The sequence below is a fragment of the Dipteris shenzhenensis genome, chromosome 3 (genome assembly GCF_047967505.1).
Source record: "Dipteris shenzhenensis isolate YYH24624 ecotype China chromosome 3, Dip_SZ_1.0, whole genome shotgun sequence".
In the NCBI taxonomy this organism is placed as follows: domain Eukaryota; kingdom Viridiplantae; phylum Streptophyta; class Polypodiopsida; order Gleicheniales; family Dipteridaceae; genus Dipteris; species Dipteris shenzhenensis.
The window spans coordinates 57,563,501-57,624,448 of record NC_141598.1 but is presented as its reverse complement, the minus strand read 5'-3'; the positions used below and the strand labels follow the sequence as shown (position 1 = coordinate 57,624,448).

The following is a 60,948-nucleotide window of genomic DNA, read 5'->3' as shown; positions in this document are numbered from 1 at the left end:
TTGGTTATGATTGATGTTTAGATGGCTGCTAGTCCTCATGCTTTTGCTACATTACATGCTAGTTTCAAGCGAAGCATCCAAGCACCAATTTGTTGTTACCTCGTATCTATTTGGGTCTCATATAGATTCTTGTCTCTTAAGGATATTATGAGACATAGCACTAGCATGGCATCTCCATTGTATCCTTTCAAAGAGACTCTCTCCCCCCCTCCCACCTCACCCAGTATGTCCATGTACACACACACACACACACACACACACATGCTCACAATCTCTCTCTTACATGCAGGCACATGCGAGCCCACAACATAAACCAATGCTTGGCATGGCAGTACCCATTTCAGTGGCAAAAAATTAAGTATAATCATATATGTATATATATATATATGCATGCTCACAATCTCTCTCTTACATGCAGGCACATGCGAGCCCACAAACATAAACCAATGCTTGGCATTGCCGTAGCCTATTCAGTGGCAAAAAGGTAAGCATAATTGTGCACATGCGAAAATCCCTCATAGATTGCTGCCTATGTGCCATGGCACACCAGCTCTCCACCCAAAGCTCTCTCTCTCTCTCTCTCTCTCTCTCTCTCTCTCTCTCTCACACACACACACACACACACACACATTTTTAAGAGTAAATACTGTATATTATTAGTGGGAAACCCCAAAAGGAAGGTTAAAACCCACAGAAAATACAAGCAGTAAAAGGTAAAGCCTCAGTGAAGAGACTACCTACCTACCATCAAAGGTTGGAACTTGATGGAAAGAACATAACTAGCAAACAATGCAGACTTGGTGTCCACCTCAGTGTAGGTCACGCTTAACAGGTGCACTCCACTGTTCTAGAAGTCAACTTCTTTACTACCAAAAACCACATTCAAAATGACTAAGAAACTTTGTGCGTCCTGAAATGAGGAATCCATAAACCAAGCCTAAACTACAAAAACTCAACTATGAGGTAAGATGCTGACACCTAAGTCAGAACTGCACCCATTCACTGGCATCAATGTGTACTGTACCCTTTCACTCAAGTTGTGCTCTACTTATTTTTAAAGATGTGCATGAATTGAATGCATCACATCTGAATTTCAGAAAGATCGCCAAATCCAAAGGGCACTACAGCTACCAATTGTATCAATATTACACTTGGACAGCCCGAAGCACTCACAAAAAGAGGCCTCATAACAGTGTCGTTCATTAAGCTACTACAGCATCGTATCTTTACGCATATTCTGTAGTCATGTTGACAACGTATGTTGCTGCTAGCCTAAAGGCTAAGCGTGTATTCATATAGCCAACTAATAATGCAGTTGAAATCAGTCCACAGTCACAACAGCTGTTCTCACCTATACAAAAAATTTGCGGGGTTTCACCGGCCAAAACATTTCAAGACAGAAGAAGTCACCATTGATGAAAGGAAGCGCATTCCTGCTGAGCCCCCAGGAAAGTAAGATATCACGTAGTACAACAGTGCGAAAACCTGTATAATAGCCTCTTTAGTTCAACACAAACTAAGGAAGGAAAGCTTTCACACGAGTAGAATAGCTATAACTTGACAGCATCATGCTCTTTATTATGACTTACTTGAACTCCTGAGAAGATTACAGACAGGATATAGCTTTTTAGAACCATAGAAACATATACTGTAGCCACCATGCTTGTAACAAAGCCAGCAGTGAATGGGAGTCTCTGCGACAGTGAAAAGATCAATTTAAAAATTTATGCCAGAATGGAATCAAGAAGTTCGACACCCTAGTCATTTTAAAAAAGTTGTACAACAGGTCGAACATCCAGCACAGATCAACGAAAACAGGGGATGCATCTACTTTGGCTGTGAAAAATGTTATAACAAAGCAATAACATGAGCACAATGCCTTACCTCTTTGGATGTCATATGAGACAGTTGAGTACGTGGACCCTTGAGGACAAAAAAAGCACCCACGATGAAGAGGCAACCCAATGTAAAGCAGATGGCAAATTTCTGTGGGAAAACAACCATCACTGGAAGAAACATGGTAAATGCAATGAAGATAAAAAAGACTCCTGTGGCCAGCATAAGCCCAAAGTACAAAATAGCCTTCCTTGAGGGCATGCTACTAGCTGCTGTCTGTACATTTCCAGGAAGCTCTCGCACACCTTTAGAGACCCTGCCATTGACTACCTATTAGTGCTAACGTTTTAGCAAATTACCTACTAGCCCTGATTGCAGAGTAGTATGAATTGTCGACCAACGGGTAGAATAGATTATGAAAACATCTAGCGCCCTTTTGAATTAAACATTAAAGTGTTGGAAATATACAGATGCTTTATGCCTAGCCAGATTTTCTGGCGATTTGTTTGAGTGGGTCAATCCAATTGAAACCAACTGGGTAGATCTACTGCATTAACGTATGGGTTGATAGACATGGTCCTCGAACCTTGACACCAGGCGAACCCACTTACGTGCTGAATGCGCCAAGCAGCGTATCGTTGGCTGACTTGAGCAGAGGTGCAATAGATTCAGGCACAGCGGCTTCCAGATCCAGACCCAACGAGGTTTCTTGCGTCCTGGCTGCGGCATAAGAGTTCCAATCTGCGAGCAAAGAGGAGGGCTCTTGATTCCCCCCACTCCCAACGTTACCGCTGGGACCACCGGAGAACCAACCCTGCATCATGCTTTGCATCTCTCTCCAGGACGTGGTAAGGTTCGCCAGGTTTGACAGGCTCTCTGGTGACCACGGAACCGATATCGCGCCAGTCTCTCGGAGCTAGGAAGGCGTCGCAATTCCGATACACAATCGATCCCGCCCTTCAAAGGGTTCAAAAGATCGCTTTCTGTCTGCTAGCGCGCAACGCTTTCTTCTCATCATCAAGGAGAGCAATGATCGTTCGTCTGCGGAAAGATCGGTGAGCTGCAAATTTCTTATACAAATTTTCAACGACGAGAAACTTGTCACCAAACCACACCCGGTTTAACCATCTAACCTAACCTTACACCCCCTCATGGGGTAAGTAGTGAAAGGCCGGCTCGTCTAACCACCAGTGGCCTCTACCCGGCCCCGAAGACTCGTGGCCTCTCGGATAAAGGTCGACTCGTGGCCTCTACTCATTGTCAAAATTATCGAGGCAAGAAGGGTTTTTTTTTTGGAAATATACTCTCATGTGATGGGAGTGGGAAGAAAATTTGGACACATTATTAGTCCTGGACATCTTCGCCGTGATGTGATTGGCAAATTGGAAGTTTAAGACATGTCATCAAACTCGAATCGCCCACCATCTCTGAATATTATAGGCAATTGATCTAAGAGTCAGGATCTCTCCTCCAAATCCCGGCAACTTTGACGGAACAAACTAGCTACATGCAACCACTATCCATGAGGCTAATGGCTCCATCGTCGGTATAATGCTGGCCTAGTAACTCTCACGCTATCCCATGATAGATCACCATTTTGAAAACATTGCTCTTACTTTAACATGAGCCAATACACGTCATGGCAAGGCAACAAAACGATGAGTAATATCATTGTTTTTTTTTCCCATGAAGGTGCCGGCTTTTATTAATGGGGGTGTCAGTCCCCAAAAAAAGTAATATCATTGTTTGACATGGCAAACTAAAGTGTTGATTTTTGGGTGATGTTTTTTAAAAACCTTAAATTGAGCTGTAATGCTTCTTAATTAATTTCTCAAGGGGGTCATTAGAAAATATGTAGCCCTAGCAACATGTGTTCAAGAAGAGGAGTTCTTTAAATACCACTTTTCACAAAAAGCTTACATACATAACGAGTTTATTTATTCATCTTCAAACTTTCTCCTTGAACGCAAGTGGTATCAAAGATTTTAACATGACCTCCTTGAGATTGCTTATTTCTCTATGAAAAGTTACCATTAAAATTGAATTGATGTCAATCATTAGCATTTGTGTAGACATCCAACCAATTGATTGTAGCTGTAAATAATGGGTCCTTCTTTTTCGAAGGTCCTGATCATACAGTACCAAGGCGAGAACCCTCTTCTATGGAGTAGGATCCATATGCCTAGCTCCTCATCTACCCAAATTGCACTTTATCTAGATGGTGGTTTCTACCCTGTGGTACCCCCTTGTACTTATGGGCTTGGATTGTTGCCCACGTATTGAGGTTCTAGCACCCTCCCTCAATCCAAGCACAAGTGGTATATGTTCCCCCTTTTTTTGAAATCGTGTGGGTGTGCAACAGGAGCCACCATCACTACTACCAATGTGCTTTCTCTACACGAGTAGCATGACCTGTCTCCAACGGGTTAGGAAACTTGGATCGCTAAAGGTTTCTTGTCATTGGTTCTATTTTTCACCATTGCTCCTGTTCTCACTCATTATTTTGCCTTCCCTCCACACTCTCCTATTACCAACCCCTCCTTGTTGCAACTGCTCTCTTAGATCCCGTCATCTTTGCCCACCACCCATCCTCGTGGCTACTCTCTCAACACCCCTCACCTTCGCTCCACCTCCCCCTATCCTCTATGGCTACTTGTTCTCCCTCAGCTCCTCTCTTCTTATGGCTACTCCCTCACTCCTTCAACCCCACCTCCACTCACCCCCACCCCTTAGCTACTCTCTCGGCCCCCTCACCCTTTGAACCGCGTTTCCCTCCCCACTCCTTGTGGGCTATCCCCCTTACATTTGCTCCAACTCCACCTCTCCTCTCCTCACCTTTGCTCCACCTCCTCATCCCCTCTCCTCCTAGCATGGCTAATCCTTCAGTCCCTCACCTCTGATCCCCCCCCCCCCCCCTCATGGGTGCTCTCTACGGCCTCCTTACCTTCGCTCCACCTCCCCCTCCCCCCTTTTGGTGGCTACTCCCTTAGCTGCTTGACCTACACTCACCATCCTTTCTGTGCATCTACTCTCTTATCCCCCGGCTTTGCTCCACCTCACATCTCCTTATGGTTGCTCCCTTAGCCCCTCGCATCTCCTTTCCCTTAGCCCCTCATCTTTGCTCATCACCCCCTCCTCCCGCCCTTCGCCCCTCTCCTTGCAGTTGCTCCCCCTTGATGCCATCCTCACTCACCCATCTACAACTCTCCACAGTTTTTCTATCACCAACCCCTCCTTGTAACTTCTCTCTTAGACCCCCTCAACTTTTCTCACCACCCCTTCTCATGGCTACTCTTTCAACATCCCTCACCTTCCTTCCCCTCTCATCATGATTGCTTGCTCCCCCTTACTTCCCTTTCCTTGTGGCTACTTGTTCCCACTCCTCACTCACCCATTCCACGACGCCTCTTGTAGCCACTACCCAACTCTCCCCTCACCTAAAGATAATCTTCTTGTCTTCTTGTAACTTGTAGGTGAGCAAGGAGAACTATTAAAAAGGTGGGGTAGTCATTGTTGTATTGTCATTGCCAATCCCATAGCTACTCTCTCTAAGCTTTGCAGTAGCTGATGGTGAGCTCGGCATGCTCCTTGTAGCTTCCTCCCATCTCCTCCCATCATTAAAATCCTTCTTTTATGCTTTGTAGCCCTCAAATCTTCTATCTTTTGGCTCATCTGCTGCAATCCCTTTACCCCTTTGGTAGCTAGAATCAAAGCATTTTTATATAATTCAAAGTACACATACCAAGAAATCCATGTTGGGACATACAATGCAGTGGGTGCATGCATCCAACAGTTTTTGTAATAGTGTCAGGATCAATTTAGATCCATATGGTCGAAATTCATAGTAGTAGAGAGTTTTTGCATAAGGGGACAGGGCTCAATTAGAATTTTTGGCAATGTTTGAGATAAATCAAATGCAGATGGTCGAAAATCATAGTAGTGGACGGTTTCTGCATAATGCTTGACAAGGGGACGATTGAGGGAGCAAGAGAAGAGAGACAACATGGAATGTTGCACAACAATGGAATTGCACAACCTTCAAATTTCACTCTCACTTTTTGACTCCTTCCTAGCATTGCAACAGTGGTAGCCGCAACATGCTCCTCTCCCCCTTACATTCATCAACCATCTTTGCATCACCAATTCTCCATACCTGCACTCTTGGTTATCTTTTTGTCTTCTTGTGTCAAGGCAAGGCACAAAGAAAACACAAGGATGGAGCAACATGTTGCATGCCCTTTAAGTGACATGTGGCACCTCACAAATAAACATCTATAGATATAGATGCGCATGCAAATAGACACAGGACAGACACACACAATAGCTAAAACGTAGATTATGGTGATTTTGAATTACCTAGGCATAGATTCATTGAATCCTTTCTAAAATTGTAACAGCCCTTTGCCTTTGCTTAGATCCCTTCTTTGCATGCAATGAGACTATCTTATTGCTCACCCTCCTACTATAATTTGTGCAATTGCATCAATATTCTCTAGAGATTTAGCATAATATTACTCTAGGTGATCTTTTGTGCAATGCACATAGCCTTGTGTTCAATGTCACATAGCAATCCCCTTGAGAATGAAAAAATTGATAATGTCTATTGCATCCACTCAAACTAATCATTAAAACTTTGCCTAGGTATTGTTTGTACGTGCTTTAAATCACACCAATGGCAAAAGGACCTACCGTAACCCATATCAATAGGCAATGTCCCTTCATTTCTCACACAAAAAATCACATTGTGAAGCTAAGAGCTTCAACTTGGAAGCCAAAAACAATATGGGGATGCCATTAGTTAGTGGTCTGCACAAAACATTTTCTTTTGGGCTTGTATCTAATTTGGGGAGTGTCAGAGGCAAAGATCAAGCTATCAATTCAGGAGCTAAACTTGATTTCACTAGGGGTCTCTAAATTGCTCGAGGCCTTTCTAAATTGCTCGAGCACTTTCTCTCACAAAATCACATTGTGAACCTAGGAACTTCAACTTACAAGCTAAAAACAATATGAGGGTGCAATTAGTATGCTTGTATAGCGATCTGCACTTAACATTTTCTTTGGTGCTTTCATTCGTTTTGCAATTTGGACTTAGAGTCTCTTCAAATATGAATGACAAAGAATTATTACTACCCCAATGAGCCTTTTCAAATATGAATGACAAAGAATTATTACTACCCCAATGAGTGGCAACCCATTTCTTTGTGACCTTTCCAATTATTGCGAACCTTGAAGAGGCTATGCAAAATTTGTGTAGTGTGAGGTAAAGATATTGTTATAAACCAAACCATGAGGAAAGTAATATGCATTAATATTAGGGTTCACATCTAATTCTTCATCTTGAATTCCAAATCAAGTGGCAGACCCTACCCATGAAAAGATCTCTCTCTCTCTCTCTCTCTTCCCTCCAATCCTCCTTGCAAAGCTAGACATGCAAAAACACTACCACTTCCTTGGCTGCCCATATTCCTAGGTGTCCCATATGCATGCTTGTGATCACATTCTCTGTGTGTGTGTGTGTGTGTCACGAACCGGTTGGAGGATGCACATGTATGAAAGAATGATACATAATGTGAGAAGCATTGGCCCTCCAAATGGGGTGGAAGGAGTGCCCACATGAGCGTATATTTGCTATGACCCACTAGATGCTCATGCCATTCCACATACCACATATGAATGCATAATGCCTCATGCACACACTCCATGCATACGAGAGGTCACAACCTCTCATGCCTCTTGGGATCCATCCCTTGGGCATACCCCATTATTCTACCCTTAGCCTATGACACTTTATGCCTACCATTTATTAATTCTTACCCATGCATTCCTACCCATTCCTATCCTAGGACCTACATGTGTGAGTGCTCCATTTATATTAATAAATTAACATATCCAATGCATTATCAATATGGCATTTAGCCATTTAAACCTACCTAGCCTACCTTCTAATTATTACATTTGATCATTCTAGCGTAATACATTCTAGTTCTAAAAATCATTTCATGACTCTCTCTCTCTCTCTCTCCCTCATATTTGTCTTGTATTCAAAAAATGTGTTTTGGTCTACTTCTTCAACGCTAGTCTGAATGCCATCCCAAACATTTTTTGTCCTCATTGTTGCATGCCAATTCTTCACTGCCATAATATTTTTGCCTCCAATGAACAACATTTCTACCTTTCAACAACACAAAGTTGCTGAAATGTATCAAATGAACGTAATAAATCATAGGCTACAATATTTATTTGACGATTGGTTATTCACGAATCTATTGAGTGGCATAGGCATTGGGATCTGAAGCACATAAATTCATAACCAATTTAATTTGCCAATGTGCCTTGTAAATCGGTGATGCGTCATCTTTAGGTTAGATCAGTGCAGTGGTGCGAATCAGTACTACTATTATGATCTCTAAATGTTTTGTGCATATGCATCAAAGCAAAGCCACCATAGTGAATGTCGGTCTTTATATCCCGCATGGTAGAGCAAAGCAAAAATTGGCACTTGAATATGGAGCTCAGGAAGCCCTGCTAACACATTTGATGTTCCCGATCGTGAAATCACGTCGGTCCACAACCAATATGTCCAATAGTACCTTCATCGTTGGAAGCTTAGTTCCTCTCTTTTTTAACAACCATCACTCTTCTAAGATTGGTCCTATGATTCACAAAAGATACATAGAATGGCTCTACTTTCCAGTACCAAAATCAGATGCTACTACAATTCCACCAACTCGGTGTGGCGAAGATGGATAGCGCCCTCTTGAGCCTTGTTTTGAGGGAATGTGAACAGGGCATGAAGGACAGAGAGAAGGTGAGAACAATGGAGGGGGAGGACAAAGAGGGGGAAGGAGAGGCGCCACCACCAAGAAGAAGGGAGAAGCTGAGAGATGAAGGATGGGAGGAGCAGTTAGAGAGAAGGAAGGGCAAGGAGAGGCGTGGATGGAGAGAGATGTGAGCATGCAACATCACGCTTGATACCAATTCAACAATTCAAAGGTGGCCCAACAAATTGGGTAATGTGTACCATGGGTTGTGTGGTGTGGGTACTTAACACATTACCTGCCTAGCCACCGAGGAGAGCTTACTGCCTAGAGGTGAGAGCTCTCTTCTATGGAGTAGGACTTGTATGCCTACCTCCTCATCAAACTACATTGCATGTCGGATCATCTATATGGGGGTAGCCCCTTATGTTTATGGGCTTGGATTACCCATTGGACCTCATATTTGGCTCTATTAGTGCTTACATAAACATTAATGCTTGCATGTGAAAAGCTTTCATTGAAATCAATAAAATTGAATACAAGCATTGCAACAACACCACCCAATCATGTAGTAGAGTAATTCACGCTTGAAAATCATGCTTGCTTTTGAAATGGAGTTTGATAATTTCATTATAGAGCACGTAAATGTAGTATAGTAAACATCTTCACCAACACTATATTAAAGTTAAGCCATTTCATGATTTTAGCAATTCAAAAGAGACAATTGCTTGCGATATGTTGCTAAATGATTATAGATGTATACAATTCACATTCTTCACGTGGTGCCAAGTAATCTTGACAAATTGAAGCTTGCAGACCCATTGAGATGTCAAAGAAGTGCATTGAAATGGCTAGTTGAAGATAAACGAGCAATCTTGCCAATGAGTCTTGCCAAAATGAAGACAACCATTTCAAAATCAAATGCAACCATTTTGAAATATATCTTCAAGAACCATAAATTCTGTTGTTTTGTATTATTAAAATCTAAGTTGAAGTTACTAAATTGGAACTCTCGAAGGGATTGCTGAAGACTAATACATGGTATCATAATCATCTTGCTAAAAGAATACCAAAGGTGAAGATAGAAAAAAGTGAAAGAAGCATGATGCAATAAAATGTCATGTAGCAAATAAGGAGTTCTCACATAAGGAAAGATAATAAAATAAATATTTGCAATTCTAAATACATCTTTAAGCTCTTTCTATTCAAGTTTGTGGGAAAAATTAAATTCTAGTTGAGAGACAATGTCAAATGAAAGAACTCAAGATAGACATCAATAAAAACAAGGAGGAAAGATGCATTTAAAAATATACGAGAGTAGTTTGCATGGCTTATCTATGCCTATTAGTGCAAACATTGATGACTAATGGCAAGCTGATCTAGACTATTATAAGTTGAGTTCTTGTTAAAAATATAACTATATCAATTGGCATTAGATTCATATTTTATGTGTTTTCCATAGTATTAATGAATTTTAAGAATAACTTGGCGTAAATGACAAGGAAATTGAACTATTAACATTAGCAATAACACACTCAAGTTGTACACTAAGGGTCACTGTTGAAATCAACCAATAATGAGCTCTAGTCCAAACATAAAGTTTGTGCTTATTTGAGAAATAGTTCATTGAAATGTCGAAAGAAAAAAATCCGAGAAAAAAGCTACCTAGAAAAGAGGATACAAACCTTGAATTGAGAGATGTTCATAACACAGAAAAATTTCCTACCTTCCAAAGGCAAACTCCTCCATGATTCAAATGAATCTCAAGAGAAAATTGTTGGACCTTTGCATGTGGCCATAACCAGTCATTCAAGAGAGAACTTGCTTTCTTAGGACCATTGAGAAGGCATGAGAGATGTGCTCCGACTCCATAGTTTCAAAGTAAATAATGAAAGAAAACAACTTGATGTTGTCACTATGTATAGAAAAGCACACGAAAATATTCTTTTACCTATCGTGCAGACAAAATATCCCTTTCAAAGGTCTTCAAATCATTCGTAGCCCATTCAATTGACAAATCTAATTGCCACAATATACTTGGATATATAGATTTTATGCTAGCGGGCCAGTAATAAGCCCATATGTGTGCTTTTATTGTACATGTCAAAAACCTTCAGTACAATGTAAAAGTTTTTGTAACATTGCTTGAGAACTATAATAAACTGCTTTATTTCTTGAAAATTGGATACAAATGTAAATAGGACTTCATGTATTCTAAACTTACCATATTGGACCCCGCGTTCATTGTGATACTTGTTGCATAAGTTGAATGGGAAATACTCACTTACCACCAACAACAAATGTAACATTTCGTAAGAACAATATATGCTATGATGGCTGAGTGATGGCTAGGAAGGCTTAGGATGCACTCCCTCATTTGTTCTCCTTGTCACAAATTTCTAAAATAGTTGTTAAAATTATAGATGTCATGTCTTGCGAAGCATCTCTTTCTCTTGCAATTTTCCTTATGTTTAGCTACCATTAATATGGTAGATTTATGGTATGCCTATTTTTATGCATCATCAATTATACCTTATAGACTAGATCTATCCTCTCCTTCTTTTTAATGTATGTCTAGTGATAATCTACTCACCACTATGGGAAAAAATTTAGTCACAATGATTTTGTTAGTCATTGTAGTTTAATGGAACGGTTCTTGATATCATAAAATTTAGTAAAAGATATTATCTAAGAGAGACTAACCAAATGACCTCATAACAAAGAACGCATTAAGTCAACACTAAGCATTCAAAAGTATGGATAAACTTATACCCCAAGATAACATTTCCAAACATTATCATGCCAAGAAGGATAGAAAGCAGCGTCGACTATTGCAAGCTAAAAGAGCAGACCATCAAAGACCCATTGTTGTTTGGTTCACACGGACACCATCCTAGACAAAGTAGTAGGGCATGCAATGCTCATTCAATAACATATACAAGGGTATAATTAGATAACACTTTCTAGGAAGATTAGGAAAAGATGACTGATATTGAAAAGTTTAATGGGATGGTTCTTGATATTGGAAAGTTTAGTACAAGATAGTAGCTAAGAGAGACTAACCAAATAGCCTCATAACAAAGAACACAGCTACCCCAAGAGAACATTTCCATTGTTATCATGCCAAGAAGAATAGAAAGCAGCATCGACTATTGCGAGCTAAAAGAGTAGACCATCAAAGACCCATTGTCATTCGGTTCACACGGACACCATCTTGGACAAAGTAGTAGGGCACGTGATGCCCATTCAAGAATGGATATAGGGGTATAATTAGATAACAATTTCTAGGAAGATTAGGAAAAGATGACTGAATGGGAGGCATATTATGTAAAGTGATGACATTCGGGTTGAAGAATGCACAGGCGATGTTTCAATACTTCATGGTAGAAACCTCCTGAGAGTACATCATCAAATTTTTTGCAATAACCTTACATGATTTCTCGATCTAAAACATGAAGCAGACACACTTGGAATGTGCAAAAGGTGTTTCAAAATGCAGGGAGACACGAATGTGCCTCAACGCATACAACAGTGTGTTCTATGTGTTCTCAAGAGTATTGTTGGGACTCAAAATTTCATTGAAGGTATCATAACCAAAAAATCCAAGATTGATGCCATTCAAAATATGGAGTCAAAAAATGCCAAGCAAGTATGCTTATTTGCGAGTTTCCTTTGATTCCATAGATTCTTCATACAAATGTTTGTAAGAGAAGTTGAACCACTCTATTGGCTAACAAGAGCAAATACGAAGTTTGAATAGAGTGAAGTGTTCGAGAGCTTGCAACAGGCAATCGCAATAAAGGCCCCTATCCTAAAAAAGCCAGACTAGAATTTGCTTCCACGTTCATGTAGATGCATTTGGGAGGGCCATTGGGTTGATTTTGGCTTAGTCAGATGGGAACCTGGATGTCTTGATCTTCTATGTGAGTCACATGTTGTCATTGGAGGACATTAACAATTCATTAATTAAATGGGAAGTCCTAAGGATGGTATACAGTGACAAAAAATGTTGATACTATCTTAGGCAACCATCCATCTTCTACATGGATCATTAGGCATTGCTTTACCCCTCATAAAGAAATCAATTATGAAGCTTTGTTTGATCCAATGGATGCTCTTGCTTCAAGAGTTCAACTTTAAGATGATCTACAAACCTAGTTTGTCACACTATGGAGATGATCACTTGTCTTGCATCGAAGATAAGAAATCCAACAAAGGAATCGACGAGGGGAGTAACTCCTTCACCTGTCAATATTGCGTACCACATGCCCAAGATAGCCCTGCTGCGCTACACGACAAGAGTAGAGCAACGAGAGGTCCCAACTATTAAAAGACTTCGATACATGTAAGAAACACAAGACCCGCAAATGTTAGGAGTGTAAGGTTGGGCGAATACGACATAATGGCACTTACCTTTTTTATGGATAGGTGCGAATGATTGTAAATGCAATGGATAGTACCCACTACGAATGTTAGAACGTCATATATATAAGGATTCTAGCCTAGGAGTTAGGGTCATTTTATTGCTAAAAAGACACGTGTGTGTGTGTGTTTTTTTTTATATTAAAAAAGTCATATCAATAATTGAGCCATACAATTAATTCCATCAATTGGATAAAAAGTAAAAAAAGAAAAACATATAAGGAAAAAATATTTGAGATATCTATATATACCTTGGTAAGACAAGAATTTGAGACATCTAAGTTGAAAAATGCAACAGCTAGAGTTTGCAAAATTTTTTATCAAAATTAAGAATTTTTAATAATATTGAGTTTGACAAACACAATATTGAAAAAAGATGTCGAATTCTTAGGCAGTCCAGGTATTGAGGTGAGGGTCCACTTACCCGATACCATTTCCAATTGATTGTGCAGCTCTTTCTTCCTCGCTTGCAATTCACTTTCTCACTGTACATTTTTTCACACTTGTTCGCTACTATGGAGTGAACGCCCCCTGGTTATCTAGAAAATTCACATTGCCACACACACCCAGAGCAAAATGAAGGGCTACGGGATGAACTGAGGCACTAGCACCCAATACCACAATTCTAACAAAGGCTTCAAATTTGGGGTTGAGCCAAATGGCGTAGTTTTTGGGTTCCAAGATGTCAAATATTCTGATCCCAAAGTTTCAAGGTTTCACATTTTGCATTCTAGGTTCCAAGTTTCGAGTTCTTGGTGTCGGCGGGTCTTAGGCCAAAACCACCACAAATGTATACACATCAATGAGGGGCTCTCAATTTCTAACTCAAGTATGGAATGCATTGGTTCCATGCATCATATTTTAGTCTCCAATCAACAATAATCAAACTCTCTCTCTCTCTCTCTCTCTCTCTCTCTCTCTCTCTACCTACTTCCCTCTTCCCCCAAATGATGCATCACCCTTCTAAAATCACGTCCCCATTTAACATCATAATCCATCTATTTGCTCAACAAATGACCTTATTAAGACACATGTAATTTAAATTGAGACCAAAATTCAAGGAATATAAATTGTTATCTAATTACAAACACATACATATGAGCAAAATGCAGCAATGCACATACAACAATATGCAAATTGACGAACAACGTACATAGGCCTCATGCTACTTATTAAGAAATAATTTCAAAGAATACTTATTAAGAAACAATTTTGAGAGAAAACAGTACATGTTATTCAATTCACTAAAACTTCAAAAAAAAATCAACTTCAGAGGCAATGTGCTTGAGTACATCATGTACACTCTTGTTCTTCCACTGACACCCTCGTTCTAGCGCCTTTGCCAACCATATCAACTCCTATATCCTATTCTAGTCCAAGTCAGCCCTAGTATTATGATGATTTTGGCACCAAGACATTATGAGTGCATAGACCTTGTTCCATTACTCACCCAAGGACCCATTAGAAGACAATTTGCAGTTCCCCTACTGTTGCGCAGTGCTTGGAGTTGACACTTTGTTCCAACATTGGTCTAGAGTGAGTTGGAATTCAATCAAGAAGCTCTACCGTATTGTTCCAAAACATCACCACTACTAGGGTCTCCCTTGTCAACATTTGGGGTTTTATGGAGTTGTGGTTGACAGTTCTTTGGTTTTTCCAGTGTGGTTGTTGACTCTTGTTTGCATAGTGGTTTTGGTTTGAGTTGGAGTTGGTTTGCTATATCAGTTTGTGGATACTGATGCTATTTACCATGACATGATTGTGTGAGTGTCTACATTGGGAGAATTGCTTGAGTCTCTTGATGATTCATACTAGAGTCCATGCTTTTGGCTGACTTTGGGCACTTGCTTCAGTATCTTGTGGAGATACATACTCTTGGGCTTCACCAGGAACCTTTGGAGAATTCTAAAATGTTTTATTAGTATTTTTGCACTCCTATTCCAAGGAAATTACCATTCTTATCAAGGTATCTCAGACATGACCATCATAGTTGGATACGTAAGGCTGGTCAACAGTGCAATGGCTACTTGTTGGTCTTAGGTTGATTGCATAAGGAGAACAATAACAGGACCAGGTTCTTTGTTTTAACACAGGTTGCCTTGAACATCTCTCTTCAGCATATCATATATGACAGCCCTCTTCAATCCTAGGCTAGCAAGAGAAGCAAGAATCTCCTCAAATGTCCAGACATGTATTTGTTCTGGCATTCAGAATTCTGGCCTTGAACAACTACAGTCAGCTGGCACCCAATAATCACTTGACTGAACTCTCGAACACTCGATAAAAGGGCTATCAAGATTTGTAGCTTTGCCATGGCCCAGCACATCTCTGCTCAGAAAAGCATACCCTTTGCTGGACAAACCCCAAGGAGAGGGACAACTGTCAACCCCACATAAGGGCATTTTTATCCTTGAAAGAGTGAATGGAACTTGCATCTCTCAAAACTATATTCATTGTTCTACTGTTGTGATTAGAGCCATGACTCTACAATCCGTCCAAAATGAAGGACCTTTATGGCTGGTCTGGATGTCTCTACATTTGATTGATAGAAGCACAAGCAATAGCCAGTTTCTTACCATGGCCACACTCCATATTTCCTCTATAATTGTGTCTTCACACCAGGCATGCATCTTCCTGCATTCTGAAAGATAATCTTTCAGCTTAGCATATCTTTTCTTTTGGAATGTCCCCTATGTAAGCACCATTACCCTAACATCAGACCACCAAACCTTTCAGCTTAGCATATCTTTTCTGCATTCTGAAAGATTATCTTCCTGCATTCTGAAAGATAATCTTTCAGCTTAGCATATCTTTTCTTTTGGAATGTCCCCTATGTAAGCACCATTACCCTAACATCAGACCACCAAACCCGTCCTGGGCATTGGCTTTCCAAAAAGGCTCTCATATGTGCAAAACAATATTTTGGTGGCCATCTTTTCAAATCCAAGAATGTTTTCTCAGATGCATGTGTCTTCTCAAAAGCATGAATTGAGGTACAAGTATTAGCCAGTTCTCAATGCATCCACATTCAGCATTGCCTATTTCTTGTATTACAGGGTCCAAAGCAGGCACACAACCTTCATTTCTCCTATCCTCTGCCCGAAATGCAGTTAAGTTCAGGCCACCAGCTTATATATATATGTGTGTGTTTTAAGTATGCCGATCCATGATCACAAACGCTTGCATGAATAAATAAAGTCAGCCCAACTCTTCTTCTATGCTTGAGCAAGCCATCTGCCTCATTAACTCAATCTTATCACGGTCCTCCTGCATCTGAGCATCGGCATATATGTGTGCCATTAACATGTACGCTGCAGAAATTTTTTCATCTAATCTCGCCACATTTTCGAAGGCTTGCCTTCCAACCTCTACATTTTTCCATATTCGGCAAGCACCCAGCACGGACTTCCAAATCACAACGTTAGGCTGGACATGCATCTTCTTGACCATGGCCATTGCCTCATCTACTCGGCCAGCACGGCCAAGGAGATCAATCATGCAAGCATAGTGCTCAATGGTTGGAGCAATGCCATAGCGGTTGACCATAGCCTGAAAGCACTCCTGGCCCTTGTCCAATAGACCAACATGACTACATACACTAAGAACACCAAGAAATGTGACACCGTCTGGCTGTATGCCTTCCCACGCCATTCTCTCAAACAAATGAAATACGAGTTCACTTTCTCCCTGGCGGGCATATCCTGCAATCAATGCAGTCCATCCTACAACTTCCCTTGTGGGCAAGGCATCGAATAACAGTCGGGCATCAACCATGCTGCCACATTTAGCATACATATGAATAAGACTGGTCGCTACAATTCCTATAGTCTCAAAACCAGCCTTGCTAGCTTGAAAATGAAGTTCATTGCCAATTTTCAGAGCTGCTGTGTTGCCACATGCTTTGATAATGGCAGCAAACGTGAGGATATTAGGTGAGGGGCCTTGCCGTTGCATTTGTGCATAGAGTCTAAAGGCGTCCTCACTTTCTTGCTCAGCATACCCTAGGATCATGGTAGTCCACGTTACCACATCACGATAAGGCAATTCATCAAAGACACGCTGTGCATCCTCCATGCTCCCGCACTTTGCATACATAGTCACCAAGGCGGTTCCTGCGAATGCATCTGACTCAAAGCCACTCTTTACTAGTTGGGAGTGGACGGCTCTACCTTTAACAAGGCATCCTATTTTCATAGGTTTCCCTTCAGCTTGCTTGCCCTCTTCTAGCGCTGCCAGGCTGCTACAAGCCTTCAATGCACCAACAAAGGTTCGATTATCCTGTTTGACACCTTCATGAAGCATCCGCTCATACAGTGTCAAAGCCAACACACCATCGTCTTGCTCAGCATACCCGAGGATTATGCTATTCCACGTAACCACGTCATGATGAGGCAATTCCTCAAAGACACGCCGTGCGTCCGCTATGCTCCCAAAATTTGCATACATAGTCACCAATGCGGTTCCCACGAATGCATCTTTCTCAAAGCCACTGCTTACTATTTGGGAGTGTATGGCTCTGCCTTTATCCACTCGCCCTATTCTTCTGGATTTACCTTCACACTGCGTGTCGTCTTCCGGTAATACCAGGCTACTGCAAGCCTTCAATACGCCCACGAAGGTTCGATCGTCAGGCTGGGCACCTTCCTGGTGCATCCGCACATACAGCTCCAAAGACCGCGCACCCTCTTCCTGCTTGGCATACCCAAGGATCATAATGTTCCACGACACCACGTCACGCTTTCGCATGCTGTCAAACAAATGGAGAGCCTCGACCATGCTGCCACGCTTTACATACATATGCATCAAATGGTTCGTCTTAAAAGGTTCCTCTCTCAGAGCATGATCAAATTCCTTACCGTCCTGAAGCCGAGGCAATCTCTTGTGGAAACCGTCTTGATCTCTTCCCGACCCAAAGCAAGGATTGCAGAGGGGGGGGAGCCTAAGCTGGGAGCCCATTATCATGGCTTGAAGGAGCAAGCAGAGAGGGAGCTAGCTGACACAAAACAAGGTCCAATAGCGCAGTAAAGAGGTAAGAGAAAACAAGAACGAGAAGATGGTGGGAAGACAAAGCAGGCAAGATAACTCTGATGCCAAAATGGGGAGCGTCTGCTAAGCATTTCAAGCTTCAGCAGAGGTCCAAGTGCTCATTGGACTTATGTACTTACTTATAGGTTCTCCTTTTTGGCCTGCCAGTGTTGATTTGATCTTCTCCTTAAGGGAATTGCATCCATTGGTCCACTCGGTTTCTTCCCTTGCTATTTAAACTCCGATGCAATTCTCCCTGCTGCCAGCGTGAGTTGGTTGCATCAATCTCGGATTGGTTTTTGGTTTCATTCCACACCGTTCTCTTGTATACCCCCCGATAGGCTTATTAAAGCTTCTCCGCTCCAAGCCCACATCAACCAAGAGCGCCTATCATCCCCATGCTTCAGGCAAGGACGTATCTAAAAGCCAAAGGCGCAATGGATTTAGTGAGTTTAGTGATCAAGAGTGCCGCCGATGTTCCCGTTGCTCAGTGTGCCTATCTCTGTAGATTTTACCTTAGACCGTTGTAGGTACACATCAAGTGGAGCTGCTTGTTGAAGTTTGAGTCCATTAGCCATTTCTTTATGGCAAATGATATAAATCATTCAGCTTGCCTTTTCTTTCTTTCTTTCTTCCCCACACACATGCGTGACCCGTGGCCTAGGGGCATCCTAAGGAACTTGAATGCGGGTGTCTAAGACAACTTAGGTAGGCAAACACCCCACAACCAACTGTTGAGTTGCCGTTGCTCTACGAGTGTTTGCTCTTTTGAGTAACTACCAGCATACACTTTTTTTCCTTTTTTCCAGGGGGCCAGGGAGGGGGAGGAGGGGGGACCAAGTTTCTACTCTCTCTTTCACAAGAGTAAGGTGGGAGAGAAGGTGAGTGAGTAACCCAACCTCAGCAAGCGAGCACATGTGCTCAAGCAGTGCCCCCATGTTGTTAACCTAAATAAATTTGTTTGTTCATGAGAGCCTTTCATAGTCTTTTGTCAACCATAATAATTAGCTTCTTCATGTGAAAAAGAGTAACTTAATCAAATCATTGAATAAGTCCTTTTGCTACTTTTAAAGTAAAGGTAGGGATGAAGGTTATGTGTTGCATTCCAAAACACTCAAAAATTAAGAGGTGATAAGCCAACTTTTTAGTATCAATATCGTGCAAAGAAATAAAGTGAATCTTTTAGCCATATGTTTTATCAACTCCTAGGTGTCTAGCATGGCATTGATGAGTTATCTTTTACATAAGATCATTCTAATGATGTACCACAAGCTTTACCATTTTTGCTTGGGATACCATCATCTATGGTGTATCTTGCACAACTATGGCCCATTTTGGATGCCAAGTTGTTGAATATCCCAAGCTTAATCACAAGTGCCTTGGGTCAAAGACTTTAAGCATCCTCTCTGACTTTCCATATCCAATGCATGTATTTTTGCCACCTACCTTTGCAACCATGTGTCTCATTGTCTAAGCCATGTGTCTAAGCCATGCCACCAAAACTAGAAATGAAGGGATCTAACATTGCTACCCTTGCAAGATCTCACATCGATGCTATAACCTTACTAATGCATAAGAACTCACACTGGGCCATCAAAATACTCCCTAAAGAGTGGGTCAAATAAAATATTTACAAACATATATGTACACAAGTGCATGCAAATATCACTATCTAATCGATCAAGAGAGGTGCCAAAGTATCAAACAACTATGCAGCAACCCGTCAGGCTATAACCACACTTGAAATAATCTCTTGTCTTTATTTCATATGATAGATTTCTTTGACTTGAGACAATAACATGTCTCCACTTGCCTTGATCCCTTGCTTTCTTAACATAGTAATAGTTATTGATTGTAGGCAATCACTTGTTTTTTATTGAGGCTACAATTTGATATGATTTGTGTTCTCCTTTATTTCACTTGAAACACTCTGCCAGTATATTCACTTATCTTCACTCTATGTGATCTTTGGTCTTCACCTACATTAGTGGAGCTTTTGGACTCGAAATGTGTCTCCTTCTAATTTAATAAAATTACAAATAAGATTTGCTCATACATTAGGGGAGATTTGGGTCTCAAATGAGCCCCAAATTAGTGTTTAGGGATTAGGGAGGGACTTGAGGTGGACCAATGGAGTGCCCCTATGTATGGTCCAATGCCATGTTGAGGTGGCACATAGGCATTCATTAGGAGAGCTCCCTCCTCTTACACAGGGGGGCACCCAGCCCATCTGCCCCCTCCCCCCCCCTAATCACCTAGGCTTCACCCTCCCCAATCCACGTGCCACTTACACCTGCCCCAAATCTTCATCAATGCCATGGTGGGTCCCTATGGCAAGATTATCACTAGGCTACTCTTGCTTTGCCCTAAAGCTATTCTATACCCTATTCCTTTACTTCTCCACTTCACCCCCTCTCCCTCCAGCAGTACACTCTAGATTTGCGCCCCAAACCAACCCCCCCACCCCCCCTTCTCTTTGTCTCCCCTCTCTCCTTTCTTGTGTTTCACCCTCAGCACCCTTCGTCTCAATCATTATGTGTCTCTTTCATGTGTTGGAGCTCGATTCCTATTCCCCCCCCCCCAAGATTTGTTGATTCATTGATGTGCAAGCATGGTGAGGAACACCTCCATCCATCCTCTATTTGTTGATTCATTGTTGTGCAAGCATGGTGAGGAACATTTCCAAATGACCATATAATGTTGTGGCCACTCGTATGTTGCACAAACCAAATCTACATTGGGCGAAAGGGATCTCTTGTACCTACAACTTGAACGACTAGATAGTCATGAGAGAATCTTGTAAGGGGCCACATAAGCTACCTAAGAGCAGTTTTGCATCTGTGGAAGGGCCACATGTTGAAGTTCAAGCTTGGGAAGAGAGGGTGGCTTGCAAGGGTGGAACATGTCTACATGGTAAAAAACATCTGCTAATTTCCATCAATTAATCAAGCAATATCCAAATTCTCCTACAAGCACATAGATGAAAGTACTTTTGATGCTTTTCTTGGGGAAAATTAGGGGAGTAGATAGGGTGAAAAAAATGGTGATGTGTTTCAATGTCATGCAAGCACATAGATGAAAGTTCTCTTGATGCTTTGCTTGGGGGCCATTAGGGGACCTAGCATGGTGAACAAAAGGGTGATGTACTTCAATGCCATGCATGTATGGACAATGTGGTTATTAGGTACCACATTTCACAATAAAACAAATATATTTTACATTTCAGTACAAGATATGGAAGAAAATTGATCCCCTTTGGCTTCCCCCTCACTCGAATCATAATGACAACCCAACGGTATGTTTACCTATTCAACTTGATGGGGGAGATGTCAAGAATGTAACCATCACATCACAGTGGGATCTAAAGGATGTCCAAGAGCACTTGTTATTCATGGAGGATGGTATAGTAGGGTCTTTAAGTTTCACATTGAATGGCCAAAGGGTGCATAACTAGGACAAAAAGTAGATTCCCAATGTTAATTTCATACCTCCTACAACATTGAAGATAGTAAACAATGTGCTTGACTAGTGTGGGCATTAAATTAAGGATAAAGGTTTTTTGTGTTTGCCTAGATTGTTGAAATGTTATAAAAAATTGGTTTTATTTGACTAGGAGGCTTTTATTATGTGTTTCCATCTCTTAAGGTTTTTAAAAAACTATATTTTCATGCTAGCTAGAATTGCCCTTTGCTAAAGCACCCCTATTGGCGGTCAGCACTGGATTTAGTATGAGAAGGACTCATCTCATGAGCCTCATTTGTTGATAGGGAAGATGATATTTTCCCTCTATTTTGCAAGACCCTAAATGTTCTGAGGTACATACTAGGGAGAAAAAGGGAACTTGCGATGATCTTGAGGATTTTGCACATCAACTTAACAAATCTGTGAAGAGGATGTGAAGCAAAGGGTTTCTATAGATTCTTTGACCTTTTTCTACAATGAGAAGCATCGTTTTATACTATTTCATAAATCATCTTGATCATTTTGTTGATGGACTTCTAGACGATTATTGTATAGAAGTTGATATAGATGTACTTGTATGCTTGGGGATCATAGGGAACATAGGGCCCTATTGACGTTCATTTTCCTTCTCCAAGGCTAACAAGAAGAAGAGCCCTCATCCCCACACAATCCCTCTAGCTCTTCCTTGAGATCCTAGTCCCTCAAGATGACTCAGACGTCTACTTGGAAGAGCCACTTGACCAGGAAGTTGAGGAGAGGCAGGCAATTAGAAACTTTTCAATTGATCTAGAATAACGCGAATGAGATCTTGTCGAGCACAAGGCCCTCAACTAGCATAGATTGCCCGTCCATTTGTAAAAATATGTCCTTGAAGTTCGGACTAGAAATAGAAATTTGGACATTGGCCCCAGTCATTATTGATGGAGAGGACCTATTCCTCCATGATATTGAGACTCTTTTTGGTTTGAGGGAGAACGAGGCATTGGGTGTCTTCTCAAGTTTTGACATTGACACTAGAACCAAAGATCCTAGATTTCTAGGATTAGAGGAAGAAGATATGGATCAATTCTTATTATGACTCTAGCAACTTTGAAGGATGCAGAGCCCTCTACCTATGGCTTGCTATCAGATGTACCACGTAGTGAAGAAGCTTATACCTCTCACACAAGACGGTATGTAGTCGAGAGGACTATTATATTGGAGAAGATAAAGGTGCAGAAGGGGTCACTTATGTGGTCATAAGCAACTGAACATCTCTTCTTTAAATTCTAGTTTGTGTTTCAATAATTATTACAATTTAATGTTTGAATTGTGAGATTCCTTTGAGATCGATGAATTTTCCTCTTGGAGAAGACATGTTCACAAAATCTTTGGTCAAGATCACTCAGTGGCATACTACATTGGCTGTACCCATAGGCATCATAATGGTGTTCCATGATATTTTCACCACATGGGATAGTAGAGCTACTAAATTGTAAGGCCACAGGTGATTGGGCCTTCCCATTGCGAGTGATTGGACCTATCATGGGTGATTTGGCATTCCAACATTCCTTAGAATGCTGACAGATTAATTTTGTTCCACCGCCTGGGTGCCCTCCATACATTTATCTCAAACATACATGGAATGACACCACAACAATAGCCATGTATTTTACTACCAAAGATGCCACCCCTGTTGTTGCTAATAGATTTAGATCAAGGAGCACACTTCGGGATTCTAAAACCCCTATTCTAGATATCATAGAACTAACAAAGAAGAAAAATAGGCTATGAAGCCTCCTTGTACTAGCCTTTATTATAATTAATATATGGAATCCTTCTAGATCATTTCTTTTTTCATTGCTAAATGCAAATTTTCAACTATTGTTATTCATTGAGTTATTTCACAATTCGAATTAATGTTTCATATAATTTATTTTTGATGTTTTCCTTAAGTTAAATAAAATCATTATGCAATTAAATAGACCTAACACAACTCGTGACCAGTTCCCAATACTCCATCATCAATTTCTAAAAAATTTAGAAGGAAAGTGACTTCAACATAGAAGACAAAGTTAACAAGGGCAAGAATTTAGGCAAGAAAACACAAATTTTCACTATGGTGCACATTTTGGCTTTTGAACACCCTGCGAAGGACCAATTTTGCATGTAGGAGGCACCTCAATGAACTTTGCCTTCTCTACTAAAAGGCAGATTCCTTTATCTTGGCCATTCAAATGAGATTTTTTTATTTGAAATTGAAAAATAACATAGAAATTTGTAACCAAAGTTTAAATTATGAATGTAGAGACTAACATTGAGAACTTACGCATGCGTACACACACACACACGCATGCACGCATGCATGCATGCATGCACACACACACACACGTACATGCACATGCATGCACGCACACACACACGCGCACGTGCACACACACACAAATACACACACACACACATGCATGCACGCGCACGCGCACGCACACACACACACACACACACACTTACCTACACCTTTGCAAAATTCAAAACAAGTGATTGAATCCAAACAATGTTCACTTTGTTCATTCATAGAATATTTTATATTTATTAAATGACTTTGAGTTTTCTATGGACTCACCAACTCCCTTGTTTGATTCTATAGAGTAACCAAAGTGCAATCGCTTGACTCCCTGTGGATGACTTCCAAGTAGAACATTTGTATTTGTCGAAAAATTAAATACTTATGTGATTCTTGATTCCTTTCCCTTCTCACTCTTAAGGGTCCCCTGACAAACATCTATAAATCTAGTCAAACATTTTGTGTAGTGCAGTGCTACAAGTGATACCACCATCATGCCTTCCATGCCTTGAGTATCTCAAATGCCATAGGCCACCATTTCTCCACAAACCATGGTGCATGCACATAAATAATATGCTATAAACATGAACGTGCATTATGCTAGCAACATAAAGTTTAAATTGACATAAGCTTAATGCACAAAATTGTAGCATAAGGAGGTTTACCATGTAATTTGTAATATGTGACTCTCCCCATGCAATTACCCCATCAATGATGTGAATTATGTCAATGCTAGCCTAAATCTTTCATGTCAATTTGACCTTGTCGAAGCAACTTTATTGGCGCATCCAAGTTTGTCTGCATTTTTCCCTCTCAAAGTAGCTATTAGAGGATGTAAGCTTGACCAGTAGTGCACTCACACAAAGGTTTCTAGCACTCTCAACCTAGGATGCTATGAGATAAGGTATGTGTTTCTTTACCGACATTGTGGTTGGACAAGCATCTCCTTGCCTTTTCTCCACCCCAAGGACACTTTAGTAGGAAGATCATTTGTCTTTCACTTTGCACTGCAGTGTGCAGACACTTCTTTGGCCTCAAATTCCAAACATAAACTAGATGGAGATATAGAAAATTGTGGAGTATGCATAGTTCAACATGCAAAGTACATAAACATACTCCCTCTAATGGGATTAGAAAAATGGGATCCTACTTAGGGTCCTTTTCATGATCAGATGGCTACCCTTTGGTTGAATGGGAGAACATATATATCTTTCTTTCCAAACACCTTTGGCATCAATATAAGTTTGAGAGTGACTCTTGTAAGCCCTCTCGCTCCAAGGCCAAAGCTGCCAACAGCCAAGTAAATGATTGCAAGGCTCCAGCAGCATCGGCTAGCCTCTGCCTCGCCTTGCCTACAACAAAGTGGCTTCAAGCCTCCTAGCTCCATCAACGACGAGCGACTACAGTGCTCATGGGTGACGTCCCCAACGGCTCCATAGCTGACAGTAGTTTCATGAGCCATCTATCTTCAACAAACAAGCTCCTAGCCATCGACCTCTACAACCAAGAAATGACGCCTCTCAAAGAAACGATGTCTCTGTGATAGCACTCCTTCCGACGAGCAACACCCTCTTGATAGCCCTCCAGCGACACGACCTCGACCTCCTAAACAATAGCGCCAATGAGCAAGCATCTCCAGCCTCTGTTCTACGATGCGCGACTGCAATGGTGTCTCCAGCAAAGCCAGTCGTCGACCAGCACCCACAGTGCTTAGTACTCTGTCTAAGCACCCACGACAAAATCGAGCCTCTCCAGGCCTCCTGTGCGCCACTAGACGACTAACACCTACGACCAGCGCAACAGCACACCGTCTCCTTCAATAGTCCCTTAGCCACGACTCCTAGACGGCCTCCCTACAACTTTGCAGTGCCAACGAAAGCAAGCTTCAACCTCCACATCGAGGAATAGCCCAGCCCCCACGACTCTGGGCTCAAGCCGCTCTTCAACGCCTTGCACACCGAGCAACTCTGAAGACAATGGCTACTCCAACGACACTTTCAACGGCTCTCTAAGGCACCATCTACACAGTGCCATTTGCACGAGATCCAACGTAGCTTAGACTGCCAACGAACTGAACGGGACGAAGCAACGAGCTCCAACCGTGCTCTCCAACGAGCTCCAACGGAAATGACGATGGAATCACTAGATTCCGTCAGAATCTTCCAAAGATTCTAGTGCCCAACAGTCAGACACGTGGCAGATAGAATAGAACCAGGGTCTGGTTAAGATGACCTTGGGTTAACTGTTTGATTACAGTTGTGACACGTGGCAGATAGGCTTTGACCTGGGTCAGGTCACTGGACCCTAGGTTTGGTCTTTGGTTAAAATTTTGCCACGTGGCAATCCTTATCTGCCACATCATCAGGCCACATCATCACCGACTGCCACATCATCACCGACTGCCACATCATCACTGACTGCCACATCACCTGACACGTCATCAGTGACACATCATCAGCCACGTCACCTTGTTGACATCATTTGTGCCACCTCAACACTGCCACCTCAGCAGTCCAGTCAGCACTGACCCTCTGCAGGCACAGTCCCTTGCCAGGCACACTGTGCACACACTGCATGTGCACACTCCTGCCACCTCAGCACAGAGCTTCACTGGCACACCTCTTGCTAAGCACAGTGCCACATCATCACTGCATGTGACTCACAGTGACACATCATCATTGAGCACCATTTGCACTCCTTTTGCCCCTCCACCTAGATCAAGTTGTATCTCTTGATCCAGGAAGAATTTGAGGGTGCTCCAAAAAGGAAAGTCGCTCGGTTTTTTGTGCTCTACGCGCTCGTTACATCAGGCGCACATTTCGGTGCAAGTTACACTCACATTTGTGCCTCGCCGACAAAACCACTTCCTTCACGCACATTTGCCTCTACATCGACGCATCTGACCCAGCACTTAAAAAGAACAAAAGAAAAGGAATTATTTGCTGCTCTTTCATCGATCGACAGTTGGTTTAGATCTAGATCAGAGTAGACTAGATCGCCATAGAGGGGACGCTTTGAATTCCCCAAGTTGCCAATCTAAGCCATGCCCGAAATTCTCGACTAGTACCTACTCGGAGTCAGTCCATACGCTCACATCTGATTTCACATCATTACATTACCTGAAACCTTACGTTCATCAGTTCAGTGAGCAGACTTCAGAGTTCAGAGGCATTGCAGATTGATTCAGTGGGCAGATAGCACTTGATTTCACACACACATGCCACCATTGTAAAGCCTATTTGGCTATCTCACGGCATCGTGCACATCATTTTTTAGCCTTGTAAAGCCTCTTGGCTATTCCCCGCATCATTGCCACAAGCCTTGTAACACAGATCAGATCTTATATACTGCAGTTCTATCTTCACCGACGGTACAGAGATTTCACTTGGCATCTTCAGTGTATTTGCAGTTGATTCATACAGAGTTTTCCAGGACACTTTTTGAGTACATTGTTTGCACCATGTCGACTAGCAACCTCAATCTGGAGGCATCTGCTAAGTTAGACAACTCCAATTACGGTACATGGAAATACCGAATGGAGACCGTTCTTGTGCTTCATGACAAATGGGAGTATGTCGATGGATCTATACCTAGACCATTGGCTGATCCAGCCACCAGTAGCTCTACTCCATCTGTTGTCACAGCACCAGCAACGGGATCTACATCGGGATCTACATCTACACAAACAGTTTCCGCACCAGTAGCAGATCCTGCCATTGCCCGAGCTCAAGCAGAATGGGATAAGAAAGACAAGTATGCCTATCACCTGATCAAGCAGAATGTGCAAGATGTCATGCTAGGACAGCTCAACACAGTCAAGACATCAAAAGAAGCATGGGATATGTTCGCAGCTCTCTACGAGTCTAAGAACACATCCAGGATTCTCAGCCTGAGAAACCAGATCAACCAGAGTTTTCGCAATAGTAGTGAAACCGGTCATGCTTATGTACTCCGCATCAAAGACTACAACAATCAACTTGCAGCAGCAGGAGAGACTATGAATCCCACAGAAATGGTTCAAGTAATCCTGAATGGACTAGGAAAAGGATATGAGAATCTAGTCCAGAGTATTGCCATCCAATGGCAAATTCCAACACTGGAAGAACTTCAGTCAGTTCTACTTGGTGAAGAACTCAGGACTCAGGCCATTCAAGCACGTAAAGGTCATTCTAATGATCAAGCATTCACAGCTTCAGACAGAAGCAGAGGCAAAGGCAGAAACAGAGGTAGATCATATCAGAAAAGTGGTCATCATCAACAAAATCAAAGTCAGAATCAGCATCAGCAACATCAAAATCAGCAAAGAGGAAATCATTCCAACCGAGGAAGATTTCAAGGACGAGGGAATGCATCCACCAATGTGTCAAACATTCAATGCAACTACTGTCACAAGTTTGGACACTATGAAAGAGATTGCCGCAAGAAGCAGTATGACCAAGGCGGTCAATCCAGCGAGGGAATTCCCGAGGAAGAGGAAATCATCGTGGTGGACATTCTAGTCACAGTCATTTTGCAAATGAACATGGCAATATGTTTCTTGCAAGTGAGCAATTGCATCAGACTGATACAATGCACCTAGACACACTGATTTCAATCCCAAAGAGGATCTCAGCTATCAAGTCGACCAAGTGGAACAAGATCCTTGGTACATCGACAGCGGTGCATCATCTCATATGAGAAATCATCAGGAATGTTTCATAGAAATGAAGCCATTAGAAGGTCAAAAGAATGTCATAAGACAATACACCGAATCTGGTTCAAGGGACAGGTGTTATCCCTATGAACAATTTCACTGGTACAAAAGGATTAGTCAAAGATGTGCTCTATGTTCCAAGCTCAGCAAGAACCTTTTGTCAGTAGGTCAAATGACGGAACACAACTACAAAGTCATCTTCGACGGTGATGAATGCACTATCAGAGACAAATCCAAAAGAGGTCAGCTAATCGCAAAAGGTGTCAAGGAAGGACGCTTATACAGGATGCTAGCTACAGTACCAGATAAGCATGCCATGTCAGCTCAAATGCAACAGATGCCACTATCTGCAAAATGGCACAAGAGATATGGTCATGTCAACTTCAACTACTTGTTAGATCTCAAGAATCAGAATATGGCAATTGGGATTCCAAAGCTACAGTTTCTTGGAAAAGTTTGTGAAGCATGCTGCTTCGGCAAACAAAAGCGAACCAACTTTGTCAGAAGTACCTCTCGTGCATGAGGTATTCTTGATTTGATTCATACAGATGTATGGGGTTATGCCCAGACCCGCAGCATCAATGGTTCACTTTATTACTTGACCTTCATCGACGACTACAGCAGATATTGTTGGATCTACTTTCTGAAAGAGAAATCTGAAGTGTTTGCCAGATTTCAAGAATTCAAAGCCATGGTAGAAAACCAGACAGGCAGAAAGATCAAGGTCATGAGATCAGACAGAGGAGGTGAATACATGTCTTCAACATTCATGAACTTTTGCAAAAATCACGGCATTCGAAGACAATTCACATGTGCAGATACTCCGAGGATACTCCTCAGCAAAATGCAAGAGCTGAAAGGAAGAATGGGACTTTAGCAAACAGTGCTAGAGCAATGCTTAGTGAAAAGTATCTTCCGAATCAGTATTGGGCAGAAGCAATAGCTACAGCTAACTACTTGCTTAATCGGCTTCCTATCGAACCGATACAAGGTATGACTCCTTATGAAGCATTCACTGGACACAAGCCACGCAATGGGCATCTCCGCATATTTGGTTGCATAGCATATGCCCACATACATGATGATCATCGCAGGAAATTGGATGCGAAGTCACGCAAATGCATCATGCTTGGCTACAGTGAAGAAAGCAAAGCATACAAATTGTATGATCCCATCAACCGCAAAGTCATTATCTCCAGAGATGTAATCTTCGATGAGGAATCAGAATGGAAAACCTCACCTACACAGGAGATAGAAGCATTGACTTCACAGTCATCTACAGAACAGGTTGATGAAGAAGAGCAAGAATTGCCAGCAACACCCCAAGCAGCGCCACAGCAGCTTAGACGGTCTACTAGGGAAAGCAGACCACCAGCCAGATTGACATATGCTCAGAAAGGCAAAGCAATTCAGGTGGAAACCACCAACTATGCTCTTATGACTACCATCATGGCTACAGAAGAGCCAGTGTACTTCGAAGACGCAGTAGACAGGCCAGAATGGCAAACTGCTATGAATGAAGAAATGGATGCTTTGTATAAAAATAACACTTGGGAATTATGCGACCTTCCACCAGGAAAGAAGGCCATAGCCAACAAATGAGTATACAAAGTGAAGTACAATCCAGATGGCAGTATTCAGAGATACAAAGCCAGATTAGTTGCAAAAGGATTTGCACAACAATATGGTCAAGATTATGATGAGACTTATGCTCCAGTAGCAAAGATGGATTCCATACGGTTCTTGATATCACTAGCGACACTCAGCAAATGGAATGTGTATCAGCTCGATGTCAAGAATGCATTTCTCAATGGTTATCTAGACGAGGAAGTCTACATGCAACAACCCGCAGGTTATGTTGAACCAGGAAAGGAGAACAAGGTTTGCCATCTAAAGAAAAGTCTCTATGGCTTAAAACAAGCACCCAGAAGTTGGTACAGCAAAATTGACCAGTATTTTGCTGATCTGGGATACATGAAGTCCAATGCAGATCATACTCTCTACTACAAAGTTCAAGGGGAAGATATTACTATTGCACTTTTGTATGTAGATGATCTGATTGTGACAGGAAGCAAGGATAACTTCATCAGAAAACTAAAACAAGACTTATCTGCAGAGTTCGACATGAAAGATCTTGGACTTATGCACTATTGTCTTGGAATTGAGTTCTGGAGAGATTCAGATAGCACATTCATGAGTCAGCTCAAGTATGTTGACAGTCTCCTAAAGAAGTTTCATATGGCAGATTGTAAGATTGCAGCCACTCCCATGGAACAGAGTTTGAAACTTACTAAAGATTCAGAAAAGCCTACAGTCAATGACAGATACTATAGGCAACTCATTGGATCTCTTATATATCTGACAATTACACGGCCAGATATTTGTTATGCAGTAAGCTCACTAGCACAGTTTATGGCAAATCCAAAACAGTCTCACTGGAATGCAGCCAAAAGAGTCTTGAGATACATCAGAGGTACAAGACAGTTTGGCATAGAATACAGAGGAAGTCATCCACGGTTGCATGGATACTGTGATAGTGACTATGCCGGAGATCATGAGACCAGGAGGTCGACACAGGGATATGCATTTTTCCTTGGTCAAGGTGCTATATCATGGTTGTCAAACAAACAGCCAACTGTTTGAAGCAGAATATAGAGCACTCACTACAGGTGCATGTGAGGCTATATGGCTCAGAAGACTATTGTCAGAAACAGATTACTTTGATGAGTCAAAGCCAACAACAATATACTGTGATAATCAATCGGCTCAAGCATTGGCCAAAAATCCAGTATATCACTCCAGGACAAAGCACATTGATGTCAGAGAGCACTTCATCAGAGAAAGAGTGTTACTTGGTGACATCACACTGCAGCATTGTGATAGCAAAGAGAATGTTGCAGACATCTTTACCAAACCACTCGGTAAAGAGCTATTCGAGAAACACCGACTAGATGCAGAGGAAGGACATTCCCATTAAAGGGGTGTGATGGAATGTAATGCTCAGTCCTTCTTCGATTCCCCAGAATCATCATCTTGAGGGAAGGCCTACTTCATGATGTTGATCTTGAGGGAAGGTGTTGAGAGTTCACGCTCAACATCATGTGATCATGTGTGCATAGCACCATCACGTGATCATATGTGCATAGCACTAACCTTATAGAGTGCTATAAAGGAAAGGGTTAGATTCCCTAACCCTAACCCTAAAAGGGTTTGTATATATTCTATTTTTTCAACTAATTCTAGTGTACAGTTAGTCATTTGTGGTGTGCTCTCTAGCTGTGCCCTCTCTCCTCATCTCCACTCTTCTCCTCTCCCCTCTTCATATTTTGTCATAGAAGCACACCGATGCATGCTTTTCAATGCTCACGCATGATGCATGATGGGAAATAGCTGGGAAATTTCCATTCCAAGCCATGAAAATGACATCAAATGGCCATGATAATTTGCAAAGGATTTGAACTCACCTATTTTAAGGGTTTTATAAAGCTTCATACCCATTTAATACCATTCTCATGGCTAGAATCACACCAATGCATGTTTTTCAATGCTCATGCATGATGCATGGTGAAAAACTACGAAAAATCTATTCCAAGCCATGCAAATGATATCCAATGGTCATGAAACTTTGAGTAGGCCTTTAAATTACCTACTTTAAGTCTTGTGAAAAGTATCATGCCCATAAAATACTATTTTCATTGGCTAGAAGCATATCGATGCATGTTTTTCAACGCTCATGCATGATGCATGGTGAAAAACTAGGAAGTATCCATTCCAAGCAATGCAAATGACATCAAACGGCCATGATACTTTGTACAAGCCTTCCAATCTCCTATTTTAAGGCTTCTAAAAAGTATCATGCCCATATAATACCATTTGCATGGCTAGATACACACTGATGCATGTTTCTCAATGCTCATGCATGAGAAATATTCATGCCAAGACAAGCAAATAACATCCAATGGCCATGATACTTTGCTGAAGCTGACAAATGCATATTTTTTAATGGTCATGCATAATGGTGAAAAACTAGGAAATATCTAATCCAAGCCATGCAAACGACATCCGATAGCCATGATACTTTGAATAGCACTTAAAATACTCCATTTTAGAAAGTAATGCCTTTTGAATACCATTTTCATGGCTAGAAGCACACCGATGCATGTATTTCAATGCTCATGCATGATGCATGGTGAACAACTAGGAAATATCAATTCCAAGCCATGTAATTGACATTAGATGGGCATGATACTTTGCCTAGGCCTTCAACTTGCCTTGTTTAAGGCTTGGGAAAAGTATCATTCCAAGAAAATACCCTTTTGATGGTGGTTAGAAGCACACCAATGCATGTTTTTCAATGCTCATGCATGATGCATGGTGAAAAACTAGAAAGTATCCATTCAAGCCATGAAAATGACATGAGATGGTCATAATACTTTGCACAGGCTGTGAAATTTACTTTTTTAAGGCTTTTACAAAGTTCCATGTTCATAAAATACCATTTGCATGGCTAGAAGCACATCAATGCATGTTTTTCGACACTCATGCATGATGCATGGTGAAAAACTAGGAAACATTTATTCCAAGCCATGCAAATGACATCAGATGGCTATGATACTTTGCACATCACCTAGTTTAAGGCTTGATCAAAGTATTTTGTCCATCAAATACCATTTTCATGGCTAGAAGCACACTGATGCATGTTTTTCAATGGTGATGCATGATGCATGGTCAAAAACTAGGAAATATCCATTCCATGCCATGAAAATGACACCAAATGTCCATGATACTTTGCACAAGCCTTGAACTCACCCATTTTAATTCTTGCACAATGTATCATTCTTATTAAATGTAATCTTCATGGCTAGAAGTGGATATATGCATGTTTTTTAATGCTGCCCATGCATGATGCATGTTGCTAAACTAGGAAATATCCAATCCAAGCCATGCAAATGACATCAAATGGCCATGATTCTTTGCATAGGACTTGAAATCACTTGGTTTGAGGATTGTGAAAAGTATCATGCACATATGATACCATATGCATGGCTAGAAGTACAATGATGTATGTTTTAAAAGGTGCAAGGTGTGGTAAAAAAGGAGAATGGTAAAAAAAAGTCAGCACGCACACTAAAACAGAGCCTCCCAGGCTCAGATTTTGTTATCCAATACAAGTCATCATATATTAAATCTAGTCAGAAACTAGAAGTGAGAGAAGTACTAAAATTTTTAGGAAATGCAAAAACAAAGGAAAACTCTACTTTTGTTGGTATAGGTGCCGGCATATACTGATACCTATATCAACTCAGATGAACTTTCAAAAAGCAAACCCAAATGCTTCTTTTTTTCCCACACATCTCTTGTTTGAGATGTTCCCAAAATTTTGCCACTTCCTCATGAACTTTACACCATCTCCCTACCCTCCCTTGCCATCCCTACACCATCCACAGCACTGTTGGCCCACTTCCCTCCATTGAAGAAGAAGATTTCTATTTTGGGAACTAAAGGAGTGGATGATATTTTGAGTGGTTTGTCTTCAAATTTATTCTTCCAAGTAAGCTTCCCAACCCTTTCATCCACATTAGAAGAATCTTTGGAATCTACATTGTGTGTTTACACGTTTCTTGTCTTTGTGGTTGCACAAAAGGCAAATATGAGATTTTTCTACGGCCCAAGGGAGATGCTGCCATAATTTTCCAATTACTTGTTTGCTTGATATGATTGCATCTTGTTGCTTGCTTGCTTCCTTGAGTTCAATGCTTTCTTGGTATCTTGCTGTCTTGTTTATGTGCTTTCATTTCTCTCATTTGTTTTGATTACTTTGTTGCTTGACATTGTTGCTTTTTACTCATTGCTTGATTTGTAGCATAATTTTTAGCACTCATGCACAATGCATGGTAAGAAATTTGAAAATGCACATGATCAACCATGAAAATGATGCCTGATCCCCATCAAACTTTGAAAGCACAAGGGTTTTTATCTCATTGAAGCTATATGTAAAGTATCATGCCTATCAGACACACACAGATATTCTAGAAGCACTCATGCATACTTTTAACACTCATTCATGATGCATGTTTAAGAATTGTGGAAATAAGTTTGCCCATCCATGCAAATGATATCCTATCAACTCAAAAATTTACAAGGATAAGGGTATTATTGGTATTTGTATAAGTATCATATCCATAAAACCCACGCACATATGCTAAGCACACCGATGCATATTTTTAACACTCATCCATGGTGCATGGTAAGAATTGTGGAAATACACATGCCTGGCCATGAAAAATATACCTAATACACATCAGACTTTTGCAAGAACAACTCTATTAATTTCATTAAAGCCTATGCAAAGTATCATACCCATTGGGTGCACACACATATTGTAGAAGCACACCAATGCATATTTTAAACACTCAACTCTATTAATTTCATGAAGGCCTATGCAAAGTATCATACCCATTGGGTGCACACACATATTGTAGAAGCATAGCAATGCATATTTTAAACACTCATGCACAATGCATGGTAAGAATTTAAGCATGCCCCATCACGCCAATGATATCTATCCACATTCAAATTTGCAAGCACAAGGTTCTTAATCTCATTAAGGACTGCGAGCAATGTAATAATCATCAGACAACATACATATGCTAGAAGCACACCAATGCATAATTTTGACACTCATGCACAATGCATTGTAAGAATTGTAAAAATATGCATGTCCAAGCATGCAAATGAATCCTACCAAATAAAAATTATACACATATAGTAGAAGCATACCGATGCATATATTTAGTGCTCATGCATGATGCAAGGTAAGAAATGTGGAAATACACATAACTAACCACTCAAATGACATCTGATCCACATCAAAATTTGGAAGCGCAAGGGTCTTACTCTCATTAAGGTATGTTTAAGGTATCATACCCATTGTACACACACACACACACACACATGCTAGAAGCATACTCATGCTTATTTTTAAGACTGATGCATGGTAGCATGGTAAGAATTGTTAAAATACGTGTGCTGGACCATGCAAATGATATCCAAACCATATCAAACATTGAAAGAACAAGGAAGTTACTCTCATTGAGTCCTTTCTAATAAACTCACAGACAAATGATAAAAGCACACTGATTCACAAATGTAGAATTACGCATGCCCGACTACACAAATGGTACCCAACCCACATCCAAATTTGTAGAAATAAGTATCTTACTCTCATTAGGGCTTGTGAAAAGCATTGTACCCATTGGACACACACACACATATGCTAGAAGCACAATGATGCATATTTTTAGTACTGTTGCATGATGAATTGGTAAGAATTATGAAAATTTGCATGCCCGACCATTAAAATGATACCGAATCATCATGAAAATTTCCAAGCACAAGGATCTTACTCTCTTTTAGCTTTTTTAATGAATCATACCCACTAGACACACACACACACACATGTGCTAGAAGCACACCAGTGCATCTTTTTAATGCCTTTGCATGATGCATGGTAAGAAATATGCATGCCCAACCATGCAAATGACAAGAATGATTCAAATAAAAGTATGTGAATGGATGATATGTCTAAACCATAAATTTTAAGAGGTGATTTGATAGGTGTTTGAGTAGTATTTGGTTAATAAAGTAAGGTTACATTGGATTTTAGTTAGTGACATTTTTTTAATAGAGAAATAGTGATAGTAATATCAATGTTATAAATGGTAGTACTGAATCTTTGGCAACAATAAGATACTTTGTAGCAACTGAATGGTCAACCATTGTGTAAATTTACTCCAAATATGAATTTTGTGTTGCTATTTCTTACAAGGAAATGGTAATTAAAAAATGGTTGCCATTTTGTGCTGCCATTTCTTCGTACATGAAATGGCACTCAAGAGATAGTTGCCATTTTGTGCTACCATTTCTTCTTTAAAAATGGCAATCAAGAAGTGGTTGCCATTTTGTGCTACCATTTCTTTGAACGAAGTGGTGGTCAAGAAATGGCTGCCATTTCTTACCAAGAAATGGCAATCAAGAATTTGCTGCCATTTCTTCATAAGAAATTGCTGCCATTTCTTCATAAGAAATGGCAGTCAAGAATTGGCTATCATTTGGTGTTGCCAATTATTCCTAAGAAATGGCAAACAATAAAAGGTTGCCATTTTTTGTTGAAGAAATGGCAGTTCAAGAATTAGTTGCCATTTCTAACCGTCATTTTTGCAAATAATATGGCAATTTGAGAAACTATTGCCATTTCATACATAAGAAATGGCAAAAATGAAAATTGTGTGCCATTTCCTATTGCCATTTCTACCTAGTTTTGTAGTAGTGTGGCACTACCTCTTAGCTGCAAAAGAGAAAGAAAATAATTTCTTGAAGGATGTTGGGCTATTAAAAGGGTAATTTTTGTAGGATGACCTCCATAAATGGCAATTTCAAACACACAACTTAAATAATTTTTAAAAAATTACACATGAAAATTCACAATAGAGTTTCAATCCCCCATTATAGCACTATCTCTAAGGAGGCTAGTGCAAAAAACACACATGAATAAATATGGGTGTGTGTGGGTGTGCACGCATGCGTGTGCACATGCGCATGTGTGTGTGTGCACGTGTGCGTGCACTCATGATATCTTCTTTCCTTTCTTGACCTTGTTTAACATAATGAGCCTTCTCCACTGCAATCAGTCATTAGAATAACATTTCATAGGTCTTTATTGGATTTAGGATTTCCATGGCACCTCAAGTCGGGCGAAATCCACTTAGCATCCATGTTCTCATGGTCTTACCATGTCTGTGACTGAGTATATTGAGGATAAATTCTAGGAGAGAAGTCTGAAGATTCCTTTACCTTAGTTTGTTCAAAAGTCAAAGATCACACATTTGGCTTGAATGATAGAATCAAAATGGGCATCAAGGGAAAATATTAGATGATGCAAGAGCAATTTTGTCCAAATGATGAGGATGCAAGGGGTAAGACAAGTCATTTTGAATGTTCTAAAACTTAGTATGAGTTTTTGACAAAGGAGAGAAAGAGAGAGAGGGAGAAAGAGAGAGAGAGAGAGAGAGAGAGAGAGAGAGAGGGGGAGGGAGGGAGGGAGGGAGGCATCTGTGCATGGTGTGTGTGTGTGTGTGTGTGCACGTGCTCGAATGCATGTATGTAGAGTGTGTGTAGAGGGAGAGAGAGAGAGCAAGTCGCTATTAACCCCATGGGACAACGGAGCCATCTCCCATAATGTTTTGCAAGATAGAGTGGAGAGAAGGAAAGGATGAGAGGAAATAATGGAATTCTGCCTTGGCATATAGCCCAAGTGCTTGTAAAATGATAAATAGGGAGAGCAGTAAGGAGGAATAGGGTTAGAGCTCCCTTCAAAGGTGCTATGTATAAAAGATAGAAAGTTTTACTTTGGTCTTCAGCTGTATACATGCAAGATTGAGAAATAGAAGATCTCCCTCTTTTCAAAGAATTGTTGTCTATGTTTCTCTTGCTCTTGCGCTTGTGAATACTCTCACCCCCTTTCCCCTTCGTGCTTCATGCTTCCCCTTCCCTCTCACTTCTCCTTTCCCTCTCCCTCTTCCCTGTCACCTTCTTCTTTTGAGGATTCACATCGCTACAACTCCAGAAGCCATTGAATGCAAATTGGTGTGAAAATAAGAAGGAAGAGAGTCCAAGGGAGGACAAAGGAAAAGTGAAGATCAAGGAGATCAATGCAATCACTGATAATAGTGACAATGACATTCTCTTCATGTCTACTCTACCCTACAGACTTGCTTACCACTTTAGATGATGCATATTCCCAGGATTGGATTTTGGATTCTGGTGCTTCGTTCCATGTTACTCCACATAGGGAATGGTTCTCAAATTATGACAGTGTGTTCAGAGAGTCTTTAGACAAGTGAAAAACACAAACATGTCTCCACTCCTAACAACAAGGTGCCAACAGTCATAGTATAATCAGAAAGTAATCGGACTACAAAACTATCACGAGATGTATAAAAAGAACAGAGAGGAAACCTTGAAAAGGTAGTATGTGTCTTATATATTATGTTTTAGCAGAGAATACATCAACTCAACAACTCTCTTCAACAGGAGCTGATACAAGGTTTGTATAGCCATCCTAGATCAGTTCAACTATTGTAAGGCAATAGTAAGTTTCAAAATGTAACAGTCATAGTCCAAAACATTATGTGGTGGATCAGGCCACTAAGGAGTGATGTTAGGGTCAGTTACAAAATGATCTCACTACTTTGTTCTAGTAACTTCCTCTTACCAGAGGTGTATTTATCCTATCCCATGGTAAGTGTCCACATGGGTGGAGGCTATGCCTTCAACACCTAGCACTTCCGATGGAGAGGCTCTTTTACAAAAAGTCGGGGACACGAACCCTTTTTTACTAGAAATATTCCTTCAAGTGAACCTTGAAGGTATGTGAAACATTGAGGTCAATCATTGTTCCCCATGTGACAACTAGATTTGTAGTCTCAGTTTCCTCTTTCTTTTCTTGAGTCTCTTTTGGTGCTTCTACTAATTTTGGCTCTTCATTTTTTCTACTGGGGCTGACACACATGGAATGGCTAGGGGTAGTCTTGACTTCAGTGCTGGCATCTTCTTCAGGCTGTTCTGCTATATGCTTAGTAATCTGTGTCATGAATTCTAAAGGCTTATAAGAGTCTCTGCTTTTCCTATTTCACAAAGTATGAGAGTGTCATCCAATCGCATCTGCTTCTTCTAGGCATCCTTTGTTCTTGCCTTCAGAGTCTCTAGCTCATAGGCCATGGCCTCGTAGGCATATGCAGCTGATGCGAAAGCATCGTATGGTTGCTTAGCTATAGTAAAGAGTCTGCCTTTCAAGTTATTCCACATCTCCTAGGATGTCCTGACCAATTGAACCTTCAACTCAATAAATTCATACTTGTTAAGGAATATGCCATCTACTTTATTGGCCATTTCCCTAAGTTGCTATTCTACATTTTGTAGTGCATGAATTTGTTGCTTTAACAAAATGTTCTCAATTTGAAGGTCACTGTGATTCACTCCCATATGGTCGAGCTGGACAAAGAATTCATCCTTTATTTCTTAAAGCCAGTCTGTCACAGTAGGCATGCAAATCTTGTTGTACCTTAACCTAGGCTGTTAGCTTTGCAATATGTTTGTTGTGCTGATCCGTAACTTTGCATATTCTTTCTCAAGTTCTACAAGTTTGGCTTGTGCACTAGCAAGCTGTCGCTACATTTCAGACTATTTGAGCATGAATTCCTATACTTCCTCTTTGTCTTTCTACAACTGTTGGTGGACCTGTTGCTACAGCTTTGCTTGTTCATTCTTTTGGTGTTCAAAGTATTGTTGGAGTACGAGCAGGGCATTGTCTTCTCATGGTGAGGGTGTCGCTTGTGTGAGTGGCCTTGTCGAATTTTGCACCGTGGATTCTGTGTACATGCGGGCTCTAATGGGCTGATACGACGAATCCAGTGTCCTCTATGGGTCAGTGGACTGGGGGCAGAATGAGGTCACATAGGTAGAGTGTAATCAGACTTCGTTGCGATTCATGTGGAGAATCAGAGTCAGACTGAATGGTCGGACACACTAGAGTCAAACGAAAGTCCGACTGGAGTGGGTGGATCGGACACGAGATTGAATACGCAAACAAGGCGTCATACCTCAATCAAAATCTAAAAAGTTAGAAAAGACACGTGTGACACATGTGTAGTAGATCGTAGTCGGATTTGTTTAGTTAGGTCCCCATCGGAACCTTAGCGGAGTTCTCAATCGGTTTTGTCGGATTGTTCGAACTTCGGTCGAAAACACGTCGGACCATTGTTGGAGTGGAGCTTGTCGTGGCGTCATCTTGTTGTTGCTTCCTCTCACCTACATAATCACTTTTGTTTATTGTAGGGTAAGTTGAGTATACCTGAACCAGATGCAAAGTGCGGCAACGTTGTTGCCCCGTTGTTGGCAGAATCAGGGTGGAATGTAATTGTAGCCACTGTTCATGTGATTGCTTGTTATGATGTTGTGCAGAGTTGTCACTAAACTCTTTTGAATTTGTCTTTGAAGGCGATCTCACTGGGGCATGGAATTCCCGTTGTATTTGTGCTAATTTCTAAAAAGCTTCTTCGTCGATCTTTGTCGACAGAAGTGTTATCTCGCAATTGTGGATACTGGGTGTGCTGTCTTTTGTGTTGTCATGGTCTTGTTGTTGAACTGAGATGGGAAACCCTCAAATATTCGGTGGTAATATATCTTTATGATAGCTTCTTCGTTTCAAGATATAAGTCTGCTTTGAAATATTGCATGCTGCCCCATTAGTTAGCCGATTGGTTGAAACAAAGACTGTATGACTATGTACCTCAGAAGGGTTCTGCAGTGAAATTGTGTTAATCTTAGCTTGTGTGGGATCAGAACCAATGTAAGGCTTAAGTCTAAAACCATCGACTGGTTTCTCAATGGAGTTGCCATGTAGGTCTGCTAAGAGAAATGTCCCTTGCTCATATGTATCAATGACCTTGAATGGACCATCATACTGTAGTTTGAATTTACCTGGCATTTTTCCCAATTTAGTGTTGAACATCAACACTGAGTCTCCTTTTTTGAAAGGCTTGAATTTAATATTTCTATTGATCCAGGCTGCCCTCCTTTTCTGGGATAATGTCAACTATATGGGAGCTGGCTAATCTATCTTCATCCAATTGTAAAGGTTGCTCCAACCTTGCATTGATGGAGTCTTTTGGGGAAAGTTTGTTGTCAATTGCTACCCTGAGACTTCCTAGAACAAATTCCATGGGTACTACTGCTTCACAACTATATACTAGCCTAAAAGGTGTTAATCCTGTGGCTACCTTGTGTGTTGTCCTTAGCGCCCAAAGCACTGAGTCTAAATGCCAATCCCAATCCTCTCATTAGGGGAGAAATGGGGTCTCAAAAGTGCCTCCAATTGGTGTTTCCTAATTTTAAGGGATTAGAGAGGGATTTGAGTATACCAATGAGAGTGCTCCTTTGTGTGGGGCAATGGTATGTTGAGGTAGAGGCATGGCAGGCATGTAGAGGTCCCCTATTGACTATTCCTCTTACATTGGGGACCACCCAAATCATCCTCCCCCCCCTTAACCCATGCTTGACCACCCTCCCATGTGCACCCACCCCAGATCATCCCCAAATATCATTTATGTCTTTGTGGGCCCTTGTGGGTGAATTTCTCTTCTCCTTAGGTGTGTTGCAGGTCTGCCCCCTCTTTCTCTGCTTCTCTACTCTGGTCCAACTGCCCTCTCCCTCCATTGTGGGACCTTTTGGACAAATTTCTTTTGTCCTGTAGCCTACTGCAGGTCTGCCCCCTTTCTCTGCTCCTCCGCTCTAGTCCAACTGCCCTCTCCCTCCATTGTGCGACCTTTTGGACGAATTTCTTTTGTCCTCTAGCCTACTGTAGGTCTACCCCCTTTCTCTGCTCCTCTACTCTGGTCCAACTTCCCTCTCCCCCCTTGTGGGACCTTTTGGATGAATTTCTTTTGTCCTCTAGCCTACTGTAGGCCTGCCCCCTCTCTCTCTTCTCCTTTGCTCTAGTCTAGCTACTCTCTCCCTCCATTTTTCAAAATTTGGGTTGCAGCACTAGCTGGTCTTCTCTCTCCTGCTCTTCTCACTATTTCTGTGCCTCCTGCTGCTCTATCCCCTCATGCTCTATCTCTGCCTTCTCTTTCCTCTCTTGATCTGCCCTCTCTTGCTCTATGGCCTCTTGCTTAGCTGCCATATCCTATAGTTCTCTTTCCCTTCTATAGGTGCTTCTCCTTCTGGTACAGGTGCTCTGTTCCCTCCTACAAGCACTTTTCCTTTTGCTATAGCAACTCTTTGCTCTCCTATAGGAGCTTTTTCCCTCTTTCTTTTCCTTCTCATATAGGATACAACTGCTCTTTCCTCTCCTACAGCTATTGTTTTCCCAATAGGCATGGTCTGGAACACAGTGACACAAGGTGGTAATGGTGCGAGCTCGTGTGTTTTTGGAGGCATGGTCAGGAAGAAATTGACACAAGTTGGCAATATTGTGAGCTCTAATGTGTTGTAGAGGCATGGTCAGGAACAAAGTGACCAAAGTGGCCAAAGATGGCAATATTGTCAGCTCTAGTGTGTTCTAGATGCATGGTTAGGAAGAAAGTGATAGAAGTTGACAATATTGTGAGCTCTAGTGTGTTCTAGAACATGAAAAATGCATTGGATGACTTGAACTTACAGTTTGACTAACTAGATAGTCATGGAAGGTTTTGCCAAGGGTCCACATAAGCTTCCCAAGAGGAAGGATGTATTTCTTAGACTATGTACCTTCCTTGCCTATCTTCTTTACAAGATCCTATTTTAACATAGGAGTGGGAAGTAGTGGAATCTTTAATATAACGACAATGGATTTTCTGTAAGTTATGTGCAATAATACCTTTTAGTCATGGAAAACGAAATGTATAGTCCTTCAACTTTACTTGAAATGGTGAAATAGCAAGCAAGAATCTAGAGAAATGCATGAAAATGTCCATTTTATCCCTCATGCAACATCAATGTATTTGACTAGTACAAGCTGTCCATAAATTGTAGGTTGGGCATTTTGGAATTTGCATAGGCTTTCTTCATGACTTGGAGGACATTAGAAGCATTGATGGCTTTATTGTGTGGTTTCGTGTCCAAAGTTTTCTAGTAATATGTATAAAGTTTTCATGCCTAAAGTTTTCATGTCTAAAGTTTATAGTTTATACCTATTTGCCTTGCTTGCATCATTAAAGGAGACAATGCCATGATGGTAAGCATCCTATGTATTGATTTATAGTTTATGGTCTTTTAATGTAATGTGCTTTGTTAGATCTGCTAATGTAATGGTTGTTGAATTGATGCAGGAGGTATTTGAGATCACTCATTGGTGCATTATATTAGTCGAGCAGGAGGATACGTTGTGTTGTTCCACATCCAATTTTTAGAATGGCCTACTTAACTACTGAAGTGCATCAAAGTATTGACAGCTTGATCATTGTGATCCACATCACATGACTTCCCCTATTGCATTGTATCCCATTGGCAATGGTGTAAAAAACTTTCTGCCTAGCTACCCTGAGAGGAGAGCCTTAATGGTATTAGTATTAGGATCTTACTTGGGGATTTCAAAAGCCTCTTTTTTCTATGTATTAGAGGTAGCAAAGAGGAGGTACAGGCTATGAAGAGTCTTTGTATTTGAATGGAGAGATTATAATACAAAAATGTACATTTTATCACATTCTCTTCCTTGCAAGATACCATGTCATAAGCAATAATTTTGATTGAGTCATTGAATGTGTTGTTAATTCAATATAAGGTAATGTTGCTTTGAATTGTAGAGTATTGAATACACCACCTCCAAGTTTGTTGTGTAGAGAGGTGAACCTTTTAGATGCAAACTTGTCCCTTTTCCTTCATTTGTATCCAAAGTAATCACGAATTTATGACCCCCTCAACTTGTGACTGATTTTTGAAGACCTTCTACATTTAATTTGAATATTCAGGGAAAAATAGGGTCACTAGTCAAATATCATAGAGCTACTCATGCTCTCGATTTTGAACTAAAAAAATTTGCAATCAGAGTTATAGCGCAAAAGTTATAGCTATTTTACTATTCTCTTCATATTCCATGCAATTAAGTATATATATTTTTGTAAAACTAATTTAGGAAAATATTATGAATATTCCAAGTCAAAATAATACTCTCGACCAAGTTTGGTAATTTTGGCAAATGTAGGAGGAATCTGACCATGGTGCAAAAGGTAAAGTTGGTCAGGACACCATGGGGTGTCCAAAAATGCACAAACTTGCCACGGCACAAATTTGGCCATTTGGATGCCAAATTCGCACCGTGGCGAGTTTGTGCATTTTTGGACACCCCATGATGTCCTGATAGATGGCCAAATTTGCGCCGTGGTGGGTTTATGCATTTTTGGACACCCCATGATGTCCTGACCAACTTTGCCTTCTGCGCCGTGGTAAAATTCCTCCTTTATTTGCCAAAAATGGACATGAAAATGGCCGAAGTTGTCAAACTCCTTCATCTACTTCTTCAAAATCTATATTTCTTCATAGGAAATCATGAAGTGCATCAATCCTTTACAAGGTGATATAATAGCAAACCTAAAAATTAAAATAAAAGATACATGGACATAGCTAACCTCCATGACTAAGAAAGCATAGAAAATTTTCGATTCCTCTTCAAAATATATATTTTCTCATGTAATGCATCAAATTATTTCAAGGTGATTCAGTGATATGAAATCAAATATTTCATTGACATAGCTAACCTAAAAGGTGGCTCCAAAGGCAAGATAAACAAAGAAAATGAAAATTTACAAGGTGATGTGGTGGAAGATCAAAGTCTTCTAGATTAAATTAAAAATTACATTAACATAGCCAACCTACAAGTTTCCTCCAAAGTGCAAGAAATTATATAGAGAATATATTGCCTAAGGGTCTTACCAAAGCTGTGCTACAAGGCACATAAGTTGTCATATTGACCATGCATCATTTGCTAAGTTACTTTGTAAATATTTTCTTTTCCATGTTTATCTATGTTGAAGTTGATGCATCTATAAAGACACATGGATTTCAATTAGGTAGATGAAGGAATTTGACAATTTGGGCCATTCCAATGTCCATTTTTGGCAAATGTTGAAGGAATTCGACCACGACACTGAAGACAAAGCTGGTCGGGATGTCATGGGATGTCCAAAAATGCCAAAACCCACCACGGCGCGAATTTGGCCATTTGGAGGGTGTCCAAATGGCCAAATTTGTGCCATGGTGGGTTTTGGAATTTTTGGACACCCCATGATGTCCCGACCAACTTTGCCTTCTCTGCCACGATCAAATTCCTCCTACTTTTGCTAAAAATTGACATTGAAATGGCCAAAGTTGTCAAATTTCTTCATCTACCCTTTCAAAATCTATATTTCTTTGTAGAAAAACATGAAATGCATCAATCCTTTACAAGGTGATGTAGGAAAATCTCAAATTTTGGTTTTTAAACACTCCATCTAATCAATGTGGTGCCATGGTCAATCCCTTCTACATATGTATTGGAATGGACAAATTTGGCAAACAACATTTTATTGACTTGTAAGTTACATCAAAATGTGATATAACTTTTGTGTGCAAGCTGATATAAAAAAAGATGCAATATTAAAAACAACAGATAATTAAAATAGACATAACAAAAGATTCACCATTTAGCCATAGATACATGAATTTTTTTTTCTTTAGATAGAAGAATATTATTAGAGATAGGTGTTTGTATTTCAAATTGTATTACAAAGAGGCTTCATAGCCTGTTTCTCTTCTTCTTTAACTCTAATACACCAATAATAGGGTCTTTGAATCCTTGACTAAGTCCTTAGAAAGACTGCTATGCTATTTGGAATCTCACATTCAACTTGTAAGTCCTTATAATCTCATGTACAACACATTGGAATGGATCACGTAGGTTGCCTTGGGTCAATATTGTGAATTCTCCATGCCTTCTTGTTCCAAATGGACAGATTCTCCATTCCGACTTGCTGCTACACACATGAAGAAACATCATTTTAGAAATTTAAATTTAAATAGATGTAATGCATCATGTGAATTCTTCTTCTTCAATAAAATTTTGAGCTTCAAGATTTACATTAGCAACATCACAAGCTCGAGACATCTCGTTTGCATCACCATTCCCTTCAAGTCCTACATCACCTCCAAAACAACTTGCTCATGCATGACTTTGTGTCTTTCGATATGAAGAGTCCTTATTATCCATGCCCACCATTCTCATATCATCCTCCATGAAGGTCTTGAAAGAACAACTAAGGGAACCTTAGCAAAAGCAATGCACCACTGTGGATAATCAAAAGTAGGAAATTACATTGAAACACTATGAAATTAACATTTTATCTCATATTCTCCTCTTTAGAGCACCTACTGAGGTTCAAGATGCTTCTTTTCTTGAAAAAAACAATCATGGATCACATATCGATCCTGCAATTGTACGGTCACATGGTAACATGGGAGATCTCCACAAATGGTGCCATCAATAGTCACAGAGTTTACAGAGACTGTGATAGGCCATGATAGAAGGTAGGTGATGTTTGAGGAGGGATGAGAAGGACCATGAATGATTACGAGGGAGGAGAAGCAAGCGGAGGACTAGGTGTGAGGATGAAGGCAGACGAATACACATGAGTAGAAGCAATAGGAGCAGGCATGAGCATGAGGCAAGAGGAGCTTGCATGAGTAGGAGGAAGGAGGAGTAGGCATGAGCATGAGGGAAGATGAGCATGGATCAGCATGAGGGAGGAGGAGGAGTAGGAAAAAGCAGCAAGGGGGGGAGGAGGAGGACGCATGTGGGAGGAGGGAGGAGGAGGAAAAAGTAGTAGGGGTGTTGAGAGTTCACGCTCAACATCATGTGATCATGTGTGCATAGCACCATCACATGATCATATGTGCATAGCACTAACCTTATAGAGTGCTATAAAGGAAAGGGTTAGATCCCCTAACCCTAACCCTAACCCTAAATGGGTTTGTATATATTCTATTTTTTCAACTAAATCTAGTGTACAGTTAGTCATTTGTGGTGTGCTCTCTAGCTATGCCCTCTCTCCTCATCTCCACTCTTCTCCTCTCCCCTCTTCATATTTTGTCATGGTATCAGAGCTCCCTTGCCTTCCACTGAGGCATTGCAATTCTTGAGAGAGAGAGAGAGATTGTGAGATTGAGTGTTCTTTCACTTCCGTTGAGTGATGGAGAAATTTCGATCCATTTGAGAGGAATTTTTGTCCATGAGAGATTGAGAGATTTTAGTTCCTTCTCTTGAGTGTTTGTGAGAGATAGATTCCTTGTGACATTCCATTTGTTGAGAGTTCTTCATTCATCTTCTTCGAGAGATTAGAGAGAGAGAGAGAGAGAGAGAGAGAGAGAGAGAGATTTCTTGTGAGAGTTCATTCTTCTTTTGAGCACTCTGCAAGGTTGAGAGAGAACTTGGGGAGAGACAAAGAGTTCTAAAGCTCCTTCAAGCCTCTCCATCACTAGCTACAATGACTATCGGCAACGTCCAACTGAACCAAAGTGCTCCATTTACACCATGCCTTCATGTCCAGCTTGTGGATGAGGTGGCATTTGACTTTGTGCAAACTCATGCCACCTCTTCGCTTCTGTCTCCTATTGGCTCAACCTCTCGAGGAGAGAATCTGCATGTACCTTCAACTCTAAGGCAGCTCCTTGAAGCGCTAGATTCAGCTCTTCCTGTGTGAATGTGACAATATCCCTCCTGATATCATGTACATTGTGAACAACCTCTTTAGAGCTGAAGTCCACGCACTAGCCTCGGACAAATTGCATGTATAACATTTTCGCAAAGAATAACGAGCAATTGGCATGATGAAGGGGATGTTCAAACACTTCGAGGTAGATCCTCTCAGCGTTTGCCTTTATCTCATCATTCGTGCACTTATCCACCTTCCATCATCCCTTTCGAGACTCGCTCAATGACACCGGCCATATTGAACACACATCTTCAATGGAAACCTGCTTCTTGATTTCCTTCCACTGAAGGGACGCAGGGTTGGCCCACTTGCTAGTTCTGGTAGCAACACGAGCCGCTCCGGTTGGATCCATCCCTAGGGCTAAGACTTGCATTCGCTCGAATGCTTTTTGAGCTCTCTCCTTTGTTGCAACCTCCTCTTCCAATTCCTCTCTAGTCAATTGTCTTTTTCCCCTATCTCTGTTACGTCCGAGGTCCTGTTCTTCAGCCATGGAAGTATGCGTGTATTGTGATGATAGGTGTCTATAGAACAAAACGACATAATGTTCAATAGACAAGCAAATATGTGATAAAAATTAAACAATAGAAATTTAAAACAATTAAATATCAATTAATCTTAAAACAATGAGCGTCCATTTAAATACCATTTAAACAATACAAATTTAAAACAATTGGATATACCAATTAATCTTAAAACAATGAGCGTCCATTTAAATACCATTTAAACAATTTAATTTAAATAATAGAAATTTAAAACAATTGGATACTAATTAAATAATATAAATTTAAAACAATTAAATACCAATTAATCTTAAAACAATGAGCATCCATTTAAATACCATTTAAACAATAGAAATTTAAAACAATTGGATACCAATTAAACAATACGATTTAAATAATTTAATCCGCACTCGTCTATACCAATTAAATTTAAAACAATGAGCATCATGCAAAGATAACAAGCTTAAAACATAAACACAAACTTCAATTGATGAAAAGTTGAATACACAAACACAAGTACATGAATAAGATAGTGCCACAGGCATGGTAGCTATTCAATGTCCAGTACAAATATATGTTCATTGTAATTCAATGCCCAGGACAAATATATGTTCATTGTAATTCAAATACAACATGTCCAACTATAGCCTTGGGCTCATCTCAATCATTGATCGCATGACCAACTATGGATGCACCTCCATGTGTGCATACATGATGAGACAAGACATGCTTCAATGTTGTAGCCCTATTGATGGTCCACAAGAACAAAATATACAACCACAAATTATCATATCTTCCAACCTAGTTGACCTGAGTATGCTCCTCATCATTGCATTTCCTAGTTCTTACTTATATACGCAAGAGTTGATTATATTTACTAGTTTATAAAAATGCTCTCTCTCTCTCTCTCTCTCTCTCTCTCTCTCTCCCCGCATTCATGCATCCCCATGCGTACACCTATGCATCCCTCCCATTCGTTCTCTCACACCAATCATAGCAGCACGTGCAGTTGCCTTCTTTTCCAACATAAGATCCGCAATAATATCTATACGAGACATTCGAACAAAATTTGTATGCAAGCGGTAGTCTACTTTCACATATACATCCAAATACTCTTTCCAAAAGTGAACATTTGCTTGATGATCCAACCAGAGAGTATATATCATCAAGCAAAGGGAATACTCTACCTCATGCATTCCCTGGGGCCTAGTAATAAAATTAGAAGCCGGTTTAGTCTCACCGGCCTTTAGCATGAGACCCCAATCAATGACACCTACTCTGGGGTAGTGGTCTCTCATAAAGTCCAGTACAATATTTGCAGCATGTAGATCGCAATGTACGATCCCTGCCGTATGAGAAACAGACACTGCATCCACAAGGGCGTACACAATTGTGGGAATATGGTCTAGAAACCCCTGTAATCCAGCCATGTCATTAGCTTCAATCTTTGGGTCCTCCCACAGATTTCTGATCACTCCTCCTTGCTTCAACTTGAGATGTGCATCCCTATATGTACCTTTGCGAAAAGGTAATTGCATCACAATATTCCTTAGGGTACCACCATTGAAATATGGAAAGATAGTTACTCCTGGAGTCTCGCCTGTCTTACCTATGCAATGAACGAGACAAGGGTGCAGTACTTGCATCACTTGTTCAATGTCAAAAGCCTCAAACTGTTTCCCTATGGACCTTGCTAAGTATTTCTTTGCATAGTATGTTAGATGACTAGGAAAGTAACAAACTCCAGTGAACTGGACCTTGTGACAAGCTCCGTATGCACCCTTCCCAATCTCTTCTTGCCATACTATAGCATCGTATGGCACTACAATGATCACCATACAATCATTGTTTCTTGTGGTCCGTTGCAAGTGTCCAAACCCCCCTGTATCACCTGATGATTCTCTTACAACACGTGACTCTCTCTCGCCACCTCTACCACATTCATTTAATGCTTTGTGCAGACGTTTGCTCAACGACAACTGCGACTCAATCTCCTTTGCTCTCCTTCTCTGACGCTTCTCCTCTGCCCATTGAGCATCCCATAAAGATATTCTTTCCATATCTTCAGTTGGTTGTTGGAGTCCTAGGTCAATGACACACTTAGTGACATTTCCACAATGACATTGAGACACATGTGTTTGACCAATTCTGGGCACCATAATCTTGCCTTCTTCAAATTTCCTTTTCCCTCTCCTTGAAGTCGCATCTTTGCTGCACTCAGTATTGCATGAGTGAAGTCATCGAGTGATGTAGCATTCTGAATGGTGCTCTCAATAGCAGTCAGCAACATGTGACTAATCTCATTGACTAGCTCCAACCTAAGAGCTCTCATCACATCCCTTCTCTCATCTATCCTGTAACTGACATCACCCATTCTGCATACAAGACCAATTGACAATGAGACAAAGAGCGTGCTTCTTGATAACAAGATTGTTGTAGGCAAGAAAACAAGGATGTCAAAACATAAGCATAGTAAACACGTACACATACACTATATAAAAATTAAAACATGTACATAGTACAAAGCATGTAGAGAGAGAAAGTTAGTTGGTCACATCATTCTTTAAAGAAGAAAATATAAATGAGTTCATTTCGCATGCACGTGAGCATCAAGCACAAATTGCTCGTGTAGATGTAGATTGTAGATGGAATGTGCATTGTCCGATGTCACTACAGTGTACGCACGAGAATGAGAATGCAAGGAGAGATGACACAAATGCCGAATGAACGACAAAGTGCCGAGCTCTCGCATAGAGACAAACCTAGTGTAACGACATAAACGATCGAATAAACGACCAAGTGCCAAAATCCTACATAACTTAAACAAACCCTACATAACTCCCCACTCCCCAGAAATGACACACACAGCCGACTAAACGACCAAGTGCCAAGTCCACTTCTACCTTGTAGTGCATACTTCTAAGAACGACACACGCAGTCGAATAAATGACAAAGTGCCGAACTATACCTAGATATTGGTTGGAAAGGAAGGTGTTACATCTCAACGACACACACAGTCGAAAAGACGACCAAGTACCGAGGAGAGTAACATACCTATGCGAACGACCCATCTTGTCGAATGAACGACAAAGGGCCGATAGCTAGGTACCATATATATGGCCTACTACTTTACTAATTATGGTATTTTTGAACAACCTGATATGTCGAAAGTACGACATCAGGCCAAACAATTTTACATTAACTACCTAACTAGTGATTATGTCAAATTAATGACACAGAGTCGAATCAAACTACGAAATTAAAATTCAAAATAACATAATGATAAAGGTTTAAAATTTACTTGAAGGCTGAAGGCTGTAGGACAAGTAGGTTGTAGGGAGATGAATGTGAGGGAGCCTGCCGCGGGCCTGCCATATATAATAAATAGCCCGTCGGGTTTTTTGATTATCCCAACGACCTTTTGAGTTTTCCCGTCGAGCTTGGCGGGAAAAGCATATTTCTTGGTGGGCCTCGGCGAGATTTTGCCAAATCCGGTCGAGGTTTTTGCAGGTTATCAAGTCATTGCACACCAGCTTGTTACCAAGCTCTTAATAACATGATGATGTGAAGTTGTTATTAACACATGTTATTAATGTAAAAAGGGTCCGTGATTATGTAACTCCTTGAACCCATATAATAGACGGTCATTTATCTTACATGACTAATCTTTGCAAATGAAAGCATAGAAGTCAGCTTGCTTCCTTTCCGTGGTTTGGATTCATCTCGACTAGAGAGATTACGTCTGCTTGTTGGGCCCAAAAGGTCCATCCATTGGACTATTAGCAGAGATTCCATGTTAATGGCACAGAAGGATCCCCAGTGGCAATGCCAGCAAAACAAATCTCTGTGATAGTAAATTGGTCTATTTCTTTGCTCTTCCTAGTCGATATTTGAAAGATATTTATCTATTCTCTCGTACAAGCAACTTGATTGTCACAAATTTGAGTGTAACAATAATGCAATCTTTGATTGTGTGTGATCTTTAAAGCTCATGGATAAGAGTGATTTATCTGCTCTCATTGGCTTGATTGTCACAATGTAGCGATAGCATAATGTGTGATCTTTAGTGCTCATGATTGAATTGAGGCTTACTAAGTTAGATTGTTGGCATGAATAAGAATAGGTTGTTGATGATGCCAATGTTAGGCCAATTGAACCGAATTAAGGTGGTTTCATGGGTTTAGGCAAATTACAAAAAAAGTGTAGGATTGTTATGTTGATTCACTCGATTGGTGGCTACATTCAGCTCTCTATTGCCCTTGTATCTCCACATCACAAACATGAAGATGATGATGAAGAAAAAGAACCCCTCCTTGTAGATTCCAAGCCTTTGGTGTTAGGATGCCATTTAGTGTTTTATCCCCCATAACATGGTTAACTATCTAGCTTGGTTTGGAGAGCGCTCATGTAGCCTACGCCAATTATAGGAGAGGGATGGCATACAAGAAATACAGGCTGTTTGAACAAAATCCACGGCATAACTAAAGGCCTTTCTTGTGCTCAAGCTAATAGATGAGGGCTCCGGCCACCCTCCCCTCACTAGGCACAAATTGACTCTTGATTCTATCTCACAAGCCACGGGGCAATACAAAACATGAAGGGAGAGATTGTGAGTGTGTACGTGTGCATTATTTATCTAATGTAATTGGAGAATGCTCATAAACATGAACGGAGAGATTGTGAGTGTGTACGTGTGCATTAGTTATCTAATGTAATTTTTGAATATTCATAAACTTTAAATTTATTTCATGTGTTGTCCTCGCCATGTGGGTATCCAATCAAGTAAGACCAGTATGGAGAACAGAAGCGCACGAGCAACCCATCATAGCTAAACTTCCAACCCTCCTCAATTTGGAGATGCTGTTGAGCTCTGAGGATGAGGCCCTTCAAATGCCTGCAGCTCTCGCCTGCACCTTTCCTCCCGTGCCAACATGTCTTTACTGCGGAGATCAAGATTGTTGTTGCAATGAGGGTGTCGGGCTTTATTCCGCCTGATCCTCCAATAGATGGCCGCCACAAAACAAGTCCCGTGATGTCTTCCTCAACAAACTCGAATTCAGGTTTGACTACTGTACAAACCTATGATCTTTCATCATCACACTGCACTCGTAATACTTTTTTAAATTTTGTTCCTGCAGATAGGGAGCTAAGGTTACTTACAGAACTCTTATGGCAAGAATGCTTCATGGATCCCTGTCAATGGTGGGACGACAGAAACAACAAAGTAAGTGACAGCTGAATCAAGTCTTTAAACTCAAAATTTTTGTTTGTTAGCTCCACGAGTCTCTGGTAAGTCTCTGTAGCTCCAGAATTCGCTTAATCATACTGAAAAATCCTGCGTGTAGAAGGCTGTTGCAAACTGGGTGGGGTTACAGACAGGCTTGCGAAAGTGGAGGCCACAGCATATGGTTGGCATGCGAAACAAGGTCAGGCGGATGCCCAAGAATTGCAAGAGGGAGGTGATTGGCAGCTGCTGGGCTTAGATGAGACACTTATTATTATGGACAGGATGGTTGATCTGCCTTCCGTTGACAACTTGATCTGCGTCCTTCAGAAGTGCAGGAAAACAAAATTTTTAATGAATGCCAAACGTGTGCATGCTCACATTTACAATAATGCGCTGGAAGCTCATAGAACCCTTGGGAACTATGTTGTGCCAACGCTTGTGGAATGTGGAAGTGTGTCCGATGCTCAGCAGGTTTTCAACAGGTTGCTTGATCGGAATGAGCGTTCATGGACTTCTCTGATATTAGGTTATATACAATGTGGGCAAACGCAGCATGCTCTCAATTTATACGAGAGAATGCAAGAGGATAATGTACATCCTAGCACGTATACCCACATGGCTGTATTAAAAGCTTGTGCTAGGCTGAAAGATTTGGAAAGAGGTCGAGAGAGTCATATTAAGGTCGCACAAAATGGATTTGAACAAAATATCTTTGTCGGCAGTACTCTGGTTGACATGTATTCCAAATGTGGCTCCCTCTCTGAGGCCCGGGAAGTCTTTGACAAGCTGCCAGTTCAAAACGTTGTGTCATGGAGCGCACTAATTGCAGGCTATGCAGAGCATGGACATGGCCAGGAAGCGCTTCAATGTTTTGAACAGATGCTCCTGGAGGGTATCTCTCCAAATTTTGTCACCCTTGTTTGTGTCTTGAAAGCTTGTCGCAGCATAGGAGCCATAGAGAAAGGTCGAGAAATACATAAAGAGATGGCAGAAAAAGGATACGTTGCAGATGTTTCTGTCAGCAACGCTTTGATCGACTTATATGCAAAATGTGGCTCACTTTTAGAGGCACAAGAAGTCTTTGATGAGCTGCCTGTCCGAGATGTGGTGTCATGGAATACACTAATTGCTGGATATGCTGAACTTGGATTTGGTCAGGAAGTGTTGCAGTGTTATGAACAGATGCAATTGGAGCATTTTACCCCAGATGCTGTCACCTTTGTTTCTGCCTTAAAAGCATGTGCCAACATAGAAGCCATTGGGAAGGGCCGAGATATACATGTTGAGATTGTACAGAAGGGATTTGAAGGAGATCTTTTTGTCAGCAGTACTCTGGTGGATATGTATGCTAAGTGTAGATCAGTTGCAGAGGCAAGGGAAGTCTTTGACAAACTGCAAGTTCGGAATGTTGTGTCATGGAGCTCATTAATTGCAGGATATGCAGAGCATGGGCCTGCACAGGAAGCACTGAAATGTTTTGAACAGATGCAATTTGAAGGTCTCTCTCCAAATGCTGTCACGTATGTCTGTGCCTTGAAAGCTTGTGGCAGCATAGGAGCCATATGCAAGGGCCGAGAACGACATGCTGAGGTTGTACAGAAGGGATTTGATAAAGAGCTTTTCGTTGGGAGCACATTGGTGGATATGTATGCCAAATGTGGCTCTCTTTTGGAGGCACAAGAAGTCTTCGACAACCTGTCGGATCGAAATGCTGTGTCATGGAACACATTAATTGCAGGATATGCTGAACATGGACCTGGTCAGGAGGCATTGGAATGTTTTGAACAGATGCAACTAGATGGTATCCTTCCGAATGCTGTCACCTTCATTTGTGTCCTGAAAGCCTGTGGCAACATAGAGGCCATAGACATGGGCCGAGAAATACAAGCTGAAATGGCACGAAAAGGATTTGAAAGAGATCTTTGTGTAAGTACCACATTGATCGACATGTATGCCAAATGTGGCTCAATGGCAGAGGCACAAGGAGTCTTCGACAAGCTGCCAGCTCGAAATGTTGTGTCCTGGAACACTCTAATTGCAGGATATGCTGAACACGCACCTAGTCAGGAAGTACTGGAATGTTTTGAGCAGATGCAACTCGAGTGCATCTCTCCAACAATTAGTACATTTATTTGTGTTTTGAGAGCTTGTGGCAGCAAAGGAGCCTTAGACAAGGGCAGAGAAGTCCACACAGACATTGCAAGAAATGGTTTCGGAGGGGATCTTTTTGTCGCCAACACGTTGGTCGACATGTATGCCAAATGTGGTTCACTTGCAGAGGCACAGGAAGTCTTTGACAAGCTGCTAGATCGAGATGTTGTGTCGTGGAACGCATTAATATCAGGATGTGCCGAAAATGGATCTGAACAGGAAGCACTGAAATGTTTTGAACAGATGCGACTAGAGGGCATCTCTCCGAATGCAGTCACATTTGTTTGTGCCTTGAAAGCTTGTGGCAGCATAGGAGCATTATGCAAGGCCCGAGAAGTACATGCTGAGATTGCAGGAAAGGGAGTTCTGAAAGATCATTTTGTCAGTAGCACTTTGATCGACATGTATGCTAAATGTGGTTCACTTTCTGAGGCGCAGGAAGTCTTCAACAAGCTGCCAGTTCAAAATCTTTGGTCTTGGAATGCAATGATAAAAGGGTATGGCATGAACCATGAGGGTAACTTGGCTGTGCAATGTTTTGAAAATATGCGAGAACATGGTGTGAAGCCAGATGGTATCACATTCACATGTCTTCTGGCTGCATGCAGCCGTACCAAATTGGTATTCAAGGGCAAGGAGTATTTCAAGTTAATGAGAGAAGAATACGGCATTGCACCAAAAAATGAACACTATACTTGCATGGTTGATCTTCTTGCACGATCAGGACATTTGCACGAGGCAGAGAAATTTCTTGAAACAATGCGGTGTCCTCCATCTGTAGAAACATGGACAGCTTTGCTCAGTGCCTGCAAAACATATGGGGAAGCAGAAGTAGGACTGAGATGCTTTCAACAACTTGTCCAGATGGATGCAGGATGTGCTGCTTCATATCTGCTCATGGAAAACATCTATGCAAATGCTGGCAGGTGGGATGATGTGTGTAAAGTAGAAGATTTGAGGCAACATGTGGGGGCAAAGAAAAGGCCTGCAAGCGCTTTGATAGAATTGAACAAGAAGGTGCATGAGTTTGTGGTGGGTAACAACGAACGTAGTGAAGTCTCCGCAATGCTAGAGATCTTGAGTGCCCGTGCTAGAGGGGAGGGGCATGTGCCAAATCTAGATCTGGTTCTGAGAACCTGCTCTTAGGAGAAGGCAGCTGCCGTATTGAGCATGCACAGATATTGGTTGCTGGCAGCTGGGATCCTCCATGCGCAATGGGGACAAACAGTGTGTACGGTTAAAAAATGAAGGATGATGTCATTAGTCGAGACATTTACAGCATCGACTATCTCAAAGAGTGGTATGTGTTTGCTACAAGAAGATGTTGCAAACAGTCTTTTGCCAATGCTTGTGGAAAGTGTGCTGATGATCTACAGGCTTTCAACAGGTTGTTTGATTTGAATGAGTGTCGATGGACTTCTCTCATATTAGGATGCATACAATGGGGCAAATGCAGCAGGCTCTCAATCCATACTAGAAGATGCACGAGGATAAGGTACAACCTACCAAGTATTCTCCTCTGGCTATATTCAAAGCTTATGCTAGGTGGAATATTTGGAAACTGACAGATTCATATTCAGGTTGTATAGAAATATTATTTTGTCGGCAGTGTTGTAGTAGATACGCATGCTAAAGGGCTCTCTTTTGGTGACATGTGATGTCTTTGACAGGCTGTTGTCATGGAGCCCACTAATTGCAAGCTATACTGAACAGCTTAGATGTTTCACACAGATGCAACTGGAGGGGGGCATCTCTTCAAATGCTGCCACCGTCGTCTGTGTCTTAAAATTTTGTTGCAGCACAGGACCAGAGAGAGGCCATGTAGGCAGATCCAAAGGTCGTCACATTGACAGATCTGAGTGAATCGTGGGATCGCCATGCAGGCAGTGTAAGGATCTGCAGCAGGCCCTGCAGAGGGCAGTGAAGCAATACAGCAGGCGCATGGCTGCAGCGTATTGAGGGCTGCTCAGGGCCCATATGTAGGCCAGTAGCAGGTTGGCAGAAGGCTCTGCCAGGCACTAGTCCGCAGCAAGAGATGGACCCGTAGAAGCAGGCAGCTGGAGCAGAGGGCCAGCCAGTTGGTAGTACAAGGTGACTGGGTTGGCCCAGTCTGTAGGTCTGGTTAGCCTTGGATGGCCAGATCAGCAGGGCATGAGCCATTCGAAAGGGGGGCCTTGGTATTCATTTGGTGAGCCTCATATTTCGCTGCATCCAGAACAGCAGGGAGGCCAGGGATCATGGTCCTTTGTATCCCAGAGAGGGATCAGGGTCCTTTGTACCGCAGAGATTGGCTGCAGACGGGAGCAGCAGGTAGGTCTAGGATCAGTGTGTATAAAAGGCCTCACCACTGGCTGTGTTTGCAGAGCAGCAAGCAGATAGGTTGACTGTGGTCGGAAGGTAAGAGAAAGAAATGAATCACGTTGTCATTTATAGTCCCTCACTCTGGGATGCTGCTGTAGGAAGCTTAATGGGCTGAACTTGAAGGCTCTTGTGAGCTGGAATGGCTGGGAGGTGAAGCTTGAAGAGCAACAATGCTTCAAGCAAGAGCACTTCCATGGCTGGGGAAAGGGACTCAGCTTCAAAAATCGGCATGGACTTGGGTTGGCTGCCTAGCTACTTGGGAATTCCTACACGGGTAGCTGCTCGGAATGTGTGAATGATTGAAGTCATGACACTGGTTGGTAGTGTGTGTGGTCTTGGGGACGCGGCTTGGGTTCCCTCAGGTGAAAGATGGATAAATAGGAGGGAGCGAGGTGGGATCGATGGTATACGGCAATTTCAAGGAGTGATGGAAGCGGCACATACATAACTATGCCACATGGCAAAGTTTAAAAACCAAATTACTTAGCCGCAATGAAATATAAAATAAAAGCATTACCATATCACAAGTTTGGATTCCACGCTTGCAGCATTTAAAACTGTGGACAAACCCATCGTAGACGAGTCTAAGTACTCGTGAACTCAAAAGACAACCTAGAACTAAGTTTTTAGTGATCTCTTTTTTTAAAAGAAAAATAGATACATCAATGTAAATATGCACATAACACATGTCCCATGAGGACCCTACAAATGTCAATCAAATGTCAGGGTCATTGCTTTTATGACCTAGTAACTTGGTGATGCCCAAATCTTCTATGAACTCAAACCTAGCAAATACATGAATAGAGCAAGGCCTACATTTTCTTGCCATATATTATTGTTCTTTTTCCTTGTTCTTTCACATGCATTTTTTTGGCTTTAGTTAGAGGATCTTGGACTTATGGGACACCTCTTCAATATGAGCTATATTAATGTGAGAGTTCATAGCTCATCTTCATGTAAAATGCCCATTGTCTATGTCATCATCAAGGCTAATGAATGAAGCATTCAGATCTTTGGCTCAGGTCAGATTTGTTTCTCACAAGGTTGGATCATAATTTCTTAGATTTGGGCCAATGCATGAATGAATGGGTATATCCATTCTTTGTGAGGTTATTGAATCTGAGATCAAACATTAAATAATTGGCATCTTGAATCATGCATTGCGGACTGTATAGGATATCTTATATGGAACCAATTGTTCAGTTGAAAGTGCACTATTTGAGCTTCCCACAAACCCAACAATGCAACAAATTGAGAACATTTATGGTTTAGGGGGTTTCCACCGACCACGCAGTGGGTTTTAAGAGAATGGCGGTGCAGCAAATCTGATGGGGCTCAAGCAGCAACCCCAAAACTGCTACATGTGAACCTGGATAGTCGGCCACTTTGAGGGGGCTGTTGGCCCCTGGGAGGTGTTGGCTTGTTAAAGATGTAGTTTTGTGGGTTTGTGTGTGGCCCGCCGACTCTGCTGCAAGGCTTACCCTGGCCCAACAAGCTATAGCTTCTATTTGCATTAACTTCTACATGAGCCAAAATTGTACCCACTACTTTTGGGGTCCTTTTTTTAGAGTCTGACATATACCACGCCCAAAATATCATCCCCTTCAAGGGGTCACTCATAGATATGTAAGCGTACCACGTGGGTTGGGACAAACAACCATCATACTACTCAATGTAGACCAGGTGGTCCTTTTCTTGCACTCTCAAAATGAGGCATGGAGACTAAGGTATACTCAAAAGCATTTTTTAAAGCATATTGGATATACAATGAATGTAGACAAGACAAATGTCATGGTTATTGAAACTCACAGTGACTTCAATCGCCTCTTTTATACAAGGACAATTATTTGGAGTCTATGGAAACCTACAAGTATCTTGGTGTTAATGTCCTTGATCATATATGGGTGGAGAGGATATTGGAAGCAAGGTGGCACCATGCTTTGTCATTTGGCATTTGCTATTGGGTTTTTGTATACAGGTATTTTGCATGACCCATAACTTATACATTGCTCAATGAAATTTAGCAAACTTTGTCTTCAAGTTGTAGTACACCTTCCAAACTTGAACATGAGACCAAAAAATTATGGAATAAGGATTTGTAATGAGACCGTTAAAGCATTACAAGTGCTATGTTACATGTGAAGCAGGCATCCTGAAGACTATAGGATATAGCAATTTAGTAAAAAACGTTAAAATTTTGTTTTGTACATACATGCAACCAAGTAATCATTCAAAAGTATACTACATGAGCTTCTCCTCAACCCAAGGAAACACCTAAATGAGAACATTATACATGGGTTAACGGGACTTCAATGTTGTGCTAAAGTGATGGACACCTAAATGAGAACATTAGACATTATACATGGGTTAACGGGCCTCCAATGTTGTGCTAAAGTGATGCACACCCATTTGAGGGCACGCTCCATATCTTTTTTTTAATTTATTAAAAACCAAAATGGATTGAAATTTTGGAATCCAAACTAGTGGGACTACTGCATAGTGGTCTTAAAACATTGATAGTTGTTGATATTGGTATCTAGATTCACCCTAAAATGGAAGAAGTTGAAAATATGCAATTTGTGTATGTGCAAAGATCTTTTAATAAATCCAAAACTACTTACAATTTTGAATTGTTTCTTTTTCCATGCACTTGCTTGCTATATGGCTCGTAAGAATGCCAAAGGTCATTGCATTTCATAATACATGGCATCAAACTCGATAGCTCTTGGCCTATTTGTGTTTTGAAGCATTTTAGGCCACATTGCACTTGTTTTGGATATCCAATTCTGTTGATGTGTGTCGCCGAAGGGGGGAAACTCGGCGGGACTGAAAATTTTGCTACTCCCAAGAATTTCAAATTTTCACACCTCCCACCCATCGAATCTTGGAATATTAAGTACTTGCAACCTG

The 60,948-nt window shown here is 41.1% G+C and overlaps 3 protein-coding genes across 7 annotated transcripts; 1 reads left to right on the top strand and 2 right to left on the bottom strand.

Moving 5' to 3' along the window:
- Nucleotides 1-799: 799 nt before the first annotated feature.
- Nucleotides 800-2,911, bottom strand: LOC147904063 (protein transport protein sft2-like). The gene is made up of 4 exons (XM_087372688.1): nucleotides 2,448-2,911; nucleotides 1,885-2,152; nucleotides 1,590-1,694; nucleotides 800-1,485 (listed from the first exon to the last, which is right to left on the bottom strand). The coding sequence occupies exons 1-4, from the start codon at nucleotides 2,666-2,668 to the stop codon at nucleotides 1,375-1,377; spliced, it is 705 nt and encodes a 234-aa protein (XP_087228814.1). The 5' UTR covers nucleotides 2,669-2,911; the 3' UTR covers nucleotides 800-1,374.
- A 12,879-nt stretch (nucleotides 2,912-15,790) lies between these two features.
- On the bottom strand, nucleotides 15,791-48,289 carry LOC147904062 (putative pentatricopeptide repeat-containing protein At3g11460, mitochondrial). Its single transcript, XM_087372380.1, has 6 exons — nucleotides 48,062-48,289; nucleotides 47,735-47,854; nucleotides 25,877-25,997; nucleotides 25,395-25,611; nucleotides 17,873-17,960; nucleotides 15,791-17,705 (listed from the first exon to the last, which is right to left on the bottom strand). Exons 1-6 carry the CDS (start codon nucleotides 48,287-48,289, stop codon nucleotides 16,215-16,217), a joined length of 2,265 nt encoding a protein of 754 aa, XP_087228506.1. The 3' UTR covers nucleotides 15,791-16,214.
- A 4,749-nt stretch (nucleotides 48,290-53,038) lies between these two features.
- LOC147904061 (pentatricopeptide repeat-containing protein At5g27110-like) lies at nucleotides 53,039-58,383 on the top strand. 5 transcript variants are annotated; one of them, XM_087370316.1, is made up of 4 exons: nucleotides 53,039-53,069; nucleotides 53,104-53,359; nucleotides 53,438-53,523; nucleotides 53,645-58,383. In XM_087370316.1, exons 3-4 carry the CDS (start codon nucleotides 53,469-53,471, stop codon nucleotides 56,821-56,823), a joined length of 3,234 nt encoding a protein of 1,077 aa, XP_087226442.1. In that variant the 5' UTR covers nucleotides 53,039-53,069; nucleotides 53,104-53,359; nucleotides 53,438-53,468; the 3' UTR covers nucleotides 56,824-58,383. The 5 variants fall into 5 exon arrangements, 4 of the variants coding, with proteins under 4 accessions (XP_087226442.1, XP_087226452.1, XP_087226451.1 ...); XR_015540507.1 differs by lacking the exon at nucleotides 53,039-53,069 and having other exon boundaries at nucleotides 53,097-53,359; nucleotides 53,645-56,977; nucleotides 57,065-58,383; XM_087370326.1 differs by lacking the exon at nucleotides 53,039-53,069 and having other exon boundaries at nucleotides 53,097-53,359; nucleotides 53,675-58,383.
- The last annotated feature ends 2,565 nt before the right edge of the window (nucleotides 58,384-60,948 follow it).

Coding starts and splice junctions, on each gene's coding strand:
- LOC147904061 (XM_087370316.1), top strand. CDS start 53,469: ATGGCAAGAATGCTTCATGGATCCCTGTCAATGGTGGGACGACAGAAA. Junction 53,524..53,644: donor GGGACGACAGAAACAACAAA/GTAAGTGACAGC, acceptor TCCTGCGTGTAG/AAGGCTGTTGCAAACTGGGT.
- LOC147904062 (XM_087372380.1), bottom strand. CDS start 48,289: ATGGCTGAAGAACAGGACCTCGGACGTAACAGAGATAGGGGAAAAAGA. Junction 25,612..25,876: donor TCGTTGGCAGTCTAAGCTAC/GTTGGATCTCGT, acceptor CGCTGGTCGTAG/GTGTTAGTCGTCTAGTGGCG. Junction 17,961..25,394: donor GCTGGAGGGCTATCAAGAGG/GTGTTGCTCGTC, acceptor ATGGGCTCCCAG/CTTAGGCTCCCCCCCCTCTG.
- LOC147904063 (XM_087372688.1), bottom strand. CDS start 2,668: ATGCAAAGCATGATGCAGGGTTGGTTCTCCGGTGGTCCCAGCGGTAAC. Junction 2,153..2,447: donor CTGCTTGGCGCATTCAGCAC/GTAAGTGGGTTC, acceptor AGTCAATGGCAG/GGTCTCTAAAGGTGTGCGAG. Junction 1,695..1,884: donor CTCATATGACATCCAAAGAG/GTAAGGCATTGT, acceptor TCACTGTCGCAG/AGACTCCCATTCACTGCTGG.